The 72,089-nt window shown below is 41.8% G+C and overlaps 1 protein-coding gene across 1 annotated transcript; it reads right to left on the reverse strand.

The window, feature by feature from the left end:
• Nucleotides 1–38,157: 38,157 nt before the first annotated feature.
• On the reverse strand, nt 38,158–50,456 carry thbs1b (thrombospondin 1b). Its single transcript, XM_086188927.1, has 23 exons — nt 50,254–50,456; nt 50,052–50,131; nt 49,310–49,869; nt 49,030–49,105; nt 48,713–48,790; nt 48,496–48,605; nt 47,764–47,889; nt 46,191–46,287; nt 45,110–45,283; nt 44,802–44,978; nt 44,552–44,725; nt 44,259–44,386; nt 43,990–44,142; nt 43,669–43,887; nt 43,437–43,544; nt 42,891–43,050; nt 42,409–42,527; nt 41,329–41,563; nt 41,007–41,234; nt 40,633–40,904; nt 40,446–40,543; nt 40,211–40,350; nt 38,158–40,122 (listed from the first exon to the last, which is right to left on the reverse strand). Exons 2-23 carry the CDS (start codon nt 50,113–50,115, stop codon nt 40,115–40,117), a joined length of 3,504 nt encoding a protein of 1,167 aa, XP_086045053.1. The 5' UTR covers nt 50,116–50,131; nt 50,254–50,456; the 3' UTR covers nt 38,158–40,114.
• Between the last annotated feature and the right edge of the window lie 21,633 nt (nt 50,457–72,089).

Here is a 72,089-nt window from a genome sequence, read left to right on the forward strand (position 1 = left end):
CCTTGTCGGAACTTGTGATGTCGTGCTTCCCCTCGCCGCTAAAGCAGGCCAAGACAAAATTGGATTATTAGAAAAAAGCAGCTGAGAGGTTGCTCTGCACGTTACTTCGGTCAAAGAGGATGAAGTAATTATGTCACTTCAACAAGAAGCTTTTAGAAAATGTGTGTTTATGCTGAAAACATTAAAGAAGGTCTGTGTGAATAGCACGCAAGTTCCACCAACGACTACAGCCTTCAGAAAGAAGAGTAATGAGTGCAGACTGCACGGGTTAGAATGTAAGGACTGAAAGATTATACGTATAAGTTGCAATAAATAAATCTGCATTTCTTCAGTAAACAGCGTACCTTTAAACTTGCGTTGACTGGTCACTTATAACTTGGGCCTCAGGGGTTTGTTAAGTGATTCATTGTCAAATGAATTCACCAGCTATTTTGATTTTCAATAATTTTCAGTAACTTTTATGACAGTAGATTTAAAGGAACATGCCAACTTTTTTTGGGGGGGGGGGGGGGGGGATATGCTTATTGTCCATCATTTTAGTACCAGGCGATCAGATAGACACCTTCTCTTCTCTGTGTGTGCATGAAGGAGTTCCAAACAGCTGACTGCTAGCTAGCTAACGAGCTAGTTAGAACGGGGGAGTAATCCTTCCTTATGTTTCTCAGAAACATACCCAGAGCTACTTTAATTACACCTAGGAATTATGATCCCAGAGGATCAGCCGGGGTCAATGGGAAAATCATTCTGGCTGGGAATTACAGCGTGAAATACAGTAGGTTGATGCACAGCAACTGCGACAAGTTTGTCAGTTATTCACACGTAAAGAGATGCTGTCATACATCAGAACTTCAGTGCTCAGTTCATTTCTTGGTTAACACCAGAGAAAATGAAAAATAAAATTAAAAAAGGGCAACGCATTGGTACTTGATCGAGCTTCGCAAGTAAGTAACTGGGCTGCATCACATCCCTCCGCAAAAAGTCAGAGATTGGATCCACAAATGAGGTTTCTGTTCGAACACATTTTAGATTTGATCATAAATTATCACAAAATCTGCAAAAGAAAATGAAATATTGAAATAATAATAATAATGAATATTGAAATAATTACACGCGACTTCATTCCTTCCTTATTTAAACCTGCATGGAAGTGAATGAGGCAGAGCTTTGTTGTCAGAATCCTCATTAATCTCTACTCTACAAACTGAAGTCGATTCATTTTTTTTTTTTTTAATGTCAGTTAAATGTCACTGCGTCCAAAACATATTAGTAAAATATGTTCCCATTTCCTATTCGGTGCCTACATTTTTTTCCCTTTCCAAACAGGCAGAACATTTATTTTGCCATTCATTTGCCCACTTTTTTTTTTTTTTTGGTTTGAATTTGACATTTTCCATCAACCTCTCCCAATGTGACTCTTCACAATGTGTGTTACTGTGTGTTAATGGAAACGCAGGTTGGTTGGGACACACAGGAAGAAAGGTGCCGCTAAGCTGGCTTTCTATAATATTTTTGCACATATTGTACGGTGCGTGACTTAATTAAAATATGCAAATATTGATCAGTATTTGTGTGTTGGGGTAGGTCAAACAATGTGGCACCCTATCGCCCTCTACTGGCCAGCCTCTCTTGTTACTGGCTCAGAGGGCTTCAAACCACTTCCACTGTTCCACTGTTGAACGTGACTCCTCAGCTGAGCCACCAGTGACAACCAGGCAGCAGCGTGACATTCGCTTCCAGCCGGCCGTGTGGCTGCTGCACACGATTATCCAGAACAACGTGCTACGGTGCACCTCTCGTTCCTGCTGGGATAATGTTTTGTCTCCTAATTATAAAACTGTGATTTCCTCAATACTTGAAAGCACAACAACACACATGAGGCATTCAAATTACCAACTGGAATCTATTTAGTCACAGAGTTGCGGTGTTAACGTGGCTCTGCAGCACAGCTCTCCATCAGTCTGTCCAGCTTCCTGCACACTCGGTAAGATTGGCTGGCTCAGCAGGTCCTGCGTTTCCTTGTCTCGCTTTCCAGCCCTGAGGTGAGATCTCGTAGCAGAGCCAGGGATCATTCAAGGACAGGATGTCTCCAACATCTAAGCAAGCTGCACTTGCCAGGGAGAGAGCTGCAGGGAGTACTTCATAGCTATACTGAGTTTTCAAGTATCTGTGCTTAAGTTATCTCTATGATGACAATTTTACTTCCTTAAAAGTTCAAAACTGGCTCGTTACTCTATAGCTTCAGGGCGTTTGAGCAGAGTGATGGATAGTTTTGATTTTGCATTACTGACCACCATCCCAGTATCAGGAATAATTCACCCAAAAACGAAGGAACAAAAGCTGAATTCATGACAGGTTCATCAAAAATCAGGTTTGGTCGCTTAAGTTGAAAACTCATCTGCGCTTGTTTTTCTATTTTTAACATGGTTGAGTAGTTTTCAAATTCCATTACATTGTATTGAAATCTTTTTCCCACCTGCTTTCTGCAAAGGCCTTCCTCTGATTGGCTCTGATCCTCTGACCTTGATTCATCTCACTCCAAAGGAGCAAGGAACCAGAGGCATGTAATTCATACAAGCCAGTCAGAGGCAGGGTAAGGCTTTCTGGAGGTGAACTCCTATGATGTGCATTTTAGCATCCAACACGTTGCCTAACTGGCTCAAATGTGGATCAAATCATCTGACCCCACAACTGTGGGAAGAGCAGAAGGGGGCAGCACATCAACTGAGGCGTCTGGACAGAACTAGCATTCATGTTAGCATGCTAATCGAGCCCATGGTGGTGGCAAAGTCACCTGTGGAGGTAAAAAGGGGGTATCCAGCAGGAGGTGGAATATTTCTCACTGGGAACAACTGAGTTTGTGTAAAAAACAACAACAACAACAACAAAAATAGCTTTATTTCTATACTTTGGATACGTTTCACTAACCTGATGTGTCAGAATCATTTGATTTGTCCCACAGAAGTGGATGTCACTTTAAAAGAGAAGAATGAGAGAGCTGGTGGTACCGCCGCTCATCTGCTGTTCTTATACTCTCCTATTGTTTTCCACCTCCAGTATTTACAAAACGAAATTAAGAAAATGATTTGCGATGACCGACCCTGAAATATACTCTGTGTGCTTCACATGGTGTGAAAAACAGCGCGGTCCGTGCAAATTTAACTTCACAGTAGGAGAGCTTGTTAGTGGTTTTCAGAAAGTCACTTGTTTTTTCCCTCCCTGGAAGTCAGAATAAGTGACATCCCATGGAAAGCACTCTGCAGGGCTCCTTCACACTATATAGTGTGTTTGTTTAAGCGTCCACATGCACACACAGCATGCTGTGTGGCTTTCAGTTTAAAGTCTGCTGGCATTCGCTGTTCTGAAATTCACCGGTCAAGAATCTTTCCCCCGCACGTGACGACGCCCTCACACAAGACTGAAAACAGCAACCAGCAGTTCAAGTAACCAGCTTGAAGCATTACTCTTGACTTTTCGGGGTATGCAAGGTCGTTGCCCCCTTCTAAGTTGTCCGAGCCCACCCCTCCACCCCTCCTTTGCGCAACCTGGGGGTGAGCAGGTGTGCCTGAAGAGCAAAGAGGAGCAGAAGATTTACTCCAGTTCTTCATTTTTACAGCTTCACCCGAGTTAATTTATTACAGAGGATTCCTAAACTTTTAACATGTTGACAGGGACTGGTTACATCAGAGGGAAGCTTGACCTGAATGAGCAGCAGGTGAATTTCACCCAAAACAGTCAAGCTGAACCTGATTAAACTGTATCGACTCACAAGTAGTTTCCACCCATGTACGCGCGCATGCACACACACACACACACACACACACACATTTAGCGTCATCGCCTTGGCCAGTAACTGTTTATCTTGTGTATCTATCAAACTATGAGGCTGATGTTTACCTGACTTGATGGATGTGTGTAGCAATGAAGAATCAATGACATTTTTGAAAGTTTGCATGAAAAGATGTTACCAATGACGAAGATGACAAACCACAAATCTACACTCATGTATATCAGTCAGATCTTCCCAAACCTCACATGTTGGATGAGTATTCTGACTTGAGGACAACTGTAAGCTGCAGCTACAGGAGGAATTACGCTGTCTTCACATTTTGTACAGCAACATAATACACAGTCTTTTCTCTTGTGCCCCCAGTGGACGCAGGACGTGATATTAGAATCACAGCACATGGATCAGTCAGCTCCCTTTTGAAAAATTCAAATATTTTCAGGTGTCTCTTCCTCACAATCAACAGACCAGCCGTACGCTGCCACACGCACAGGGTATGGGAGGGGTAAATAGCCTCCAGTTTAACTTAGATTGATTTAATGCCATGGTGGAATGGGAGTGCAGTGGTCAGCACTGTTGCCTCACAGCAAGAAGGTTCCAGGTTCAAGTCCCGGCTCCATCACAGGATCTTTCTGTGTGAGTCTCCATGTTCTCCCTGTTCCTGTGTGGGTTCTCTCTGGTACTCCAACTTCCTCCCACAGTCCAAAGACATCAAGAGGGGACGAGGCTGATTGATACTCTAAACTGACTGTAGGTGTGGCTGTGAGAGTGAATATTATACTGTATGTATATATATATATATATATATATATATATATATGTGTGTGTGTGTGTGTGTGTGTGTGTGTATGTATGACTTGTGCTTTGCATCAGATGGAAGTGCAACCTGCTGTCTGTTCTGTATCATAAACAGGAACACTTTGTAACAGCAAAGCACATAGTACTTGTGTTCTGGTTTCTTATCATGGGTGTTCATCATGAAATGTTCCATGCAAATTTGTTCTTACACACTAGGTGCGAGTGTGTTATTCGAGGTACACAATATAGGAGTAAGGAGTAACAGATAGCCTTTCGGCTTTGCTTCCTGTTCGTAAAACTAAATCGAGGTTTTAGAAAGTCCTTTAGCGTGTGAGACCAAATTAATGTGGAAAGACATTTCCTCAATGATGCCAAGTGACACTAACGAGCTGATCAGCATGGATATTTAAAATTTTTTACTTTAAATTAAACTGCTGTTGTGTTGTGTGTGTGTGTGTGTGTGCGTGTGTGTGTGTGTGTGTGTGTGTACAGACCTGTAGTCTCATCCCTTTTTATGGGGATTGGCAGGGTGTTTACCTGTAGTAATTAGAAACAAGTGGAACGCTTTACATTTATGAGGACAACGGGGTCGATCATTATAAAAACACAGGTGCAAACATTCCGAGGTTAAAGAGCTCGTCGTGAATCTGACGTGGGCTCCTCTTTGGGCATTTCTCAAGATCAAATTTAAAAAAAAAAAAAAAAAATTGGTGAATGAATCCAAATGTAAGATATGATTGTGTCAGCCTCCAAGGGAGAAAAAAAAAACCCAAAGGAAATACCTGAATTTCCTGTCAGAGCCAAGTCTGACTGCTCCCATCCTTCTCAGATAGGCAGTGGAGATCTGCATCTTATTAAATGCCTGGTGTGCCCTTTGTAGTCCAGTCATAAGCTACAGCGCTCGGTCTGTGTTTCCGATTTCATGTGGAAAGAAACACGTTGAGGTGAGCGTTATCCAGCATAGACCCCAACTTGTCTAACATATTTTTTATGCTTTAATGAAAAACAGACGTAGTAACAGAAGTATTTTCTGAGAAAAAGGTCTCCTCTGATCTGGTCAGAATCTTTCCTGATACCTTTTTATTCTCTTTTAGACCATTTTGAGAGGAAAAAAACAGGACTCTCCAAAAATGCCTCAGTGGTGCCATTAAGACTCGGAAACATGCAGACCTCAGGGGCAGGGGTGTATAGGAAAGTATGCAGTAAAATTTGCCTTTATAAGGGCGGCAGAGGTGGATTGAACAAGAGCCAAAGTGATGCAGGAAAGGACATGGTTCCAGACGTGAGGCTACAGGTCGCTAGGCAAACTCTGTTTCTGTGAAAAATATCACCTGAGTGGTTAAAGCCAACGTGAAGTCACTCAGACCTCTTAAGAAAGCGAATGTGAATAAAAAAAAAGATTACATACGTGTTGTTTTTGCTTTGAAAAGTGGAAAACCGGTGCTAAAAAAAATTGAAAAAAGGCTAACGTTGCAGCGATATTTAAAAGGAAACAGACAACACAAGAAAAATAAAGACAAACATACAGGTACAAAAGGGTTTGAGCTACTGGCGAGAGGGCAGCAAGTTATCAGTTACGTTATTTATGTTCATTAATTTGGAATTGGGTTACTTTGCTAAATTTCAGGGGTGAACGCACACTGCTGCTGTGTGTTTCTACACAGCTACGTTCTACGAGGGTCTGTGAAATTGAAAGAAACCACGAGACAATAATCAGACCATCCGTCCGGGCTGTTAACTCTTGACTGGGAGCTGCAGGTAAACTGGTTGCGTGTAAACGTGTGACAAAAGTGTGATGTCACTGCAACGCAAACCCGAGGAAACGTGGCTCATTAGTCTCTTTCCAAACTCACAGCAGAGCACAAAGACAAAGAAGGGAAGTGATCACAAAATGAAAGAGGAAGTGACGAGACAAATCAAACCACAAATGCAGGAAATGCAAAGATTAAAACTACAAAAATAAATGTTTGTTTTTTGATAATACAGCTCAAAAGGTCCAAAAGGAAGTGCTCTCAACTAAACAGAACCATCCAGTCAGAACCACGAGAGTATTTGTGATTGTCTTTTTTTAATTTCTTGGTTGACGATGAAAATAGAAAATAAAAAAGTAATTGACAACTTTTTTTTTAAATTATTCATTATTTTGTGAAAATGTTCAAGTTTCATCTTCACAAGGAGGTTCAGATCCCTATAAGGAATGCACAAATCTTTTTTTTTTTTTTTTTACTGTTTCCACACTTACTGGTAAAACTGACCAAAAATACTAAATCTATTAATCCATTTTACAACCCCCATTTTCAGGGATATTTCTGGGATATGAATCTTGACATGACATAGTTTTGATACACTTAAAAAAAAAAACCAAACTGATTTAACTGATTTGGATATTTTTGGACAATGAAACTTGTCCACGCGCAGTATATTTGAGGACCAGGGACAGGTGGCAACAGTGACAAAAATAATTCTGACAACAGAAGAAGAGTATTCAAAGCTGATGGTGGGAATTCCTTTTGAGGATCCGGGTTGTAGTGGTGATATTTCCATCTTTCCGAGTGTCGGATTATGGGCCAAGGAAGAACTTTTTTTGTGATGGACCTGAATCTAAACAATTTTTCTCCTTCATTAAGAGCTGTAGTCATCAGAGCTTGGAGTGGAAAATTTATACAGAGTGAGAGGAAGTGTTTTTGAAAAGGAAAAATCATGATCACGATACTTCTTAGGTGTGAGATTAACGGCAAGATTTGGCCCGCATTTGCCGGACGATTTCCGGCCCGCTGACACGAACCCTTCATCCGGTCATCTGGAGCTCCTTTGGCACTGGACCTCTCACAGATTATTTCAGTCGCTGCTCAATAGACCTTGAGGCGTCAGTCTTGATTTAAAAAACAACAACAATAAAACCAAAAAAAAACCAACCTCTGTTTCCAAAATTCTTGAAAAGCCGAGTTTTAAAAGGACATCTGGAAGGACTCAGCAGCAACTGTCTTTTCTGCTTTATCGCAGCCGTTGGGCTGATTTTATTCTCGAGTTTAAATTCGAAAACTTTCGGATGATTTAATTCCATCTGTCACTTCTATGGTCTTTTCACTGTATTTTACTGTTCTTGTGACATGAAGTAGAACTAGGTTTCATTAGTTAACTCAACATTCTTTTGAATTCCTTCACCCAGTGATAGAATGTAAAGATATTTGGGAATTAGCTTTGTGAGGAAAAAAGAGGATTAAAATTTCCTTGCCAGGGATTTTTTTCCTTACATACATGACTACACAAATATGCACCCTCTTTTTTAAAACACTACATGCCTCATCAGAAAAGAGGTATGAACACCCTTAATTTCATAATAATATAGCGTTCAGCCTCCCCAGACCTCCCCGATCTTGTAGTACAGTCGACAGCATCAGGCAGAACCAGGGCTCAAGTTCTGCATGGTCTAGAGTTACAATCCAGAGATGTCTGCCTCTGTGGTCATCCTTTTCTTCTCTGTTTTGCTTCTACGATAAGCCGACAGAGTCAACCTGACATAATTAGTTGTCTGGGGTTTGTTTGGGTTGTGAATAGCTGCTGTGGTGTAAATCACCAAGGAGCTGGCGGCCAATGAGACAGCTAAGAAGCCACATTAAAGGAAGACGGGGCGGCTCCTCTGCTGCCGACCACATTCACTGCTCAGCAGCTTCCCATTGTTTTTCCTCCAGGACCTGGCAACCGCAGCTTAAGTCTTGGACCTGGCAACTGCAGCTTGGGTTTCGAATATATTTCTACTCACAATTGCTCCCCTGTTACATGATGTCTTCTCTAAGTGTCGATACAGATTGAAGTTTGGATTTCAAGTGTGGTCACCGACAGAAAATTGCAAAAGATAATGTTTACGCTGACTCTCACTATGGTGCACACAAACTATGGGTTTACTATAGACGCATGCACGAGTGGCAAGAGAGTGTGCAGGAGGGTCACAGCGAGTTTCAAGAACAAATATAGCTGCTTTTGCTTTTAAAAATATGAGATCGCGGCTGAGTAGCTGTCCTACTTATAGTTGCAGGGAAACTGTGGGTGCAAAAATTACAGTTCAACAACATGTGAGAAGAAGGTTCATGGAAATGTGCTGAGTTGAAAAGAGTCGAGAAACTGCTCTCTCTCCTAATGCATATAATAGCGGGGAGTGCGTATATATCTATATCTATAACTGTATCTAACTATACATGTGTATTTGAATGTGTACATGTTCTACCGGTCCAAAGTTCACCTTCTTGTTCAATGTTTATCTTTGTTTTTTCCACTTTCTACATTGTAGATACATACGAAGACATCAAATACATGAAGCAAGATATATTATGGAATTATATGGTATTATGTAGCTAAGAACAAATTGTTTAATAACCGTAAATATCTTTTTTTTTTTTGATTCCTCAAAGTAGCCACCCTTTGCTTTGTTGACAGCGCTGCAAACCCTTGGTCTTCTCTCAGTGAGCTTCATGATGTCATCACCTGAAATGGTTTTCACTTCCCAGGTTTGTCTTGTCAGGGTTCATTTGTGGAATTTCTTGCCTTCCTAATGAGGTTGGGACCATCAGTTGTGTTGTGCAGAAGTCAGGTTGGTGCACAGCTGACAGCCCTATTTGACAACTGTTAGGATTCATATGATGGCAAGAACCAGCCAGCTAAGTTAAGAGAAACGACAGTCCATCAATACTTTAAGAACTGAAGGTCAGTCAGTCCAGAAAATTTGAAAAAACTTTGAATGTGTCTTCAAGTGCAGTTGCAGAAACCATCAGGCACCACAACGAAACTGGCTCACATGAGGACCTCCCTAGGAAAGAAGACCAAGAGTCTCCTGTGCTGCTGAGGATGAGTTCATCTGAGTCACCAGCCTCAGAAATCACAAGTTAACAGCACCTCAGGCTGGAGCCCAGATAAATGGCACACAGAGTTCTGGTAGCAGACATATCTCTACATCAACTCCAGAGGAGACTGCACCAATCAGGCCTTTATGGTTGAATCGCTGCTAAGAAACCACTGCTAAGGTAAAGCAACAAGCAGAAGAGATTTGTTTGAACCAAGAACCACAAGGAATGGACATCAGACCAGTGGAAGTCTGTGCTTTGATCTGATGAGTCCAAGTTTGAGATCTTTGGTTCCACCTGCCATGTCTTTGTGTGACACAGAAAAGGTGACCGGATGGTCTCTACATGCATGGCTCCCACCGTGAAGCATGGAGGAGGAGGTGTGATGGTGTGGGGGGGCTTTGCTGGTGACACTGGTGGGGATTTATTCAAAACTGAAGGCACACTGAACCAGCATGGCTACCACAGCGTCCTGCAGCAACACGCCAGCCCATCCAGTTTGTGTTTAGCTGGACCATCATTTATTTTTCATCAGGACAACGACCTCAAACACACCTCAAGGCTGTGGGAGGACTGTTAGACCAAGGAGAGTGACGGAGTGCTGCGTCAGATGACCTGGCCTCAAGTCACCTGACCTGCACCCAACCCAGATGGTTTGGGATGAGATGGAGCAGAGTGAAGGCAAAAGGACCAACAGGGGCTCAGCATCTCTGGGAACTCCTTCAAGACTGCTGGAAAACCATTTCAGGTGACGACCTCATGAAGCTCAGAGAGAGAGTGAGCAAAGCAGCAATCAAAGCAAAGGGTGGCTGTTCTGAGGAATCTAGAATATAAAACATGTTTGGTTATTTCACACTTTTTTGTTTACTACATAATTCAATGTGTTCATTCATAGTTTTGATTCCTTCAATGAGAATCTACAATGTAGATAGTCAAAGAAAACAGAAAAAACATTAAATGAGAAGGTGTGTTCAAACTTTTGACTGGTAGTGTGTGTGTGTGTGTGTGTGTGTATATATATATATATATATATATATATATATATATATATATATATATATATATATATATATATATATATATATATACTGTATATACACACACACACACACATACACACACACACACACACATAGGCTAGGCTATGATTGCGGTCTCTTAATGATGTGTTTGGGATTGTGGAAGAAGTGGAGGAAGTGACAGAAATAGCCACGAGCAGTCCAACATGAAACAGCCCTCTACTGGCCAGAGTGGAGCTACAGATAGACCTGGCTATTTTTGGGCTTTCATTTTAGAGTCTTTCCAAATGGTCTCGCCTCTAATCAGAGGATCAAAAACCGCTGTATTCTAAAAAGGCGCAATTACAGTACAAACTACATATAAACGGTATTAAAGGCGACTCTGATTTTTAGTGATAAATGAAGGTTTTCAGTCCAGCTGCTCAGTGTTTTAGCTGACAGGACATATTTCATATTTAGTTATGTAGCTCTACATCCTTGAATTGATCAGAATTTAATCTCCAAACCAGCCAAGATTTAAACGTCTTCCCTTTACTGATTATGAAGTTTGCATGTTGACATATCCGGTACATCCACCGTTCATAGTCGACATACATGACTATACATTCCAGCCGGTTTCAGTTGAGACAGCATCCTACATCCCCACAAAAACACCCCACAAAACCTTAACATTTCAATCGTCCAAGACGAAACTGCAACATTTTTTCGAACTGCAAATGACGCTTGTGTGTTTGTGTGTCTATACATACATCTTCTGTGTCTACAACAGTTGAAAGTGTCATTTTAATTCAAGAAAACATATCGAAATACACTGAACGTTTATCCCGTGACTTGCTGTCTTGACTTGGATCTCGTGTGAATGAGGCTTGTGTGTCAATGAGATCATGTGAATAAATTAAGGTTTAAAAAAAACAAAACAAAATAATAATCCTTAAAAACACAGCTTGGAAAGTACTTTTCTATCCTGCAGTACAGACTATATTTTTAATCAATATTTAGAGGGACTATTATTAAATCGGGATATTTTTCAGGTGAAATTCACACAAAATATCAAGATGTAACAAATAAAATGTTTAACTGTCCCACAGATGGAGACACGAGTGCTACTCATGTATAGAATGTTTTTTTTATTTGATTGTGTTGGTATCATCAGCTAAATCTATCTTTGACCAGCAGGTCAAAGTTGACAAAAACACAGGTTCAACAATCAAATTTCTTCCCATGTTTAATGTTCTGGATCACCCTTTTTTTTTTTTTTTTTAGTTCCTAGCTGCTCTACATTGTATTGTGATATTATCCCACCCCTGTCTCCCCCTCCTCACCCAAACACGGTCCATGGGGGTCCCCAATGAGAGGCGGTCAGCCCCTCCCTGAGAAGCACTAAGCTCGGTGACACGGCTGTCAAACCAAATCTCTGAGCTTCCCTAAGTCCTGGTTGCCGGGGCTCAACATCAGGAATGCCGCCGGGTGACAAAAGACGATTAGCGGCCTGATTTCTCCATATGCTGACATTTGTGAGTTTTCATGTGTTGTATGGGAATTCTTGGTGTTGAGGTTGGTTTGGATACCACAAAGGCTCCTAAAGGTCCTTTTTTCCCCCCAGACACAAAGGATGTTGTTGAGACATGTGAAATGTTTCCCTCAATCTGACACATGGGAGAGACTCTAAATTCAGGTTTTCTTTACAGGTAATTGTGACTTTTATAAAAATGTAGTAAGAAATTAGATGCATTTCCATCGTCTGACAAATTTGGCTTGCTCTTTCCAATGCAGGTTCTGCTGTCACAAATGATTACTTTTTATGAATGTCATATGAAGGAGTCCTACTGGTGAGGCAGTCATTTAGGGTGGGTGTAAACAACGTTGTCCCTAACAACATGGATTGTTGCATATCAGCTTGACTGTTCAAGTTCACTGTCACGGCTCGAATGTCATTTTCAGTTGCATAAAATGTAGCAGCTTACGATATGACGCTTTAATTCAACAGCTATGCCGCAATTTTTGCATTACACACCGAATCATATCACACTCAGCAGGAGAAATATTGTCTTGTGTGCCGTGTACAACACTGCAATAACCCAAGCTGTAGCTCGCTTGAAGAGGAGCCGAGAGGTACGTGATCACACACTCGTATAAAATCAAGTTACAGAATGTTCCTGATTGAGATTTAGAAATAGAAATCTGCTTATCCTGTTAAGGGTCACGGGGGGCTGGAGCCTATCCCAGCAGCCTTCGGACAAGAGGCGGGGTTCACCCTGGACGGGCCAGCCCATCTCAGGGCCAACACATACAGACAGACAACCATTCACACTCACAGCCACACCTACGGTCAATTTAGAGTATCAATCAGCCTCGTCCCCTCTTGATGTCTTTGGACTGTGGGAGGAACACGGAGTTCATTCTGTCCACATTCAGTTCATGACCATCGTATTTATCTACAATCAAACGTCCCATTTACAGCTGCATTGCGTTGTGTAATCTTCATCCTCATTTTGTCACTTCCTAATGGAAACTGATGAGGCATTTCATCTGGTATCCTTTGTTTTAACTTTCTTGGTCTTATTCTCATGATTTGTCTGTAAGAATAAGAGCCGATCTGACACCGGACCTTGACCTAGGCCTGGGGGTGAACCTGCGAGTGTCTTCAATAAGTTCTCTGTTAATTGTAACTTTGTTGCTGGAACACCTACTGATAGTGAAGCGGACACTCAAAGCACCAGCATTGTCTATGTTCATAACTGTTCTGACAATATGAAGGTCACATCTGTCTGTTCCGACGAGGTATTACTGATAGTGCCCAACAATACAGGTGCAAATGTATACGAGGGAAGGAGATCGGACGTTCTGGGAGAGCTGACTCAACCTAATCTCACAGCAAACCTTGTAAATCTGTGATGAACGATCATTAAAGTGTCCAGTGTAAGCCATCTCTGAGTCTCTGGCCTATTTCTTGTATTTGACACGGGCCTTCACCACAAATTCCTCTACAGAAACCTTCTGTGTCCTGTGTGTGTATCACCGTGGAGACAAGGATCAATCGCACAAGTCTGACATAGCCCCATATGCCGCCTCTGAGTGAGATGTCATTGCAAATAGTCTGGTGAGCGTTGTTGAAGTAGTCATCCTTTGAGACATTGCTGTGATGTAACGTTAACCCCCCCCCAAAGGACCAGGGGTGGTGGGACCCTTGGGAGTTGCCAGCATTGCCTGTCTAAAAGCTGCATGTATTTCCCCTGCACCACATTCACATTGACCTAAAACGTGTCAAGCCCAACCTGGTTTTCACTCGAATGAACTGAGCTTCATCAGTGAAAATGAATTTATGAGTCTGCAGCTTCACCGGTGCCCAGGACTCTCGGTATGGTGTTAATCAAAAACAGGCGCAGCTGATGGCCCCCTTTCCAGTCGCAAGCTGAGAAGCTGCTTTTGTTAACCAGAACCTTGAGCATTATACTGTAGCTGAACTTATACTCGTCCAGTAAACTGTCTCAGATGCCCTGGTCAGGTCTTATACTATTCGACTCGTGAGGACCTCCATGAACAATATTCTGGAACGTAGATGTGATGTCACCGTTACAGAAAGTGCTGTGAGAAACATCTCCTCTTATGTTTTTTGACATTTGGAAATGCTTGTCAAGCTCTAAATAGCAGATGATCTCATTATGTAACAAAGTTATGAAAATGATGATTCTCCTTCCATGGCTGGAAGACATAAAGTCCTTGTTTTCAGACGGAATACTTGTGCTTTTAAATGACCCTTTGTTTAGGATAATGAATATGTTTCCTGGCTCCACAGACCCAATCTGATTTACTGGCGTTACTGCAGTAGCTAATCATGCTAATCCTGCGGTTAATCTGCATCGGACTTCTAATAGGGAACTTGGGTCCATTAGGACTTCCTGGTGAAGCAGAGTGGCATGTAAAATCACCCTTAGTGGACTTTGAGTCTGCGTAGTGAAGCGATGCAAAGTGCGACTGCTAAGTCTGGCCTCAATCTGGTTGTTTAATATGAGGTGCAAAATTCATTCTTTTTTTTTTTTTTTGGTGACACATTGGTCCTGTGTCAGTTTAGTCCAAAACAAAAGCTGTAATCTCCTTTAAGAAGGTTGTTTTTCAGACTAAGCAACCCTCATTTCCTTTTACAGATTAGGGATTAAAACCAATAAAGTATTTGGAGATGGAAGTGTTCATGCATCCATAAGTATATGCAACTGCAGTTCTGACACAGTAAACAGACATTTTTTCTTAAGTTCGACAAACAACCTTTAAAACCACCAACTGTTTTATTTTTTTCCTGTAGTGCTTGTCCTTTTGTTGTTTTTTTAAATGAATACGTCGTCGTCATTGTCGTCGTTGTCGTCCTCAGTTTATCCGGTTGCAGTTGCGGGGGTAGCAGCCACAGAAAGGAAGCCCAGACTGTCCTCTCCCCAATCACTTTCACCAGCTCTTCCAGGGGAATCCCGTGGCGTTCCCAGGCCAGTCGAGAGATATAATCCCTCCAGCATGTCCTGGGTTGACCCTGAGGTCTCCTCCTGGTTGGACATGCCTGGAAAACCTCCCGAGAGAGGCGTCCAGGAGGCGTCCTCACCAGATGCCCGAACCACCACAACTGACTCCTCTTGACATGGAGGAGCAGCGGCTCTACTCTGAGTGACTGAATGACTGAGCTTCTCACCCTGTCTCTAAGGGAGAGCCCAGCCACCCTGCGGAGGAAACTCATTTCAGCTGCTTGTATTCGCGATCTTGTTCTTTCGGTCATTACCCAAAGCTCATGACCATAGGTGAGGGTTGGAACGTAGATCGATCGGTAAATCGAGAGCCTCGCCTTTTGGCTAAGCTCCCTCTTCACCACGACTGACTGCTTTAGCACCCGCATCACTGCGGATGCCGCCCCAATCCGCCTGTCAATCTCCCACTCCATCCTACCCTCACTCGTGAACAAGACCCCGAGATACTTGAGGCAGGACTCCCCCCCCGACCTGGAGTGGGCAGGTGACTGTCTACATGACATCAACACAATCATGATCAGATGTTACCAGATCATTCAAGTGTTCATCTAAACAGCATCGTCTGATAGTCTTCATCAAATAAAATAATTTATCTGATTATGAGAAATATTGCAGATTGAAATGATGATGATAGAAGAAATACAAACACTTGCACCCACTTGCTTACCGATACCTGTACTCATTGATGCTGCTATCAGTGCTCACTTCACCGTTTCTTTGATTTGATAATTTTGGCTTTTGTACGTCATTAAACGAGTATTATTTACAATTTAAAAGTTACTTTAACAATACAAAAAAGTTCTGTGACAAAAACTGAAATTCAAACATTCATCAATCTTTAATGGAGCTCTTAACGCAAGAGATTTCATCTGCACCAGAGAGCCCCACCCCTCAGATTTACCCTGGTTTCAGACAGCAGCTGCTTTCACGAGATATGTTAAAGCCCAAGATTAGTGTCAGTTTTGTGTGTGTAAGCTTTTTTAGTATTTTGGTCAAAAATTTTAACTGTAAAGCCTGAGGGGGGGTGTGGTGTCTGGGATTTACCACCTGGTGCTGTGCCCCCCCCCCCCCCCCCCTTAATAGCGGTGACGGTGGTTTGTGCCAGACCCAGAAGATCACATCTGGCTGCTTCTTTTCTTGTCCTGGTCCTCTCTCTCTCTCTCTCTCTCTCTCTCTCTCTCTCTCTCTCTCTCTCACACACACACACACACACACACACATAATGGATTTTAATTGCATCCAGACCGTCCAGTAGCCAACAAGAGGGGTTTCCTCAGGCGCATCCCAAGAATTGGCCCAAGAGCAGCAGCTCCATTCTACTCCAACTCATATGAATGTCAGAGGGGAAACACAGATGCCGTTGTCTTCAAACACACACACACACACACACACACACACACACACACACACACACACACACACACACACTATGCTCTCACGTGCAATGGTTTTATGACTTACAGTAAAATTGAAATACTGCTCTGACCTGAACTTCTAAATTAGAGCTTTGGGGAGAAATTTCTATTTAACAGCCTTCAATTATCATCTTAATTCTTCATTTCGAAGAATGTAGTGAAGCGAACCTGCCAAACTGCCTACGTTTACAGCAAAGTCAGTATTCTTATACTATTTCGAGCTGATTCATAATTTGCACTTCACAAAAGCTGACCGCAAATAACAAAGTATATTGTGACGATTTAAATTTTTGAGGTAAAAGAAAAAAAACCCCCACCAACCTCAAAGTGAGGATTTGAGGGCCTTTTTTTGTCTTCTTTTTACTGACCACAGATTGGTGAAGTTAGATTCAGGTCTATGTCAGAGTAGTTGTTTTAAGTATATATTTTGTTTTTATTATATTCTTATTCAAATCCATTTATTAAGAAAGATCTCATCCAAACTGAGTCAGCTGAGCTCACTCTCTAAGCCGCTCTTGGCTCCGGGGTCTGTTCTCCTGGCCTTCTTTTTCTTGTGTGGGTGGAGCTGAGCTGCTAATGGAGGACTGGGGACACCTGGCCAGTGTCTCCGCTACATAAGCACGCAAGTCCTTTCTTTTCCCCTGATTAGTTTGGTACAATTTCACACACACACATCACATGCGCCACATAACCATCCACTTCCTTTCAAACGCCACTGACTCTGACCCACACACTTCATTTTCCTTCAGTTATTGATTTACTTTGATAAACTTTGTTTTTCATCCGTTAAAGTCCGTGTATCCACCTTCCTGTTTATGCTGGGGCTTTTGAGCTGGTCATAACAGCGGTAATTTCCGTCCCGCTTCTGATCTAAGACCCACACACGACAAGCAGTCTGGGCTACACGATCAACAACATACATGGAAGCATTGAAAGTTTGCCGCTTCAGCAATTTTATGCATTTTGGCCACAAATGCAATCCATCTGCTTCACGGTTTTTCCCGGGTTTAAAGAGCCCACATGTAGCCGATATGTGCAGTGGCAACTAAATGTAAGTCTGAATGTCAACCCTATCTTTCTTGTTTGAAAAAATTTTTAAATCTTTTTTTTTTTTTTAACTCACCTCACATGCCTGCTTTTTGTATTTCGGTGTTGTTTTGTGACGCGTCTTTGCCTTTTTAAAACTCTAATATGAAACTTTTGTTACCCTAACAGGGCGACTGTCGAGGCTGGCAGGAGGGTTACCATAACCTTGCTCGATAAATACAGTAGAGGAGAAATATTTTGACCTTCTTCTGCTTCTGTGTGACATTCTAATCCGCACATTGTCTTCCACTGTGAAGCTCATAATCGAGCTTTACTAAAAAAAAAAAAAAAAAAAAATTCATAACATTCAATGACAGCTCTGGCATCTGATAAACTCTCATTAGTGGTCGGAGAGCCATTGTGGCTGTCCAGCGAAGCACTCAGAAAGATGACAACAGAGCATGTCAGGGGAAGTGGAGATAAGTTGAAGCTGATGTAGCGTGGTGACCCAGCTCAGAGGCCAGTGTTGACTGACGCACAGCCACAGTGTGTATAGAGGGAAACTTTTCAAACAAGGGAGGAACTCTCCGACTCTTTCCAAGTGTAGAAGACGATAAACCCAACAACAACCAGTATTCCTACATAGCCTATAAGGTATTTGAATAACTTCCATCTACCACTCATAACATGATTTACTGCTTATATGCTGATTTAAACCCAAAATGGAGGATAAAAAAGCCTCCAGCTCAATATTGAGATATTCATTGATAACTATGTCATCCTAGTAAATGGTGGTTTACTATTTCTCCCTTTAATTTGTCTATAATGTGTCTGAAAATTAGTTCGCCGATTCCCTGGTTCGGCGACAAGGTTACACAAAAATACACGATAGCATCATTAAATGCCTCTTTGCTGCTAGTCTCAATGTCCACATCCTTGCTGATCAAAACACCCCACAGCCTCGACATGCGCAATTGTTAAAAAAACAACAACAAACAAAACAACTCCTGTCATGGCTGCGAGCTGCAGGTTATGGCGTGGAGGCCAAAAAGATCAGTGAAATCTTTCAAAACAACAGACACTTGGATTCCTTCAGGTGAGCAGTATGGAGGCAGTTCATGTTTTCTTGACTATTGTTTTACATTATATTTAAGTTAAGTTGATCTCTGTCTATGTTTAGATTATTGCAACATCGGCAAAAACTTTATCCAGTCGTGCGCCTGCATGAGGGGGAGGGGATAAAGACTGAATTTCATTTTTGGGTGAACCAGTCCTTTATCTTAAGTTTTTTTTTGTATGTATTTTTTCCCCCGTTCCTCGGGTCAGGACCTGGGGCCAGGGTTAAATACATCAGAAGTCTACATATAAAACATACGACCAAATTAATCCATTTGAAATAGCGTAAATGCACATAAAACATAAACGTATTCAAGAAGTCATAAGAACCAACGATGATTTCAAACGCAACCACTGATTGAGATTACACTGTGAAAAACTGTGTGCAACAATAAGGAGGAGCTGATGAGGAGGAGCTGATGAGGAGGAGGAGGAGGAGGAGGAGAGCATCTGTAAGATAGACAGGATTAATACTTCCTCTTGTATACAGAGCTGTGTTTTTTCTGGATGCAGTGTTAATGTTTACACCTGACTGATGCATCCTGACACACTGTCTTGAAGACGTCACCCCACCGCCACCATCATGCAATATATTGTTAAGGCATCGAGGTCATTCTCCTGGTCTTGACACACATTTGTATGAGATTGGCTTGACTTCAAAATGGTGAAAAATATCAATCACAATCTCCTGGTCGAAATTTGTTGTGTTGTTCTCTAAAACAACAGTCCAAAGCTTAAATATATTGAAGAGAGGAAGTTAGTCCTCACACTGACGAGGCTGCAACCGGAGTATCTGGAAATTCAAAGATCTGTTATTGTTTGTTTGTTTTTTTTCTAGTCTCTCCACGACGCCATAAAGCGACTCTCCAGTTTGAAACCATGAATAAGTACCAGTTTAGTTAGTCTGTTCACTTTTGCACCACTTCGTCCGGACGCTTGGACCACACACTTTTGTGCCACAGCTGGTTTGTTTTTAGCTCTTACAACCTCTATCGGGCTCATTCGTCATTCACTTACACCGCCCACTCCCCTCAGCATGGCCCGCTCAGCTGTGGACCCCCCACCAACCCACCAACACCACCCCCGACACCCGCCGCACATGAACAAACCAGCTACAGACTTAAATGGATCATTTCCACACTGATAATCACAAACTGAGATCGCAGTGGTAGATTACACCTAATCTTTGGCTTCGCAAAGGCTGGAGACACATTTGAGTTTAATTTCTTGGGACAGGTTTATAGACATGATGGTTAAAACAGGCTTAACCCTCATCAGGCAGCTTTCTTTAAATGGCTCCGTTAGAGTGGATACTGACTGGCCGGCGCATGTAAACGCACTATGTCACTCTTTTAAATATAGCATGTGTGTGCTTTGAGCTGATGGAAAAATGGGAGCAATGCCGTGCCTTTTTGTGGTTGGTCTTCTGAAACACTATAATCCCTAAACTACCACGTAGGTAACAACATAAATACATGTTTTCTAAGTGAGCGTTAAATGTAAGGCAATGTAATGAGAAGAGCTTAATTGGGGATAAAAATAGCCAATATATTACTGCTTTGTTATATTTGTTGAGAAAATGTAAAAAATGTAAGCACCCAAACTTCCATTTATTATATTGCGGTCATTTTTTTTTTCTGGAATCATTGCCAATCAAATCCAAGTATTTGTGCACCTCCAGTAAATCCATGTTTTTTTCCTCTTCTTGTGAGAATAATTCAGACTTTAACCACTCATCCTGCACTCAGTGGAGAGCTAATTTTGCGTCCATGAAAAGACACACCTGCCATCGGGATGCATCAGCTCTGCTGCAGAGATGATCCTGCATCTCAACACCGGCAGCAAAGATAGAGAGAGGGTTTCCCTCTTTGTTGCTGTTGAGCTGCTAGCTGCTGTCAAGGGAAGGTTTTGCACATTTTATGGTTTTGGATAATGTCAAAGATACTCAATATTCTTAATTTTGTGATTAAGAATCCCATAAATCCATCGGACCTTTGACGTATTGTAGAAGAAAGTTCACATGAGGTGCAAGTTGGGTTGATGGTTGAGTCTAACAAACGCCTCAATATTCATAAGACCGGGTTTTACAGCTTTAAGCTACCAATAATGTTTTCCTGACCTAAAACCTAGTGTAGACTTCTGTGTCTGATGTTCCCCTCCCAGAAAATAACTTTGTAAAATTCTCGTAAGACATTTCCTCTCATGCTCTTCCAATCTCTCATCTCCACACCATCTCCCTCTACGGTCTCAACGCTTTTCAGCATTAAATTCACTTTTAGTGAAAGTAACCGTTCAACAATTAATAGCTCTATTTGCTCCATTTCAACCACCATTGTTGAAAGCAAATCAAGAAACTCAGCCCAGCTCTAGAGAAGAGTCTCAGCGGTATACTCAGTGGAACCCAGCCAGACCACAGCAGAAGAATACTGTAAATGCTACAGCGTAGGGTGGATCGATTGCTTTGACACAAGACCGGAATATAAACCAGGCTTTTGTGCCCATATCTAACCACCTTGGCTGAGTTGATTCATCATAAAAAGTGAAAGTAATGGATCTGCCTCCACCATGAAATGATCCTCATTGACTTCCTAATATCTTTTGTGGCGTGGGCACATAATTTTACCAAATATTATACAATCGCCACGCACTGCAGGTACTTTTTTTCCACACTCATCGCACATATTTCTGTGGAATCAAGTTGCTCAGAAAGATATGAAAGACCACCAACTTTTACCTCATTTTCTCACTGTCACTTCATGTCTTGATTATACATGCAGTTAATCTAGTATTCAAAAGTATACTTAAAAGCAGTGGTGAAAATGCACCTCACGTTACCCATGACAGAACAAAGAAAACCACTAATACTGCAGAAGCTGGAGCCAGTATGTTCTGGCATCATTGCTTGATAATTTAAAGAATATTCATTCCCACAGGAATTTGTTTAGCAGGTGGTTAGCCACATAACATATCATCTGATCAGCTCAAGTACTAACTAGTGGCATAAAGCGATACTTCACCCCCCAAAAAATGTATTTTTTCTCTCAAAAATGTCTGTCATGATCTCATGATAATAACTTCCCCTCCTGCATCACTTCTTTGTGAGCCCAGTTTGCAGAAAGAGCCAGCCATGTGTATGTAGCTTGAAGCTAACCAAGACTGACGGATAACAACAGCTGCAGCAACAATACAACACCAAAACTACCCATAGAAGTCCATTTACTCTCAAGTGCATCGTTCAGTATGATCTGGTTTAGCTAGCACATTTACTATAATTGAACCAACTCCAGTGTTCTTGTTTGTGCTAATTCCCACTAGCGCTGAACTGGATGTGACAGTTTGTGTTCAGCTCAGAGCAAATGTTTGCAGGTTAGCGAGCACACTGCTTGATAAAGAAGATGTTGACTAAATTGGACGATGTGCTATGCAGTCAGTAAATGGATTAGGGTCAGGGTTAGACATTTCTGGATTGTTTTGCTTTTGTTTGCTATTGTTAGCCATCGCTTAGCTTCAAGCTAAATTGCTTATTGCACTCTGGAGTCTGAAAAGTAATGAAAGAGGGGAAAATGAAGTAAAAAAGAAACTCGTGTATGGTATCTTAAATAATAGCTACACTTGAATTTAACGTGGCTATTTTTCTTGAAGGTTATTGAGCTGTTATGAGAAATGTTTATACATTTTTGATGTTGTGCAGGGGGTGGATGTACAGCAGTTCCTCTGATTAGAGTATTTTTGAAAATCCATCCATCCATTGTCTCCTGCTTATCCTGTTAAGGGTCACGGGGGGGCTGAGCCTATCCAAGTGGCTTTCAGGTGAGAGGCGGGGTTCACCCTGGACAGGTCACCAGTCCATCACAGGGCCAACACATAGAGACAGACAACCATTCACACTCACACTCACACCTATGGTCAATTTAGAGTATCAATCAGCCTCGTCCCCTCTTGATGTCTTTGGACTGTGGGAGGAAGCTGGAGTACCAGAGAGAACCCACACAGGAACAGGGAGAACATGGAGACTCCACACAGAAAGATCCTGTGATGGAGCCGGGACTCGAACCCAGAACCTTCTTGCTGTGAGGTGACAGTGCTAAAAAATATTTTTTGTAATTTATATTTCATTTCTTTACGAGGCAATGGCAGCCAATTTCATGTCACTCGGCATGCCACCGCTATCTTACCTGCCTCCCTCTCAGGGCCACAGTCCCTCCATGTAATTAAGAGGCTGTCCCGCTGCACGAGATGACAGCTGAAAGAGTTTAGTGTCTCTTTAAAATGTAGGTCAGAGATGTTTTTTACTTCAGATGAAAGGCCCAAACCAGGATTGCACCGTTACAGCCCATCTCAGTGTTAGCCTGTCATTTTCAGAGTCTGCCAGCTCAATGCAAGTGAATTAGGTTACATCGTCTGTCCGCTGTGATGGGAATTTTTCCTGTTGTTGTGTCTTTGTTGTTTCTACCACAGACAGGGATCACATAACCAAACGTCTGGGAAATGGAATGATCTTATACCCAAATTGACAAAGTCAGCTGGGTAATGTTTTTGGTGGTTGCATTTTTTCTGTCATAATCACTTAGATTTCCCAACCTCCCAAGCTGAATGGTTGCGTGTTGTGTGGCCATCATCAATAATACGTCTTCATCGGGACTCTGGGATGGAGAGACGGTAGAAATTAAACGAAGGACAGAAATCCCACAAACCTACTGGCCGCAGTTGCTTCTGTGCAAATTTGGAAGCAATTTGTTTTGGCTGTTATTACGTGGACGTCCAATTGTGAGTAATATATCCGCAGAGAAAGATGTGCTATCAGTTGGAAAACCGGAGACATAAATCTGTTGTGTGTCACTTCAAACTGTCTGTATTTTCAAAGCCTAAAATCAAGGTCTGGTTAGCCTTAAGCATAAAAATACATCATTAATGCTAGAGGAAGGGGAAAAAACAGAGGTTTGAGATCCTGTCCCATCAGGGCAGTGTTGAGTTTACCTGTGGACCTCATTAGTTTGTATTATAGATTCATTTGTTCCCACCTTTTTGGCGTTACTCACCTGTGTCTGTGTCAGTTCGTTAATCTCGCTCACTCACAGCCCCGTTCCCGCGTTTCTTACCCAGTCAGTTTCTTCCCTGTTCTCACGTTCCCCCGCCTGTTTCTTGTTATGTCATCAGTAGAGTTTGTCTTTTGGATGGTCGGTTTTTGTCAAGTCCTGTTGCTCTCACCATCCAGCCTTTAGCGTCGGATAAGACAGTATTTTCTTATCAAGTCTTATATTTTTTTTAGTTACAAACAAGATGGGTTGTTGCTCAAGGTAGCTGGACCTGCAAACGTTTATTGGGTTTCTGAGACTAAAAAAAAAAATTAAAAAAATACACGTGCTGTATGTATGTGATTTTTATTTAAAACAGGTGTATTTTAGCAGGTCCGCTTAATGCACCGTGTGTGTGAGTGTGTGTGTGTGTGTGTGTTACAGTACATTCTTCCTTTTAAATGAACCATACATGTTTCATTAAGGGACGTCTTATATGACAGACCAGCGTACGCTTGTGTATAAGGAACCCACTGTTCTGGTAAACTGCCACATTATGAGCAGAAGTCTTTCAGTTATCTGAGGAATGTCAGTAATTAGCTCAGTAATCATAAGCTTTAGGAAATCTACAGGAAAACAGATTTTATCGCTGTGTGAAAGTCTTCTGTCTGCACTACTCTGTTGATTTTAAAGCGGTACTTCACTCAAAAAGCGTATTTTGCATTTTAGTAACCCGCAAATAGGTGTATGGTGCTTACAAAGATGTTTCCCTACCGCATCACTTCATTTTGACCCCAGGATGCAGAACCAGCCACGTATATTCAGCTTGAATCGAGGCGTGACTGATGCCGATCGACAGCTACGGCAGAGAAGCGGCAGCAAAACTGCCCAAAAAGTGCACATTTACAAACGCGCGCTTATCTTCTTTATCCGGCCGTGTGCTCAGTAATCCACAAACACATTAATTTTAGCAAAAAACAAACTTTAACACTTCTGGCTGGTGAACTCTGTTGAACCAACTCCCATGTGCTCAAACTGGAAGTGTTAAAGTTTCACTGAGCAGACAGCCGGATAAAGAAGACTATGATTATACCAGAAGATGCTCTTGAGAGTTTGACATTTTTTAAGGCATTTTTGCTGTTTTTTTTTTCTTTCTTTTTTTTTTGGTCACAATTAGCATCAAGCTAAAAATATGGCTGGCGAAGAGAAGAAATAATGCAAGACGGGGTAAAGAAAATCTGTGGGTGCTCAAGATTTATTTGAGAGTACTTGAAAGGCAAAAACAATTTTTGGGCAAGGTATCGATTTAAAGCTCACAGTGTATATCTGCTGTAAAGCTGAGCTGAAGATGAATGGATATGAACTCCTTTGTCCTTTACTTGTGTCTCCTCTCAACAGGTAGACATAAATCAAGTGTGATATTCAAGCATTCCTCACATTCCACCTTAATGTTTGCAGCTCAGTCACGCCATCGCATTTGGATACAGGCCGTCCTGTTGAGGGAGACAGAGACAGGAATGTGAGCAGGTGGCTTTGATAGAAATCCTTCTGGTATCGATGGTTAGAAAACAGAGGGATGTCACTCAAGTTTGGATACTTTGGGAAGGCGATCAAGAGGATTTTTTTTTTTCTTTGGACAACATGAACGCGAACAGCCATTTCTGTTTTGACTCTGTTCTACAAGCTTGTGTGATCCAAAGGGAAACGATTTCAGAGTCCTCGTGGGAGCAGCACAGCGTTCTGCAGAACCCTGAGTAAAAAGCATGTCATTGTAGAAGTGTGAAAAGAGGGTAGCATCGTTGACACAGAGGGCTGTATTTGTGTCAAGGCTCCCGCCCACACTAAGAAAAATCATCAACAGTGGGGTTTTTCCACAAAAGGCTGCAGTGTCGAATGAAACCAGGACAGTGGCTTTTCTCACTCTCCCTGTTTGTTCTCTAACTAGACAAATGTGATTGTTGTGACTCAGCCAGCAGGGAAATTCACACCAACACAAAATGCCTCAAACCCTCCTTTTGCCTCTTCTCCTCATCCCGAAGAGGATGCTTGCGTGTGTGTGTCTGTGTGTGTGTGTGTGAGAGAGTGTGTGTCCATTATCAACCCATCTCCCCCCCTCAGTGCTGAGTGCTTCTCCTAGGTGTACAGTACAGCTAGCCTTGGCCGGACGGAGAAAAGACCCCATTCTTCTACTCCTCCTGACTCACAGCAAAAGTGCAGCACTACCTCAATCTCTGGTTTCTGTGGCCCTTTTGTCTTGCGCAACTGATCGAGGATACAAAATGGGTCTGGAGGGAACCCAACACCTCGTGTGTCTCATCTAGGCTAGTCGCAGGAATGAAGCCGTTTCATGAAGTGTTGTGTCGTTACGGCGAGCCAAATTCTGTAAAGCGAACTCGTAACAAAATCATTTTTGCACATCTTTAAAAAGGTATTTACTGTACCTCTCACAGGTAGGCTGCTCGGGGTGACCCAGTAATGTGAGCAGAATGCCCTCCCCTCAGTAGCTTCCCTCTGCAAGCAGCTGACCAGAATATCACAGAGGCCAGTCACAGCGGAGGCTCGTAACCGGAGCTTCCTGGTGAAGGAATGTCACTGGTAAACACAGATTTGCTATTAGATATGTGTGGTACCAGATCTGACCTTCACTATCAAAGGGAAACCTACGGGACACAACTGGTTGAAAAAACTGGTTGCATAGGTAGTTCTTCCATAAAACACGGCTGTAAAGTCCAATGAGTGGATAATTTCCATTCCATCGTTTGTACCGCTTGATTCTTACTTAACTTGAGGTAAAAGTATCACTCTGCTTGGAGGTATACACAAAGCAGTGGTGAGTTAATACGGAGGTAAGTCGTAGTATCTTAAGAGCTGGTTCAGTGTTGTCAGGAGTAGATGATGAAGAAGGTGGTCTGTCCATCAATCCACAGATATGAATGAACTCATCATTGCTTAGTGGTCAGGTGGATTTTATCTACTCTAGGGTCTTCATTTCAATGGTATACTTTTACCAACTTCATTTGTAAATGTTTCCAGTGAGTCTGGTTTTTGCGAACATTATTTCAATGTGAATCGCATAAGAAAAGTTGAGGAAATTCGAAAAAACTCGCAAAATAGTTGTGAGGCTTGCTGCCGTCATCGTCACAGACATTCCCAAAGATTGCTTTTGTCTTCGGACAGCATGCAACAAGTCCAAGACCAGAGATGCTCATCCAGCTCCCGGCGCACAGACACGGCATCTGGGGGGACAACTCTGGAATTCAAAATCCCCATGTTGGGAGGCAACAATGCAAAATTTGGATACCTTATTGGGAAGTGTTTCCATTGTTTTAGATTTGAGTCGCGACGCTTTCTCTTGACTAACAATACAGCAGTTGAACGTGTGTGTTTACAGTTGCCAGGACAGAGTAATCCCTTAACCTGCTAAAAACATCTCTGCTCTGTTTTCACGATTTCGCTTCCCCGCCAACAGATTGGCTCCCGCTTACCAGTCGGCCTCATTTACCAGCTGCTTTTTCCTCATTGACTTTCTCGGCTTCCAAGTGTCACACAGCGTGGCACAGGCACATGAAAGCCTTTTGCATTCGCAGTGGAAACCTTTGGGTCTGGCCCGGTCTGGTAGCCCACATTAGTCACCTCTGTAAAACTTTGTCATTGCACCGGCAGCATCATGTGGCTGGAGGATTGCCTGTTTCTCTGTTTTTTTCAGTCAGTTCTTTCCTGGCTCAGCTTTGTTGGAGGAGCACCACGCTAGGAAGGAACCCAACAGCGGAGAAGAACAGAAATTCTGACTCCTGTATACCGCTACACTTTTTTTCTTCAAAAAAAAAAATCAGTCTCATAATAACATATCTCCCTGTGAACAGAAACAAAACACAGGTGTCTCTATTTCAACTCTCTACATCTCTGGCTCTCACGCAAAGCCGGGCCAAAGGGAAGTTTAGTGTTGGCGTGAAAATTGTGTCTGCCGCAGCTATCTCTAATATTTCGCAGCTCAATGTGGAGAGAGGGGGCGGCAGGATTGTGGTCAACAACACCGGGACTACTTCCTCTAGCTGGTCGGAGGTAGTCAGTCATTGCTGTGGGTGGTCAAATAGATCATGTCTGTCTTCAGAGCACGCTCTCGTGTCCCGCAGACAACTTTAGAGACTCTGTGTTTGTGTGTGTGTGTGCGCGCGCATGCAAGATTAACTCTCAGTTATCAGTTTTGGAGTTTTGTGGGTGAGCACTTGTAGGTATGGGGTGTTCAATACCTGTATGACATTATAGTGATGTAGAGGGGTTTCACAAGTAACAAAAACAAGAAGAAAGTTAAAGGGGAAGCGGATCTCTGAATGAGATGGTTTCATCTGACATTCTAATGGTTCCTAGATTGAAAAAAAACATTTCATCCAAAGAACCCAGATGGAGATTAACACTGTTGTATAGCATGGCCAAGATGTGCTGTCCTTTTATTTCACACTACTTTGCTCCACCCTTAAAAACAACAAATATGACATTCAGTTGAGGTGGTGAATGAATTTTGAAGGGAATGCTTGAACTTAGGTGATTAACTATTTTGGAGTGAATGGGCTAGCGTATTTTTGTCAGAGGATGACGGCGTATGCAAAGTTACATGTGGCTGGGAGTAGAAGAAGAGGAGAGTTGGCTTGGCCATCTATAGAATTTTAAACTGAGAAATGAGAAGAGGAATTACTCTCATTCTGGCAAGTTGTAAATGTTCTTCAGGAATATCCGCTTTGCTTGGTTGTCGTGCTGCTATATGAGGTCTACACGTTGATTTTTGATAGACAGCACATCAAGCTGCCATTCGAAAGAAAATGGTATAGAGAATGAGGTCAGTTTTCAAGATGAAACACCATGTGTAAACTCCTCATCACAAAAGCAGATAGACAAGGACACAGAATCAGAACAAGCTGACAAAGCCAGGCAGGCAAAACACAATGCGGCTGGAACGCTGCCAGGTGAAACTGAAGCTGTGTGGAGGACCGATGTGATCAGCGTTGCCGCTGTCACACAAAGGAGCTGTACCTGTCGGAAATTCAGGGTCAGAACATATTGGAAGAGGCGGCACAGTGGTGCAGTGGTTAACACTGTCGCCTCACAGCAAGAGGGTTCTGGGTTTGAGTCCCGGCTCCAGCACAGGATCTTTCTGTGTGACTCTCCATGTTCTCCCTGTTCCTGTGTGGGTTCTCTCTGGTACTCCAGCTTCCTCCCACAGTCCAAAGACATCAAGAGGGGACGAGGCTGATTGATACTCTAAATTGACTGTAGGTGTGACTGGGAGTGTGAATGGTTGTCTGTCTCTATGTGTTGGCCCTGTGATGGACTGGTGACCTGTCCAGGATGAACCCCGCCTCTCGCCCGAAGGCTGTAGGGATAGAGAGAGCTCCCCCATGACCCTTAACAGGAATAAGTGGTAGAAAATGGATAGATGGATGGATGGATGGATGGATGGAATATCTTGGAGGATGTTAACAGTTTGAGTTTAGAATTAACTACATCAGAGCTTATTGGACAAAAGCAGATTTAATGTCTCATTTAAAACATTTCTCTTTTTCAAAAAATAGGAATTTTGCAGTTTCCATCAAATATTTGTGATGCAGTACTTCAAAATGCCCACCGACATGCAGTGATGAGACACGACCAGTGATTATGGAAAATCAAATTGGATTGAAGGTCATGTCAGCCAGGAGACGGTGTGTCCAGTCTGATTATTCAAAGTGATATAAAGGTAAGAGGGAATCCTGTAACAATAACTCATATCAAGTGTTTGCCAAAGCCTCAGTCAGCTCAAGTGTCATTATGTTCCTCTCAGCAGCAAAGACAGAACTGGGAGAACCGTTTCAAGGGTCTCAAATAGAATTTTGAAATTCACAGACCTGAACTAGAGCACCATCTTTGCAGTGCCTCCAAAAGTTTATTTAGAACCACTGACACTTCAATGACCCTGCCGAAAAAGGACTCTAACAAGAAGTGAATAGCTCTCCAAAAACTTAGCTAAATTTGATTGAGGCCAATAGATGATTTGTCTTTTTTTTTGGTACAGTTCTTTTCAAACAATGTGGACTGGTATGGGGTGTAAATCTGTGAAGGGTTTGTCTGATCAGACAAGACATTTGCACCGCATGTAACACAGAATGTTTATTGATTTACATTTGTAACCAGCCGTGTTTACCGTCTTACACTGTTTAGTCGTGGCAATGGAATACATTGATAATTATCTCTTAAATATGAGCTCCCACGCCTCCCTATCTGCTTAGTGGTTTATTTGGTCATTGCCGGAGTCGATGATGTGACGCTGCTGTGCGGCTGACTCACGCTGGTGTAAGGTAGTGGAGCTATACTTTATGGCTACGGCGTGTTTGCTGTGGCAAGGATGCCGCGTGTTTGAAGATGATCCTGTAACTCGACACAAGGCCGAGGCAAGAAGGAATTACAGGCCGTCGGATAAACAGGAGCTGTAGAGCAGTGGCAGGGCGTGCTTGCTCCAGGAAATTAAAAGCCATCGCTTCTTCCTCTAGTGAGCTTATCCTCTCTCATCTGCTGCCAGTCCAGTTAATGGATAACACAATAGTAGTGTCTGGAGCTGTCCTTACTGCTGGTGTCTGTACACAACATTCACACTGACACTTGAGAGTTACGTGAGCACATACGATGGTAATTACTGCCGTCTCAACACAGTGAGGGAAGGAAAAGACCATTGTTTGGAGATATGTAATACTGTTATTTTTACATTAGCATAATAAGTACCATACAAGGCACATTGTCGTAACTTTTGGCCATGCAGGAAACTAACAAAAATGGCCGAGGTTATATAATTAAACATCGTTAAAGTCAGCTAATTTTATTTAAGTGAGTCACAAAATTAACAACTGAGACATCTCTTCTTTTATGTCGACAAACATCTGAAGATGATTAGTTTGCTTACTTCATGATAGCTCCGTATAAAATTGCCGTTTATATTTTTGTGTTGTTATGGTTTTTGGCTCTATTGCGATTAGTTCCTGTTTTATTTTGAAATACCCTCCCATTTGTTGTCTTTCTTTGTCCCTGTTCCTTGTGTTCAGTGTGTCGGATCCTCTGTTCCCCCTGTTTCATGATGCCAGTTGTTCTCTGCACTGTTTTGCAGCTTATGTTTAATCCCGTCACGTAAATTGCTACTGTTGTGTTAGCTTGTTGGTTTTAATTCATGTTTTGAATGACTTACTGTCAAGCGTATCTTATCCATCCTCCCTCTGCGTCTGCATTTACTTCCACCTGCCATCACGGCAATTAAAACCTGGACGTTTGGGCATTTGAACCAACAAAAAAATGACAATGTGATGGATGCTAATGTCCAAACACACCCGTGAAGAACCGAGGCTACTGATCAAGAGCAGTTTCATATGATGACAGGGATTCTCTTAGTTGCCAGTATTCTAATTCTTACATTTATAAACACAACCCAAGAACAGTTATCAGCTAATTATCAAATACAAGTGACCTTGACCTTTGACTTTTAAAATCTTTGCAGTTCATCCTCCCAGTGGACATTTTTTTCCTATCAAATCGATGAAAACTGTATCGACATGGGAAGAGCCCAAAAACGTAATGCCCCTGGCTTACAGCTTCTTTCCACATGCTAAAAAAGTACGGGATTTTAATGATGCAACTATTTTTGTCTTTGTCACAGAGGTTATGGTTTCATTTTGTTTTAGTGGAAGCAGGATTGTGTAAAAACAATCAAAATAGTTTTCATGACAATTGGTGGATGGATGGAATATGGACCAAGGAAAAAAAAACCTTTCCTTAACAATCAAGATAGGTTTTGTTTTTTAATGGACCTATAGTCAAAGATGATTTATTAGTATGAATCAGAGCTGATATAAAAGTCTGGATCCAGTAGGTTACTGTAGGTCGTTTTTTTTCCTAATCAATTCTATTACTCTAGTCTATCATCCTATCATATTCCATCAAAATTCATCCATGACTTCTGAGCCTTTCTGCTTACAGATGGACCAGAGTCGATGATCACATGACCGCCTTAGCTGAGGGAAAACAGACGATGAATCCTGGCTATTGAAGTGGAACCTATCCCAGCTGACATTGGGCGAGAGGCGGGGTTCACCCTGGACGGGTCACCAGTCCGTCGCAGGGCCATCAGAAGCAATTAGGGGCTCAGTATCTTGCTCAAGGACATGGTCACCGGGGGAAGAGAGGATCGAACCAGCAACCCTTCAGTTGCTAGATGACCACTCTACCTCTGAGCCTTGCCGCCCTTCAGATTTTACATCATCGTGGTTAACAAGGAACAAAAGAAGTCTTAAATAAGAGAGTGTGTGCTTGTTATCTTGCCAATGCAGAGGAAAGCAAGCGTTGGGCATATTCCTCGACACTATAAAAATAAAGGAAAAGAACGATATTGATCAATAATGGAATTTATCACAAGGCCGGTGCCAACATCATCGTCGTCTCTGGTTTGTTTTGAACATTCATCACTTGTCTCCAGAAGAAGACGGAGTAAAAACAAACAAACGGGTGACAGGGTTCAAGAGGCCAGCGAACACGAATGAGGCGTCTCTGTCTCCGCCTAAAAAAAAATTAGATTTAATTGCATGTTTCACATTCCATGCATTTGACACTTCACCTCATTTTTTGTTTTGTTTTGTTATTTTCAAATAGAGAACTTGCTTTTCATCGAGGAGACTCATGATGCGAAAAACAATGATGTTCGGTGAAGGTTCACTGTGTAAAAGGTGATGAACGCCACCTTTTTCCATAGAAAAAGAACAACAGCATGTTTGAGTTTACCAGGTGCACCTAATGTAAAGGTCAGAGGTCATAGCACATCCTGGTCAGGAATCCCATTGCTAACAAACACAAGAAGCTCTCCTCTTTTTCTCTCTGGAGAATTTACTAATGAGAGTTTAGAAAAGGGGAAATTACAAGAAGAGTTTATGTGATTATACAACTCTTATGCCGCAAAGTCTGAAATAATCAAATGACATGATTGTTAATGCTGAATTGTGGTTTGAGGCTGTCTGGAGGGTCACAGGGTTTAACAAACTCATGATTTCAAAAAGGGTCACACGGTGGTAGCATATAGCAGCAAAATCCAGCTTTTTTTACACGTTTACTACATAAATTCGCACTCCTGGAACATCAATAGAAATTCCATTGTTTAAAACTGAAGGATAACATATGTTTGGAGGTACTAGTTGAGACTAGTGCAACCTCAAACCTCCGAATGCTGAAATGAGAAGCAAGGTACAGATGACCTCTCCACATCCTCCCATTTTCTGTTTTTCAGTGCTGGGATTTTTGTTCCAACTTTCATGAAAAGAGTGTTTGCAGCTCTCTCTGGAGCCGCGAACACTCGAAGTGAAACTCCCAAAGACGTGCGAACTGAAACCGCACTTATTCCTGGGAAGTTAATTAGAGGAGAAAGCCTGATTTAGGATGACAACATGTAGATGTTGGCAAGACCTCTAAGAGCGAGAGCGATTATGATTTAATAGTTCATGAATCCACCAGGCACATAACACCCTGACTGATTCACCTGTATTATTGGCTCGCAAGAGAAAAGCAGCAGTTACTATAAAAATGCCATTCCGAGCTCATATTTGACAATCTCAAATCACAACTCTGCTCAAACTTACCAAACTACCAGGAAGCATAGCTTTCTTTTATCTCATAAACGGAGGAATGAATAATCCATTCACATGCACGTCACAATTTCTTGAGCAACAAACTTAACTCAAAAGGGATCCTTTACTCAGAAAGTGTATTTGTTACTTTCACTCACAAATACATGTCTTGAGCTCAGAAAACATTTACATTTTACACTTTGAGAATCCAGACTGCAGAAAGAGCCAGACGTTTTTATTCAGCTTGAAGCTAATAAGCTAACAACAAGCAAAACAGGCCAAAAATGGCAGTTTTCTAACTCTTGAGCACATAATCTAGTATAATCCACATTTTCTTTATCAAGCCGTATGCTCAGTAATCAGTAATACTTTGATTCGAACTAAAACCTCTAACGTGGTAATATTCTATTCACTCTTCACTGACAGATCAACAACAGGCTCCAAGCTAAATATACGTGGCTGGCTGGCTCTGTCTGCATTCTGGAGTCAAAGAGAAGTGATGCAGGAGGGGGAACAAAAATCTTTGTGAGTTTAAAGCATCAATTTGTGAGTAGTTAAAAGGCAAAATACACTCTTTTTTTTTTTAAGTATTCAACAGCAAAAAGTGACTTTATAAGCTTGCACCATGGCTTTTTGACACAGGCTATTTAAATGCTTGCACATTTTCTATTCATATTTCATCATGAACATTTTTTTTTTATAATTTATTCAAGTTAAATAACAAATTAGAAGTTTGAAAAAGCTCCATTTATTCATTGTGAATGACCACTTGCTACATACAGTGCATTGTAAAGGAGCAAGATATCGAAACTTCAATCTCAACACAGAGGCGGTAAGAGCGATGAAGGATATTCAATCTGATGAATAATCTTTTGAGGAAGAAAATACCTGATTATTCTAACAGTTTTTTAAAAATGGATTCTGCAGTTAATCGAAGCCTCTAATATAGACTAACTATGAAAACCTGAAAGCTCAGACAGGCCAAGACGTTACATAACGGACACCTTGGGAGGATCAAATCTGATGATTTCAACAATTCTCCTGCCTGCAGCTATTTTGGTTTAGAAATAGTAGTGTGCTCTGTTGGCACTGAGGTTTTATTTTACTCTCCCACCCTAACACTAAATAATACTACCATAATGGAGAAAAATCCCTGTCTGAACCACAATCCAGAATTATTTTTCGCCCGGCTTTTCTTGTCTGAATCTCAGACACTGTATGCACAGGTGGTCCGTTACTGTTCCTGCGCTTTAAGATGTGCCTGGTGGGTAAAAATGTGGCATTCAGTGGGGGGTCTTCCATGTTAACATAACACTTCAGCACCTCGGTGCACAGCAGCAACATGAAGCACAAAGGTGATGGATGAGAGGAGAAGGAGGGAGAGGAGGGAGGAGGCCAGTTCATGTAGCGTTTCAGCAGGTTTGGAGCTTGAGGTTTGTGGCTGTGGTCTCTGTAAATGGAGCGTAGTCGATCCACTTCCCTGGTTGGATTACAGGAGCTAAATAAAACCATTGTAATTCCCGGGTGGAGGGACGTTGTTCCATTCATCAGCGCTTTACATTAGTCACAACACTTAAGGGCTGATGGTTCATAGCCTTTGACTGCAAAAGGTGCTTTTTTTGTAGAAGTATCAAAGGTGCTGGGGATCATTGGGAGGGTCTTTTTCAGCTTTGGCCTGTCATTAGTTTCAGACCATCATCATGAGACCGGAAGGTTGCCTGCCAGTGTGTAGTTCTGAATCTACCACCAAGGTGCTTTACAGGAAAGCAATTTACTTGAAAAACTAAATATACAGGAAGAACCTTCCCCCATGGTGACGGTCACAGCATATTCTTGTTTGTTTTTCAGAATTTGTCCATTTCCCAAATTTAGGATTTTTAAGAGGCGGGATACGCTGATATTAGTCCGCTTTTGAAGCGTTCTTTGGATATTCACACATCATATGAAGGTTTACAGTTTTGTGTCCTTGAGACGCACATTCTCTGGCCTGTTTGCAAATGCAAATTTCAGCTCAATGCTAACATGTAGACAAGTTTTATACCTCATCTTACTTCCCGAATTACATTAAAAGTCTTTCAGATAGTGACACACTGAATATGTGTTTTTTGGTCTCCTCATCTGCAACAGCTCAAATTTAAAATGAAATATTTTCTTCCACTACCAAACTCAAACCAGAGACAAAACGTGACATGTATCTTTACCAGTGGGCCACTATAGCGCGTTTGTTTGGTGTGATCTACCGTCTGTCGCGTTGAATGTTGCTGTTCACGATGATAAAATTGCAAATTGAATAGAAACAAAAATCTTTTTCAAAGAGTGTCTGATTAGTACCTGGAATGGATTCTCAAAGAAACACTCACATCCTGACTTGCAGCCTGAAAAATGGGTCAGAGAGTAAATGCGGGGGTGTTTGTAGTCATCTTACAGAGAAGTGTGAAACCAGCTGCTGATGCTAGAATGTGCTATCCTAGTGCTGCCATTGTAATAATCATTCTTACAGCTGTTATTGTAGCCAACAGATGTGTTTGCTCCTCTTTTCATGAATCCATCTCCGACACAGGTTCAAGCGCATATATCTAAGCATTATGTATTAGTTAGAGCTCTTGTGAAGGAATATTCCGTCTTCTCAATTATCTGGAATCATGTTTTTAAGGGCCTTATTATGCTTGCAGACTCCTGAAACTGTGCACACATAAATTCTGGTGAGAATTTACGGATGTTACAAGATAAAGAGCTCAATGTTGAACAAGATAGATAGCCCACTGATAAATGGCATTCCGCAACAGTTTCTGACAATTGTTACAGAAATTAATTGAGTTAGAATTATGACCTTCCAGGAAAAAACAAATCAATTAATAAGATTTACTCTCCTTCGTCCTCCTCCTCTCTTCCTCCTCACGCTCCTCCACTGTACTCCACGATTCCATTTGTCATTTTATTTGCCTTCTTACCTTTTCCCCTTCTGTGACTAAAGCCCACTCTTTCTTGTTATATTCAAATAACTATATTATTAACCATAAGAAAATAAAACCTTTGTGGCCATATCAACACACAAAGAATAAATTATGACATAAAACATTAATGTGAAAATATCAACCGTCACATAAACAACAATAGAATCAAAATACACATTTCCTCTCACAATGTATTTGTCTCACTGTAATTAAGAGTTGCTAAAAGTAGTGCAATAACAAAACAATGCATTAAAAGTATTTTTTCACTACACCCACCACATAGCATTTCTCAAACTGACACGTCATATCCAGATGCTAATGCTAAGCTAATTAGCTTGACTGATTTAGCCTTAGCCAACATTGAAACATGTAACAGCTAACTATCAACAGTGTCATCTAAATTAAAGTATAAGCAAAAGCTGCAGAAACCAAATAGTGCATTAAAAATATGTTTTGCACTCAGCACGAAGGAATTTTCAAACTGAAATATTGTGTGTGTACCAATGACAAGTTAATTCGGTCAGCCTTTTAAGCCTGTGAGTGGACAGGGAAGTGGCTTGACTGTCATACTGGTATAATAATGAAATAATACATTAGAACATGCTTCTTCTTCACCCAGCAAAAGAAATTGTCAAACTTCCAAATGTTGAGCCAAGATGCTAATATGTCTATTCTTTTCCAAGCACTAAGAGTTTTTCAAACTGAAATGTTAAGTCAAGATGCTAAAGCTAGGCTAATTAACTTGGCCAATAAAGTCTTAGATGTAACAAGAAAACAGCATATACCAAAACGGTCATTTAATAGTAGCTATTGACAAAAGCCAGAAAAAGCAATGAATATATGGTATATATTATGGAAACACACCATAGGAACATTTCCTTTTTTTCTACTAATTACTTAAAATTTCACTTGACAATTAAGTGGAAAACAGTCAATGCGCTTGTACATCAGATGAAATCTCTTAAGCTAACTGTACTATGAAAACATGGCCCTGCCGTTATGTCAGGTCAGTGCATAGCAACTGCTCCATCGCCGTCTCTGTCCGTCTGTCTGTTGGAGGACTCATAATCTTTTAAAAATATGTTACCATTTCCATGTAAGAGATAGATACTGTGAAATGTAGGCATCACAAAAATGTTCCTGACCATTGTTACAGAATTTTAATTGAGATAAATGATATGAACTTCCATGAAATGTCAAAAGCAAGACGCTGCACGCAATCGAACTCCATCCCAGTAAACCAAGAGTACCATTACCAGTGCCTTTTTGCTTTTTGATGGGACATGAAAGGTAAAGCAAAACCTGCATTAGCAACAGCATATGAGAGCCATTGTTTCATGGCATCATTTTTATAAATAAGGTTCTAAAGGCCTATTCAGATGGAACCAGTATGACAGGGGACCTCATGTGCTTGAGAACGTTTGTTTCTTGAGACAAATGGACACAGGAGAAGATCCATCCATCCATCCATCCATTTTCTACCGCTTATCCTGTTAAGGGTCGTGGTGGATTTTAGGACATTGCAACTGCAGACGAAGCTGAAAAAAATGACCAATAAAAAAAAGTTGAGAAGGCCTGACAGCTCTGCAGATACATTCAATACAAGGCTTCTATTTTTCTTCTACCTTCCTTAAATGCTTTTTTTTTTTTTAATTTGGCCTCAGATAGATGATTTTAGTCTGTTTCCAATAGCCTGTAAGCCAATGTCAAGGATTTGTTGCTCTATGTGTTGTTTAACCTTTCGCTTAAAGGTCACTGAAGATTACACAGAGGTCAGGCAGATCAAGCTCAAGAGCAGACGTCTGTGTCACATTCCTCATGTGGCCTTCATCACATAGACCGTGTGCTTCACTGCAGACAGAAAGAACCGAAATTGCAACTCTATTTGTGCCTCAGGGGAAACTGGGTAATATCTGGTGCGTTTTCAGTGCATTGGGTTTGCATTGCACCTAATTCAGGTTGTGATTTTAAACCATTTTATACATCCAGATTACTTAAACAACTCTGGAGTTGATCAGTTATTTTCAATACAAAATACAGCAGAGACAAGAATGACAATTGTAACTATTTATTGACTTGAAGTATGTAACAAAATAATCGCTATGAATAAAAACAGCATTTTTTTTTTGCTTTGTACAACTAAGAAAATGTTTACAGACAAGCAAAACTAATTGTACAAAAATAATGGTAATATTGATACACAGTAACAAAAAAAAAGAATAAAATGATAAAAGAACAGAACATCCTCATGTCAGTGTGCAAACCATTTATACAGATGGACACGTGCCTTTTTTTGTAAGGCAACAAATCCTGATAAATTATTTAAATAGCATTTATCTACACACACACTCAAACATACACAGCAATCAATCTCGCACAAACTGCTAAGACAAAACAGAACAATAATTTATCTGCTACAAACAGCATTGGACATACAAGATAAGGCAACTATATATATATATATATATATATATATATATATATATATATATAATGTGTGTGTATGAGAAATCTCCCATTTGACTGTCATTCTCACTGGGGTAAAACATGGTGATCGGAAGCGTGGCTGTAGTTCATGAAATGTCATATTATTTACAACTCATGCTACAGTAGCACTAAGATCATTGCAGTGGAATATGAAAAAAGCACTCAGGTTGTGTTTTTTTTGTTTGATCAAATTCTAAAACAGCAATGAGGTAACATTTGTACGTCAAAGATTTCCTTTATGCCTTAGTTTCGTCTCTCTCTGAAAAAAAGGGCACACCAGTCACATTTACTTCTTACTATGCAGCCCTGTCTTAAGATTTCACTTTATACAACTATAGAAACTGACAAGGGCGTACATCCTGCTTCTGACACCTGACTGCACCTGATTTTGGTCAGTTTTCACTGTGATATTGGATGGATTTTCTACTTTTTCAAAGTATTCAGAATGTCCTTTGCTGCCTACACTGTAGGCAAGAGTCAATAAATTACATGTATTTACATAATGTCTAATTCAAACCTCAAAAAGATGAGGGTCATAAGTCTCTCCAATGACTGAGGATTGGATGTGAGATGGTGGACTATTTTGGAGGGAATACAGATTTTGAAATTGTGGTCATTTTCTGTTCAATGAAATTGTAACTGCTGAATGTTTTGACATCGGAAGGTCATCATTTTAATCTTTGAAAGTTGAATATGAGTGTTGTTCAGGTAACCAGACAACACCCAACAAAGACTATGATTTTTCCATGTTCAAAAGACACTATTCTCCTCTGTTTGTCCTTACATGGGTTAATAGTTAGATGAGTACTTTCCATCCAAGGTCAGTCTTCCACTAACATGCATGAAGACAAACATCCATAACATCATGTTCCCCTTAATTCTAATGCTCCCAACGATTTTCTTCACAAGTCCTCAACAAAAACAAAAAATCCTAAAAACTATTATTGCTGTCGTCATCCTTTGAGTCCTCAAAAAAATCGTATGATTCACGATCTACATCCTGGTAAAGCAAAGGGGATATTTTAATCAGTTTGTTTTTCTTTGGGATGTCCATCCAGAAGGCTAGGTAGAAAGGCACACAGGCTGAAGAGGTAAGGCTGAACGACAGAGAGAGATGTAAATGTTTGGAAGTGCATAGTTGTCTATGGGGAGCCGCTCCCGCACAGAGATGAATGAGGTCTTTCAGAGAGCAAAAAAGCAGGGAGAGCTGGGACAGAAAGGTGTTGGTGTCCTACCGGCAGAGCAAGAGGGAATGTTTTCCTTTTCCCCCCAGCTCGCCCTGTTCTCTTGGATGCTAAGGGTGGAGAAGGGGCTCTCTGATCCTCAACTGGCAGTCAGCCGGTTGGTGCTCTGCCCAACCGGCTTCAAGTTACCCTGAGGCTGACCACATGCCCTTCCCCCCATCCGAGTGTGCGTGCCGCAGAAGAAAGAGTTGCGGAGACAAATCGGTCCCTGGACTTTTACAACAGAATACATAAGTTCATACTACAAAAAAGGTGCTTTCCTCAGAGCTTACCGCGCCTTGCATTTATGCATCTGTAAAAAGAAAGACACATTATGTAAAGACTGCGAGCTATATTTTTGGCAGAATATCAGTCAATTGATTCCATCATCAAGTACTTACCTCTGCATTCATACTTGAGGTCTGAGAAATATACCATCTCCTGGGAGAAGACAAAAAGACCTAGCCTGCCGCCTGCGTATGTCTTGTCATAGATGCTACCAGAATCTGCCATGATCTTCTTGCCTTCATACATCACAACTCTGTCGGATACAGAAAGAAATTGAGTTGATGAGAACCAAAGCTTTGAAATCCATATAGATTGAACATCTTTATGGAACTCTTTATATTTTCTCACCTGATATGTCCTGTTCTTGGTCTGTGGATCAGATGCCATCTGTAGGCCGTGAAGTCTTTCCATCCAACATTCTTAGGGTCATGCCACAGAGTGCGTACCTAAAGCATCCAAAAATGAACAGCCTCTTAATACATCTCTAATCACATGTTCTAATCATCAGTTTGTTCTTGTCCACCAAATATCTTACCTGTCCTGGAGTATTTCCTGTGTGCCAGAGGGCATTTCTAAGGTGCTCTCCTGGACCTGTGGTGGAGTTGACCACTTTGATCGACAGACCAGAGTAGCCTTGGGCCTTGGTTGGTTTATTTGACCAATAGGTCTGTGTGATCTGCTTCCACATCACCACATAGAACCTGGAACTGGACTGGTAACCAAAGACAAACCCGGCGTAATCATCGTCCCTCTCTGTGTTGATGAAGAAAGTCCCACTGAAGTCCACTGCATTGAACTCATGGTAACCTAAAGAAGAAAACAAGTCAAGTTAGAGAATAACAGAAACACAGCTAATGAGTAATTAATTATCGAAAAGTTTTAAACAATTAAACAAGCTCCTTCACTTACCAACAGCAATGCCAGGGTCACAGTTGACAGTCTGAACAAGTTCTTTGCCCTGATGGCGTACCACCCAGTTAGGATCAATCTGGGAAGTGCCTTTGGGGTCCAAGGGAACCATCTGGAACTTGCGGAAATCTGTTTCACTAATATCAAAATTCTCTGGACACACGTCATAGATGTCAGGCACATTGTCTTGGTCAAAGTCATCCTTGCAAGCATCTCCACGTCCATCACCTGAAAAAATAGAAGGTATATATTCATTAATTATGCTACCTGCTGTATCTGAGTTTTGCTACATTAGAGCCCTTATATAATCCTTTGTGCTCACCATCACTGTCCAACTGGTCAGGGTTGAAGGCCAGTCTGCAGTTGTCCTTGTCATCAGGGATGCCATCGTTGTCATCATCGTGGTCGCATGCGTCTCCCTTGCCATCCTTGTCATGGTCAGCCTGATTAGCATTGGGGATGTAAGGGCAGTTGTCCAGGTTATTCTGGTGTCCATCCTCATCGATGTCCTGGTTGCTGTCGCACTTATCTCCCACACGGTCGTCATCTGAATCCACCTGAAATAGCAATAAGGAAGGTATGAAGAACTAACACGCCAACCTAGGCGATTGCATTCCAAAGGCTCCAATCACTCTTTGCCTGAGTAAAGCTGCCAAGCTCGATTTGTTGGCAGTTTTCACCTGCTGACAATCAAAAATCTTTCCTCAAGACTCTGTTGAGCAAGTTAGCCATTCTCGGCATGTCTAAGTTCATGTAAGGACACTGGATGAATGGAAGGAGTCTGGGAGGAGGAGGGTGGATGCAATATGAATGCAACTACAGAATCAAAAATTCTTCAATAATCTCAACAGGACAACAAGAGTTTTTGTACTCTCTGGAACAGAAACAACATTGCTGCTAGCATGTCCAGACTTGCCCCTTTTTCTTCATTCTTTAAAGATCACAATGCTGCTGATTTAGCGGCCGGCAAATCTTCTCCTGAGAACCGTTGTTCAACACATTCCTATTTCTCAGTGTAGCATGGCACAGGTGCAAAGAGCAAGCCTGTGGAGTGTCGACAGGGCATGCACACAGCCCAGCACCAGCCCATTCCACAGTAATATCCAGCCTAGGGCCTCTTCCCTCACATTAGCCAGCTAACGTCAATGGGCCATTGAAAAGACCCCTAGCCCCCCACCACGCCTTATTGAACTGATGTGCCCTTGAGCTGCACACGGGATTTACTCCAACTTTACATGGCGTGATAAAGCTTTGACAGCTACCCAGGGCTAATGACTGCACTCAATTGAAAGAAAGATATATGCTGAGCTATGGAGAAAAGTGGGGAAATGAATGGGTATTATTGTTGGTGGGTGAGGTGGAAGGAAATGGGAAAGGGTGGTGTCCACGTGCATCCACACACCTGATCAGGATTATGTTCGAGAGGGCAGTTGTCACACATGTCTCCCACTCCATCCAGATCTGTGTCTCTCTGGTCGACATTATACACGTAGGGACAGTTGTCCTTTTCATTTAGTATGCCTAGGAAATATGAAAAAACAGGACATGGATTCAAAACTTACAAAAACAGTTGCAGCTCATTTTCACACCAGAGTGTTTTTGGATTCGTGAGCGTACGGTTGGATAAATAAGAAGTTGATTATCAAGCGATTCATTTGCATTTGTTAACGCACACTTGGGGGAAGTTTCATTTATAAACTTCAATCTAAGTCAACGTGGCAGTTTTTTTGCATTCTGGAGTCACAATAAAATGATGAAGTAGGCAAAAAAAAAACCAACAGAAAAAAAAACCTCTGTGTGAGCTAAAGACCCCTTTATGTGTGTTCTTGAAAGACAAAGAACAGTTTTTGAGAGAAGTAGAGCTTGTAAGTTTCCAGTATTTACCATCTCCATCAATGTCCACAGCACAGGCATCTCCCTCTCCATTGTTGTCTGTATCTGTCTGGTCTGGGTTACTGTTGTAGGGACAGTTGTCACAGCGATCACCTACATCATCACGGTCGTAGTCGTACTGCCGGGGATTGTAGATGAATGGACAGTTGTCCTGTTGACAAAAAAGGGAGAAATAAAGAGCATAAAAATGTGTTTGGATCCAGTCCTTCTCATTTCCTATCAGACTTAGAGCTACTGTATTTACTGTACAAAGTCAGAGCAATGCAGGATGAAAAGGTGCTTTATTTTTAGGCCATATCCTTCTTCTAATGGTGGTATTAGTGGCACACAGTGCAGCTCCTTCAAACTGATGCCTCAGTGTTCGAATTTGAGGTTTTGGCTCAGGCCAAGTAGACACATTTGCATTCCTTCTGACCTCGTCTACATAACTTTGGATGAATGATGAATGTAAAAGTCACAATCATCAGTGTGTTGGCATCCAGGAGTGAGCCAACACACACACCCTTGTTATGGCCACAAGTGGATATTTTCACTTACTCTATCATCAGGGATGCCATCGTTGTCATCATCGCTGTCACAAGCATCTCCAATGCCATCCTTATCATAATCTTCCTGCCCAGAGTTCGGGAGGTTGGGGCAGTTGTCCTGAAGAAGAGATGGCACAGTCCAACACTCAGTATCCTATATACAGTAATCATGTAGCTAATTCAATTTTTGCTTCCCTTAAAGCCCATTTGTAACAACTCTGAGCTGCTCCGTTGATACCTACCTTTTTGCAATGATACGTGGCATTCTCCACACAAACCAAGTCAGCGTTAGGCCATCCATCTAGATCTGTGTCCTCTCCACAGATGTGGCCATTGCCAGCATAGCCAGGTTTGCACTCACAGCGGAACATAGGATCCGCAAAATGTCCAAGGTAATTACAGCGGGCATTTTTATTGCAGTTGTGGCTTCCGTCAAGGCATGGATTACGAGGTGTGCACACCTGGATGGAGAAGGAGCGATGAGGTATTTGAATGATACATGATCAGATTGGTTCTGCAGGGTCCTGATTGGCCTCGTTATACAAATGCAAGACTGCACTTACCTGTTTATTAGCTGTAGCCTGTTCCACACCTCTGCCAAATGGTTGGGGTCCAGAGTAACGAGGAGGACAGGGCAGGCAGTTGTAGCCAGGATCAGTGTTCTCGCAGCGGTGCACACCATTGAACTCAAAGCAGGTATTTGGGACATCTTTACACTGGTTTTGGTTTAAGAGAAACAATTGCGATCATCACACTGGAGAAGTTACCAAATTTGCATCAGGTTAATTGATAGTTGGCATACTCTCAGAAGAAATATCAGTGGCGTTATTACCTCATCAATATCTTTACATTTGATACCATTGCCAGTGTAGCCAACTGGGCACTTTCCACACTTCCACGAACCATCAGGGAAACTTGTGCACTTGGCTCCAGCAAAACAGGGGTTGGATAGGCATCCATCTTAGAAGAGAAATTTTGACTTGTTATAAAGACAGCATCTCTATCCAAAGGAATTATAGACAGTATGTTGTATATCAAAGTACTGCAGGAAAAACAAATATAAATTCAAATACAAATACAAATGCATTGATTATAAAGGCAATGCAAGTATTCAGAGTGCCTTACCAATGGGGCATGCTTTCTTGTTACACAACTGGTTCTCTTTGGCATCACCAACACACTCTTTGCCACCGTGTTTTGGTGCAGGGTCATTGCATAGGCGTTTACGAGTCTGCTCACCACTCCCGCAGGTTTTCGTGCAGGTATCCCATGGTGACCAAGGTCCCCAGTTGCCATTTACTGAGGACACATGTTAATCTCTATCATTGCTGTATATAGCAGCCAGGAAGTGAATATTGAATGGGGGGCTGCTTACTAGGGCAGGGAGATGCTTGACACTTCTCTGTTTGCCTTCCCTCTCCCTGGCAGTCCTTGCCTCCAAGCTGGGGGGTGGGGGAGTTGCAGAGGCGGATACGGGTGATGACACCAGCACCACAGGTGACAGAGCATGATGACCAGGGTGACCAATGACTCCAGCTGCCATCTTGCTTGACTGAATGCCATAAATGAAGGCCATAAATGAAGGTCAGAGGTCAATTGTCAGGAAGCATGATTGCAAGCAAAGTCTGTTTAACATGAACTACTTGTTTGTTCTTGGCTGATGGTTATGTTGTGTTAACTTACAGCGCTTGTCACACTCCTGGAGGTAGCAGTCGCGGGTCTGCACAGAGGTGCCCTCACAGTTGTTATTGATACGGTCGCAAGAGCGCCCGCGTTGCTGGATGCCCCGCCCACATGACACGGAACAATGGGTCCATTCAGACCACAGCGACCAGCCGTCCTCTGCATAGTCTCTCACTGAGCAGGAGGGAGAAGGCGAGAATATAAGAAAGAGAGAGAGGGGAAGAGGGAGACAATAAAAGAGCTATTCCAGCGAGGCAGCACCCCCCACAAACACCTCCCCTCCCTAAATGAAGCGGGGGAAGCTTTTAAAGCAGAGGGCTAATAGAATGGAATTAGCTGGGATTTCAGCAGTGAGAAGGTCTTCTGTTGAGAGGCAGGGCAGAGGATGAAATATTGAGAGAAGCCAGGGATACAGAAAGGTTCACTGTCCTGTAGATGCGAAGGGATGACCTGTCGACTTGTGTTTTCCAAAAGAGGAAACTGATTTTGCAAACATGGCCCTGGGTGTGTAATGACTGAAACAAGTGGCTGAAGTTGGAATGAATGTGGCTCCCTCTGTTTATTTAGCTTTTAAAGAAGTGTTGCCGCCAAGCCGGCATAGGTATGAAGAACGTGTCACTTCTCTTCATGTAGAAGATGGCTTTACTACACAGTCACGCAATTTTCCATCCCACTTTAACCAATTTGGCAAATTACACCCATCTCTGCTTAAGGATTCAAAGATGTTTTAGAGCACAAAGCGCCAATGTTCCAAACACATAAGTACTCTTTCATTTACTCGGATGTTAGTGCAGTTAAATCATCTCTAAAATTAACATGTTTTCTCTTGAATAGAACCCTTTACATGTAGGGGAAATATTTGTGGCTTTTTGTTTTATATGGCAAATAACATAGAAGCTCTCAGTGAATGGGGCAGTGTTTAAAAGATCCATCTGTCAGTTGAAAAATATACATTCTACCTCAAATAGCATTTATGTAGTAGGCCTAGTTTATAGTGCAGGTTTGCATAATAGTCGTTGCTTTCCTATGGCTGTGCAGGATCCAAGAATATGTGTTGGATTTAGAGAACAGAAATGCTTACGTGTTCCACAGCGAGGGCAGCACTCTCCGTCCGATATAGTGGCATTAGTGCAAGGGATCAGGGGACAGGAAATCTTGCGACACACAGTCGCGGAGTTCTGCGCAAACAGAGAAATAACAATAAGCTAAAACCTAAGCTAAGGATACGATTTGGCTCTGTAATTCTTCATTAAAACTCCTCTTAACAAAGTGCTGCAGTACAGTTACATAAATTTGTTTTAACTAGTGTGTGTTGCAGGATGATTTTGATCCAAATCTGTGCAACAAGCTCATTAAATTGTCTCTTCCACATTTGCACAGATGCTGGACAGACTAAAAAGCAGAATTCTGGCTTAGAAAGGAGACCCCTGCAGACAACCATCAGCTCCCCCTGGGTCAGGGGAGGGTGGGAATGAGGCCAATCTCATAATAATGGAGGTTGGTTTTAGATTTGGGAGTCAGACTGAACACTTGGCCCTAAACAAGTAAAGACAGCATGCCAGTACAACCTGTATGAGCACACTGTGAATGATGAGGGGATAGCAATTGCCTCTAACTAGGCATGCTAAAATTCTGCCAGCTGGGTCTGTGGAAGATTTTTTTTTTTTAGAAAATACAATTTTTTTCTTCAAAAGGAAGGTACTTTAGATACCCCTCTCTCCTCTGTGCTGCATTAGGAACCCGAGACCCACAGAGAGTAGCTGGCTCCTAGATAGCTTAATGCAGTGAATGGTGGCAGGTTAGCATACTTCGATTACAAGACCACAGATTTCACCTGTGTGTTCAGGTTCAAATTGTTAAAGTTCAGGAACTCCAGAGCCCTTCAGAGCTACATCACCAGGAGCAGCAGCTGCTCTTCTAGTCATCAACAATTGTTTTGTTGACCAATTTTTTTTAGGTGCATCACTGATCAAATGATTGAAAAATTTTAAATTGTTGCATTTAAATTGTAACCTTTTGGGGATAAGTGTATTTGATGATGTTTGATAGAGGTATGCTAACCTGCCCATCCATAACCATTCACTGCGCTAAGCTAACAGTCAGCCGGTCTCTATGGATCTCAGACCCCGTATGCACACAGGTGAGAGAAGGGTTTCTAGCTCCTTGTCTGGCTCTCAGGAGGATGGACAATAAGTGTATTTACCAAAATGTTAAGAGCCTTCCTTTAATTCGCAGAGAAGAAGGGGGCAACTACCTCATCAGACAAAGGAAATAAGTAAATAACAACCCCTGCAAAGTATTTTACACCTGACCCATCACTTATTGCCACCTACCAGAGCCAAGGTCTTCTTAATTACAACAATGCATCACTCAAAGTCTGGTCAACTCCCTCAGGGCCGACTTGAGATGACAGCCCTCTCATAAGAACATAACTGCTATTGGCCCTCTACCAGGTCTGCACCCTACTAATTACTCACCACATCACTTGAGTAGTTGTAAGTGTGTGTGTGTGTGTGTGTGTGTGTGTGTGTGTGTGTGTGTGTGTGTGTGCGTGCGTGTGTGTGTGTGTGGGGGGGTGAACAAACAAGCCATGTAGGCAAGTTAAATGGGATCAAGTGTTTAAGACACACACAAGCGCCCTTTGAAGAGCTCACCTGACAAGTGCACTCAGTGCAGTCGTCGACGGTCCACTCTTCTCGGTTCTTGTGCACGATGCCGTTGTGAATACAGACGCCGCTGTGGATACCGATGCGGCTCTTGATCAGCTTGTTCTCATCCGTCTGGCAGAAGAAACGGACCGAAGAAAAATGTTTGAAATTTTGTACGAAAATGGCGTTTATGCTGGTAGAATAAAGTCCATTGTTTATCCAAACGAGCACAAATTGAAGGCGTAATTGCTAATGGGGCGATTACTGGGTCTCTGTAAATGTGAAGTGTGGTACAGATCAGCTCTATGAAAAGAGTTATGAGATAAACTTCTGTTATGATTTGAGCAACAGAAAAAAGAGGAACCATTTGATTTGATCCAACAAAAGTTTCATTTTACAACTACATCCATGCAGGTTTCTCTTTTGTAGAAATCCATCTCTGGATTTATCAATTATAACAGCATATGGTTCATATTACCTTCCTCGAAAAAAAATCTTGTCAATTATCAAAAGGAAGTGAGAATACACATGTCAAATGTTGGACAGCTGAGTTCGAGTAGTCATGGTGAGAGCAGGGACCACACACACACACACACACACACACACACACACACACACACACACACACACACACACACACACACAAACAAACACATGCATGTAAAATAAACACAAACACACACTCCCAGACAGACAGACAAGCAGGCAGACAGATAGTCTGGCGGATTTCCTCCTTACCAGCTGACGGAGTTCATTGGAAAGCTCCTTGACCACAACACCGAGACCCTTCAGCTCCTTAAACATGCTGACCAGGTCGTCACAGGAGAAACCACATACCATCTGCAGGTCTTAAGAGCACAAACAACAACTTCATGATTCATGTTCCATCCTCATTCTATTCTATCGGTGTTTTAGTCCAGACTGAGTGAGGCAGTATGAGAACAGTGGTGTTTACCTTTAGTCTTATGCCCGGTGTACTCTGTTCTGATGGCTGAGGAACCGTTGAGGTTCTCCATGATCATGGTGTCTGACGCTGTAGATGGAACAGCAGCGTAAGTGAAATCTGCAGAGTCATCTATAACAGGATGACCAGTTCTGATGAAAATATGCAAACTGGCACCTCACTTTAACAAATACCTTCCTGAGGAGTGTTCCATGAAAGCAAATTACGTATAATTTGTGCAATTATTTGATAAGAACTAGATGGCCTTTAGCAGCATACAGCAGATGGGTGATGAGTAAACACAAGAGTTCGTAGTCATGATTACTCACAGCTTTGGCATCCTTTGTTGCGGAGGATAGCTTCCAGTGTTGTTCCAAACACGAACCTCACGTTTTGCAGGGACCCCTGTAAGTACCGATGCTGGGTTTAAGCCAAACTTGGTGCAACAGCAAAAACACTTTTCATCACAAATTATTGCATATAAGTAGTTCAATCAAAATGTACGCATTAGCGATAGTGATGAGTTGATGAGAACATTAAAACGACTGATGAAAATCACACATGAACATTTGCAAGATTTGGTACTCTGTAGCGGACCGTGTTGCTCACCGTAAACCTGTCCTTCACGGCTCCCTTCCCCACTCTGAGCTGCGCGCTGGCGGGGGTCTCCTGCGTCAGGATGCTCTGGATAGACGCATCCAGCTCTGCGTTGTTCACCTCCTCGCATCCCGCGTACAGCTGCGCCCGGTCCTCCTGCACGAACAGCGTGATGTTCTTCCAGTGCGACGTAGCAAGATTCACATCCTCGATGGAAACCACCTGCTGCTTGTTCTCGGTGGAGTAAACTATGTCCAAAGTGTTCGCCTTTCCATTGGACACGATCTCAAACACGGGTCCGGAGCCGTCCCTCTTCTCCACGGTCAGGAGGCTGCCCCGGGTCCGTTTGTTCTGCTTGAAGTTGAGCAGGAGGAGGAATCCCCTCTCGGCATGGATGGAATCGATGAGGTCCCTGAAGGAGCTCTCGGGGACCGGGGGGATCAGGTCTGGGTTGATGATCCTATAGGCGGGGCTGTACGGGTCGTCTCCTTTCACCAGGGTGACCCCGTGGTTCTTCTTGGGGACTTGCACGAGCTCAAACAAGTCATAGACGCTATTGTCATCCCGGCTCTCTGCGGGTGGAGAATAAGAGGCAGTCAGTCTTTGTCTGGTTGCACTGGATGTCTCATATTTCCATTTTTTTTAATATGAAAAAAATGACATTTTTAAAATAAGCGACTTATCAGTTCCTGAGTTGAAGTTTCTGTTTAAAAAAAAAAAGTTTCACAAGTTCAAATTCTTATTTCGGACTCACCTGCAATTCTCACACTCTCACAGGTCCAAAGCATCAACAGCAGAAATATCCCTGTCAGCTTCATGGTGAAATCTGCCTGCCTGCGACAAATAAACATAACAAACTCACATTTTATGTATTGTCAATCAGACAAAGTTTCAACAGGTTGGAAACCCAAAAATTCCATCATGCAGCTGCTGAAACAGCCTGGTATTTCACTCACCTGCTTCACAATAATAATAAAAAAAGCAGATTCTAAGTAATAAAAAAAATCCAGCAATAATCCCCAGGAATTTATATATAATTTGATTTTAAAAAGAAAAAAAGTTCCACCGTGAAAAATCAGGCTATTAAATATTGTATTTTTTTTTCTTTTCTGGATTGAAAATGTGTCCCGTCGCTAAAAGATTCCCTTGTAAACCGAGGGGGGACAAAGTGCTATTTAAATAGTTTGATGCCATTCCCAAGAAGTGCCCTCGTCCAATCACGGTGAGGAGAGCAAAAGGGACGAGCTTATCATCTTAGAGAGAGAGAGAGAGAGAGAGAGAGAGAGAGAGAGAGAGAGAGAGAGAGAGAGAGAGAGAGAGAGAGTGTAACCTCAGTATGCTGCCTTCAGACTTTTAATGGGCCTCTGTTTCCTCTCACTGGATCCCTCCATCAGTCCTCTGAGGCATTTAAGACATTCCCATAATACAATATGGAAATAACTGTAATATTCCTATGACATTACAACATTTTCTCAAGTGGAAACTCACAAAAAGATGCACATTGACATCGGGTGCTTGAATACTTCAAGTAATCCACAGTTTGTACTTTGTCATGATACTGCATAAATAGATGGAATAACACTCAAAGATTGCACCTGAGACTGTACGTTTGTGAGTGAAACAAAACTTTTACTTTTTTATTTGCAAGGGTTTATTTAAATTCAACTGCTTTTGATCCCAAACACTTTTTAATAGAAAAAAACAAACAAACGAACAAAAAAACAAACAAAAAGCAAAACGTTTCCTGAGCCAAATCTCTTATCTGAGATTATCCTCGAATGGCTGCAGTTCCGCCTCTGACCGCTAGGAGCCGACGTGAGCTCACTGGTCAGTCGCCTCAGGCAGTCGAAGGCGCCTCTGCACACCTTACATGAGGCTTGCTGAACTTTTATGCAGAAAAGGAAAAAAATCAAACGTGGTATTTACATACAGGGGAAAACAGCCGGAGGACATTCACTAAGGAGTCTAAAGAGGAAGAAGGAAAGAAGAATGAAAAGATACGAATGGAACCTAATTTGAAAAAAAATAAAATAAAAATCCATCCCATTCATCCTGAGTAGTTGAAAATAGAGGTCAGGCACTTTTGAATAATCATTAATCAGCTCAAGGATCTTTCTCTAGAATTTAATGAGTCATCTTCAAATGCCAAATGCCAAGTATTTCTTGTGGAGAAGAATATGAGCTGGAACATGTGCCTCTTATTTACAAGACGGTGACATGAATATTATTTTGTCACTGAATCACAGCTGCATTGGTTAAAGTCCATCCCATACACTTCCACTTAACCTCTGGAATATCTTCAGCCTGACAATGGAAGTGAAAACTGAATTTGAGATCCGTTTGAATCCTTTGTGTCTTTACTGCCCTGTGCTCTGCTGTTAATTCACGTAATGAAACCTGGACTTGATGTATTGATCAGTCATTTCGGCGACGTGTGCAGCTTGTTGTCATAGGAGACAGAGATTCATCTCTCCATTGTCCTTGCCAGTATCATAATATTTACCCCTTTATTCTTTATTCAACAGAGAAATGAGAGGGGAGACTTATTTTAAACAGGCAGTGTTTTGACTACCTGTTGATGGTACACAGATCCTCTTTTGACAGATTGAAAGATACCATTTGCTGACAAAGAAATGCACGTTCTTTTGGCTTTGCCAAGCTGTGTAATTTATCTAGTTGATGCAGAAGACACATGCCTTTGTGTGTAGTGTGACAGCTTTCCGAGCTACGGATGAATTTATCACGCTGCTGTATGAGGTCCCTGTGATGGAGCTGAAAGCTGGTCTAAGCAGGCAGGGGATTGAACCTGTACCCTGAGGGGTCCTGAGGTCAGAGCTGAGCTGACTCCTCTGGTGCCTACAAGTCTCTGTCTCTGATCAGGACACCTGATGGAGACTCTAGGTGGCCTGTTTCAGCCTGTGAGGAAAACACCGTCAGTGCCAGGACAGTTGACTTATATTAAAAGCAATGTGAGTCTGCTAGATGTTAAAAGAAAACTTGAACTTCCTTGGAAATACATGAATTGCCCCTCTTTCCATAACCAGAAAAGAAGATAAATACCCTCCTAACCTTTTTGGGAGCAGATGCTCACAGAGACTGGCTGCCTGTTAGCTTAGCACAAGGAATAGTTAAGAGTGGGAAGTGTTAGCATACCTCTGTCAAAAGACATCAAATAAACTTTTTTGTCCTGCATTAATGTAAATGGGGTTTTGCAAAGCATTCATCAAAATAGCCATGAACATACGAGACTCTCTAATCTTAGGATCAAATACAGAGATGGAACTTCTTTTCTGACTGCGTAGTGATTTGACGAAATGCCTCGAAAGCCCTATTTTAACTACAGCCACAAAAAACCAACAACAATACAACCATTAATTCATGACTAAAAGAGTGACCCCTAATGCAAACCCTGAATCACATTTGTTAGAACCAGAATACACAGGAGCAACAGCAGGTCTTGAAGCTCGGCAGGCGGGATGAAGTTATGTTAACCTGCCCGTTCAGAATCATTCATTGCGCTAAGCTAACTAGAAATCAGTTTGTTCCCATAGCCTCCCAATGCATGCACAGAGTAAAGGAGGGTATTTATCTTCTTGTCTGGCACCTGAGATGATGGCCAATAATTGTATTTCCCAAGAAGTTGGTGTGTTCCTTTAGACAAGTGGCAGACTGCCTCATAGTTGAATGATGCACAAGCTGGAAGATTTTGTTTTTCATTGTTATTTTCTAAGCTACAGCTCCTTAAGAAGGAATCGTATGCAGAAAAAAGCGTGCGGCTGTTTTGGGCTGGATGGAAGGAGGGAAAATGTGTGTGGATGCACACATGAGGCCGCATTCGTTCACCACAGACTGCTGTGTACAGTAAACAGGCATGCATGCACATGAACGCCAGTCATCCTCCTCTTTTCCCTCTCTTTTCCTGTTTTTCCCTACATGTGTGAAAAGAGAGGAAAGAGAAAGGGGGGGGGGGCGAGGAAGAAAGGGAATGAAGGAAAGAGGACCCAGGAATGCAGGGGAAAACAAGGAAAAGAGCAGACGAGAAGAAAACAAAGAAGTGAGAGAGGAGGAAGGAGAGGCTGACCAAGAAAAGACAAAAAGGAATGAAGGAAGAAGAAGCTGAAAACACTCAAGTGCTTCAATAAGAATAAATGTCATTTCACTGCCCGGTAACGGATGTTGCTCAAGACACAAGAAATCACTGAATCACACTTCTGACTAAAGTTCAAGCCCCTGCTCTGGTACAGAGGCTCTCGGATGAACATCACGCACATCCTTTTCTCGTAATGTGACGTGAACAAGCCGATGATTCAAAGCTCGCACGTGACAAGGTGATGAAAAGTTTACGTGTAATTGTTAGTTAAGAGATAAACGCTCAAGTGACCTGTCAAACCCAAAAGATTTCCAGTCAAGCAGTGGCCTTCCTGCGCAGTTCAAAGTTGTGTCGGTACTTGCTTCTGTGTGGACAAATGACTGACTACTGATGGATGACACATTCATCCTCGGTTCATTAAATACACCGATGCAATGTGGGCATTCCTAACACAATCTCATTCAGAATGACACAAACCAAGAACATCAATACAATTCAACATTTTACTGATTATAAAGTCTTAATCATTTCCCCACAGGCTCGCGTTTACAACTTAATGTCACACACGTCCAGTCTGCGAGTGCCATTGGTTCCCTTGACTCAAAATGCAAATCAATTGCAAAAAGTAAATGCAATTGTTACACGCTACGAAGCTAACATCACACCACAGACACGTGATATTAACGGCATGATGATATTTGATGTCAGCGACAAGCTCTTCGGTTTTGTTTAGCCACTTGTTAGCAACCCAGATTTTAAAAACACATAAATAGCTTTTGAAATTCCCAAGTGTGCCATTCACTCATGTGTTTTATGATATACCGTAGAGCAAAATGTTAAAATACCCTAAGATACTGTAGCGTTAACTACAGATCATAATTAAGCCATTTAACTAAAAAATGCTTAAAAAAAACATGGACTCTGAGATGAAGTAGCGGGATATTCAACAATGCTAATGTACTTACAGGTTTTAGGACTCATTTCTGTGTCCTGCCTTTCCTGTCTGTGGCCCCTCAAAGACAGCTGATTCAGTCCCCAGCAACCGCACTAGAACACCATGAAAAATTCTATGATTGGCTGTGTACAGGAAATTATATTAAATGAGCCCCCATGTTCACAAGCTTGGAGCTAAACTGGTAGTGGCAGGTCAGGTTGGAGGCGGGGGGGGGGGGGGGGGGTGGCGACTTACGCCCCTGCAGACCGGGAGTTCTGGGCAAAAATAGGGAGGAAGTATCAAGTAAAATTGCCTCGTCTTCTGTTAAGCATTATTGGGAGTATTCTGGATCATGTTTGAACACTGTTTTTTTCTGACAAAGAAAATATCTACGTGCGGGTTTCATTTTGAAAATTGTCTCATGAAGCCTAAATAAATGTTGATTCATGTTGGTTATTGTGTTAGAGTTGTTCCCTCGTGTGAGACTTTGGCCGAGGGCTTTCACCGGTGTCGTTTCTCCACGCACAACACAACAGCCGGAGAGACAGACACCGCCAAGCCCTCGGCTTCTTTACGCTGATTAAGCAGCACAAAGCCCCCAAACACTGAGCTTCACCGGCCGAACTGTGCTTCTTGTCAACAATGGTATATTTTAAAACACCGAAGTGATTGAGAATACTAACTTCATAAAATCTGATACTTTCTGGAGGAAAAGTTTTGGTTTTGGTGCATTTTCAGCACACGGCACTGTTGCTGACCACCTGTGCATCTCTTTCTCTCTCGCTGCCGCGCTAATTCCTAACCAACGACTCATTCGAGTGTTCACCCATGACATTTCTGAGCCGGGGTCCTGCACACGGGACGTTGGTGGAGGTTCAACCGCTCTGTGATTTCCAAATATCTAACAGTGTCTAGGAATGCACTCTTGATCCATTTCCATCTTCAGCCTATTAGAAGGTCACAGTGTGCCAGTTTCTTTTCATGGGCTTTCATGGACAATGTAATTTGCATTCCAGAGCTCAGCAGGACGGGGGAAAAGGGTGTTTGGGTGTTCTGAATCATCTGATATAATTGCAGTAGAGGCCGTAGCTGCTGATTCTATTTCAATCATCAGGGGCCTGGAATGAAATGTTTTCTGAAATCGAAATGAATAAAAAAAAATATCAATGAAGCTTGTCTTGATGAGCAATGTTCACCGGCATCAAGGGCAGTCAGTCAGAACTGCGCCGTTTACCTGCACTTCCTAATAAGTGCAAATGCAAATCCTTTAGGAATTCTTTATAGATCTAAATGATGGTTTGTGGGTTTGCTTATGATTTGAAGAGTTGACAGCTGGCTTTGATGTTATACTGCAAGTGCCATTTTAGTTGATGCGCGGTTATGAATCGAGGCAGCCAGACATCTCTTGTGTTGGACTTTATTATTTTCAGTTTCATGTTGATGTTTGGTGAGGTTAAGGTTCAAAATTAAGTCACTTGGTTAGGATCATAGACCACATTCATCACGTTTCTTTACAAATACCAGAATCTTCTTTTTCTTCTTTTACTCGATTTCCACCATGCTGGATTGTTCAGGCGCTTAAACAATGAAGACTGCGGTCCAAACGCTACCGGAGAAGAAAGGAAAAGAAAAAATTCTTCTGAAGAAGGGAAAATTTTGAAGAACATGAGAAGAAGGATTTTAAATTCATGCTTGGGGATAAGAGTCACACCTTTAGATTCTTTGCCCGCTCACAACCATCGCCTCACAGGCTAAGATATCGTTCCAACAAGAAGAGATATTCTCTTTGCTGTGAAAGCACTTGCACAAATATGCACGCGTAGCTGTCTGACATCTACAGTGAGGTAACTCTCAAGTACTGGACTTGTTTGAGTTTTCTTAACGACGTTTCACTCCTCAGATGAAGAGGAAGAGGATTTACAGTAGTTTTCCTTTCGTACCGTAACATTTAAAATTCTTAGTTTATAAAATAATGTGAAAAAAAAGCATAAAGCACAACGTGCGTGGATGGGATTGATTTGTAACTGATTCAGCTCGATGATGGAGAGAGCCGGGCAATTGCTCTTTTCTGTCATTTATTCACCCCAACTGTATTTCCTGCCATTCACGCAGTTAATAAAGCATAAAAAGGATAAAATAACCATGACTGTGACTGTAACGATCAGTCAGTTTGCCATGAGACAGCAGATGAATGGTGAAGAAATCAATACACTGTGAAATGAATCAATTTTAAAAGCATAACTGCTCTTGGATGCTGTTAAGTTTTTCTCCGCCTTCGTGTGCTGGTGCAACAGTGAATATGGGGAACTGTTCAAGACTCGAATGAATAAGAAACGAAATGTGTCGTCGCTGTAAGCACGCGCGCACGTCCAAAGGTTCATAAAAACACGAATTTTTTTTTCTTTGTCAACCATAGACATAATTTCTCAGGAATTTCAAACAACAGTGGCCGTCCTCAACGGCTCCACACACATTCCTCCGATAAATAAACACAAACTGTGTTGACCTGGGCAGAAGCAGCAATAAACAGCTGTCAGCCGACCTTATTTGGAGATATAGAGAGGTCACCTGCCACGTCCACATTCCCAGCATACCTCTACAGCGTACATAAATATCCCAGGAGCCTTGTTCCATATGCCCTGCCTGTTTATCTGTCTAAGAGCAGGGCAGAAATATCTCTTATTGCTTCTTGGCTCACTCAAGGCAACAATAGCTCTACTTGTCCTGCGTCAGCGAGGAAAGGAGAATGTGAGCTTATCAAGGATGTTTTCAAATAGCAGGTTTTGACGGACCCTTTATAAAGAGCCTATCACGTTTACCAGCCGCACGGCAACGGAGCTGGGAATCATGCAAATGCCCCTGAAGCTCATTCTCAGAGCTTAAATAAGGAAACGCAGTGCTGAAACAGAGGTAAAGGAGCACGGACAAAAAGAGAGGATCAGCCCAGACCTGCACAGCCAAAACGTGAGTCAAACGCCAGCAGTTACAGGCGTGGATCACGACCTGGCAGTGACGTGCAAAGTCAAAAATAGCCTCTCAGTGGGGGCTTGTTTGCACACTTCTTGCAGGTACGGGCGTTTCACACCCTGGCAAGGTGCTATCTTCTCATCGCAACATCTTTGGATTGTTTACACCAGGCGTGATGGTTTTACTGAAGGATAAGCACCACGCCTCATTTGCCCTACAGTCTGTTACGTGCTCATGCCCCAAACAGTCGAACAAAGCAAGCCTGAAGCATCTGGCTCTACCTTGACTGAAAGCGTCCTCGGGCCCTCAGGACGAACTTTACCTGCCATGTTCAAGAGATAGTTTTACCAGAAGGTCCTCACCTTTTTTGCAGTATTTGACTCATTTTGCCCACTCCTTTAGCCCCTTCTATGACATAATTTCTTTTTTTTTTTAAACAACATTTTATTAACATTTGACCCCTATGTGGCCTTCCCTTGAGGGCCGCACACACCAGGTTAAGAGTCTCTGAGTGAGAGAGCATCTTTCAGCAACTATTTAGTGCATGAGTGAACAACTGACGCTTGGGTGAATCCTGCAGCCACCTGCTCACCCCGCAAAGCTACACTCCACACCATCACAACTGCATCATTCGTTTGTATTCAACTTTCAGTTCGTGTTCTCACATTTGCTGTATGTTTTCATTTTAGCAACAGTTTATTCCCAAGACTAGGCAGGTGAATTGATTTAATTAAAGGCTTCAGTACCTTTAATGTTTTAAACCCTGTGTTATAACAGGGTTGCAATAGGAAATGCAGTTATTTGTGTTAGTTTTATATGAGGAAATTGTGTAACGTGACTGGGATTACTAAGATATTTTTATATAGTGCGTACTTTCACTGCATTGTGGGTTCCTGTCAAGTCAAGGGGCTTGTAAATGTTAATCAGGCATGACTAAAATGATGAATGTTGGCAAATTTGAAAAAAAAAAAAACTATGATATGTTTAAAGGTCCCATGGAATATATAAAAAAAATATGTTCCCACTTTGAATCCCGTGGCCTTCTATGAATTATTCACATGTATCTTGAATGATGTCAAAAATCCACATCAAAGTCATTTTTTCATCAAAATCCCCTTCTTTTCTCCTCCTGTATTCAAACACCCTGTCGTTTTGCATCCAATGAAAATGCCTCCCCATCCGTGGAACGATGGCACTTCACCTTTTTCCCTTAGACATTCGTTACAAAAGAAGCAGCCGTATCTAACAGCGGAGAAGCTGTTCTGAGCGTCACAAAACTATCGGAACTTGACTCCTAAGCTCTGATGACATTAGGAAGTGAGCATGAATAAATCATTTCTCCACATTCATTACCAGAATGGGAACTAGAAGCAGCCAGGGCGCGCGGCGGGAACAGAAGTTCGTCCCTCGACCGTGATTCAACCTGAAACAATCTGCAGAAACAAACAACGGTGTCACGTTGATTTCAGGAGACCTTTAATGTCATTCCACACGCGCGTTAAACAGTCGGTCAATTGGGATCCTCTCACTGTGGAAAAATCCTGTTTACTTGACGTGTCTGTCTGAACAAATAGGCCACTGAAAGGTCATTCTGATTTTTGTTTGTTTATTCAGAGCTTTCCTACTTCCAGTTTAGACTCTGATAAAGGCAGGAGCTGTGGTCAGTTGTTGTCAGGGCCTGAAGCAGCATCCATGTCATGTTAGGTGTACTTTATTTATTTGTTTATTTATTTGTTGTTTATTATCATTTAACATTGAAGCTTTTTTTTCTTTTCTTTTTTCTTCTTCCACTTTTCAACGTGCTACAGAAGCAGATAAAGGCTTCAGTGGACAATAGTGATTCTATTCAGAGAATCCACAGGTTTGGGGTTATTCACAAAAAGTGTTTTGTTCTTTTTTTGGTGTTATTTTGGCTTTTAAAGGTCTCGATGGATTACACACACAAAAGAAGATAAGGTCATCACATAAAGGAGTAATGTACACCAAAGGGGGCTGGTGGTGGTGGTGGTGGTGGTGGTGGTGGGGGGGTTACTGCATTAGGGAAGGCCATGTAACTTAATATTGTATTTTCATCAAAATAATTATTAGGACACTCAAAAACCTCTCATTGTCATAGAAAACGTGATAAAAATGTGAAATGTGACAATTAAAAAAAAACAAAACAACCTAATATGAATTTTATCTATAGCTTTTTATTCTTACATTACACCGAACCTGTTACATTGGAAAGAAAGTTAATTATTTTTCATGTTGATGTACGAAAGCACTGGACTTCAGATTTGTGACATCTGTATTTATTTTTATTCAAGAGAACATTTACAGAAAATCAGTCAGGAAATATTAAATCCGTTCTCTGGTTGACCACATTCAGCTGTGACAGTAAAACTGTTCCCTGCAATTAACACTTACTTACCTTGGCTGAATGTTATATTCTTCCCTCATATTTGCCAAAATGTATTCAAGGTGATTAATTGATAATTAATGACTCCCAAAATATTAAATTTTGTTTCTCTTTGAGTCACCGTTGAGACGAACCAGGCTTGTTTTACGGAATCTGTTGATGAGGTTGCCTAGCAACAGTGGGATACAGGGAGGCAGTGGGACGGATTTGAGGGTAACGCAGTGTAAATGTTTCAGAATTCTGACCACAAGCCCAAAGGAATAGATCGACATGTTGACATGCACACAGTCCACCCCTGCCTCGTCTCAGGGATTATACAATTTTTAAAAAGGGATCGTGAACTCGGCAAACACCCAACATGTCGTAAAAATGCTTTAATGGCTGTGACAGATTTAAAACAGAAGCGAAGAAAGGCTGAAGTGGTGAAACGTTGGTTTGAAGATGTCATCATGTCTTCTGATGAGCTTTTCCAACATTTACAGGGACAAATCCTTGATATCGCATTTTCTGTGAACTGCACGAGTCGTAACTTGAAATTAATCTCAAGAAATTGAACATATATTTTTTTTTGGAGGTTAAAAACGAGGAACCCCACTTTATTATTCCGTCTTAAGCAAATGAGTGGGCTGTGTGGTTCTCTGAGCTCTGTTGTAAGTCATCCTGTTTTAAGCTCCCAAGCATATCTGGGTCACTGAGAGCATGTCAGGCCAACACACACACCCCCGAGGACATGTTGTGACATCATCACAATGGATGCTTTTGTTGATACATTGTTTCTACAAGTACTCACCTGACCATGACAAAGTAATATGTGACAGTTCATGTTTTCAGGACGTGGTGAGTCTTCAAAACCTGTGTTTAAAAGAACCATTTACCAAGTTCAAGCCTTTTGAAAATGCAGCAACAGCTCAGCGTCTTGTCCGTCTCCTCTGTGCAGCTTCAGCCGCGTGGATCTTCTAAAGAACTAGAATTAGTCCACATTAAAGGCATACTTCACCCAAAAAGTGTATTTTTTCTTTCAAGTACTCACAAATGCTTCTTTGCGACTGTAAAGTAATACAGGTACAAGTACAGGTGCAGCCTGACACTAATGACTGACGGCTAACAACAGCTACAGAAACAAAGAAATAGCTAATCTTCTCAAAAACATCTGTTTACAAATTGTCTGGTATAATTCAGATTTTCTTTATCCAGCCATATGCTCAGTAATCCACAAAAGCTTTTATTTGAGTCAAGCACAAACTAAAACAATTCCAGTTTGGCGTCATAGTTAATGAACACGAGGGGTCGTGACCAACTAGCGCATTCCAGCCCCAAACCATAAGGGTTTGTTAGTTTTTAGCTCAAACTGAAGTGTTTGTGGATTACTGAGCATACAACTGGATAAAGGAGACATGGACTGTACTGGAGGCTACACTCAAGAGTTTGTAAACTCATGTTTGTCGTGCAGTTTTGAAGTTGTTTTGCTGCTTTAGCTATTGTTAGCCATCAGTCTCCATTAGCTTCAAGTTAAATGTATATGGCCGGCTCTTCTTTTTTTTTTTTTGCATTCTGGAATCGCAAAGAAATGATAAAGGAGGGGGAAAAAACATCTCCCTGAGCTCATGACTCCTATTTGTGAGTACCTGAAAGAAAAATATACTTTTGGGGATGAAGAAAGACTTTAAAATTCTTTGTTCAAATATCTGACCATGACTGTGACGGGAGTTCATGTTTGGAGGACATAGTAAGTCCATGTTTAAGGGCCCATGTTTAAAGACAATAAATCTTAAGACTTGAATAAATATTAGAGTTGGAACCCCTTCCCCTCACCACGGTCAGTCTTGACGCAGCCATGCTCCGACCTCTCGTGTGAAGCGCAAACACAGCCACCTGTCATAGTTACATTCTCTGTTTTTCGACCCATCTCCACATCCCTGCAAGCGGTCTCACCTCTCCTGAGGTCACAAGTTCAGTGTGTCAGACTCGGAGCGTTGATGAGTGGAACCGGCAAAGGTTATTTCATGTCAGACCCGTGCTCCTGCACACCGATGAGAACACAACTGTGTACCCAGCTGCTAAGAGTAGAGCGACACAGGGCAGAAAAAGGGAAAAGAGAGGTGTGTGCACATGGTTGGGAAGAGTTCTCACATGTTTTGGGGGGCAGCTCTCACGTATTCCCCTGGGCCTACTACTGTCAATGTTCAGCAGAGACAGGAGATCCCAGACTGTTAAGAGCATAAAACAATGCGGTGTTGTTGTTATTGAGTAAAGACAATCATTAAGCTATGTAAACATCCTCCGTTTGCCATTAAGTTGTTCAGCCTTGTTTGGTCTCTCCGTGTGGAGACAATAGCCAGAACGATTGGGCGGAGTGACCAACAGCTCTTGCATCACTTTGGCACAGAAACAAACAAAAGCCATCAGCTCTTGCTGGCCTGGTTTTATTATTTTATTTTAAAGCCTTTGGCAGCAAGTGCTTCTGTCCCTGTTTGATCTCCAGTCGTCTTGAAATATGAAAGTGCTTCACTGAATGTTTTACTTGCTTCAAATGGATTATTGCTTTAGTGACAGCAGTGACCTGTATGTGCTTACTTTCTGCCTTCCCGTATACCTGCCACTATTTTCTACAACGATCTTTGGAAGTCGTCAACGAATATTTTGTTCTGTTAGCTGATGTTTCGCCGCAGCACAGCATCACTGCGTGGTTTTATGTGTGTCAGATCCGAAAGAATTACAACGCTTTGCTCATTCCACTATCTTTGTTTTTTGTTTTTTTAATACTTATTTCCCCCCCCCCCAAAAAAAAAACAAAGGAAGAAAATGTTAAAATGTTAGACGGTGGAGATCATGTCTCCTATTATGTGGATCAACCGTAACAACAAGCAGAGGAGTAAATAATGAAATGATTGTGTCTTGGCTCTGGTGGACAGACACCTGGACGTGGTTTTTGACATTTCATGCCTGGACACGCTGCTTCAGCTTGACCTCTCATTATGACTCAAATGGTTTTCATCTCTCACTTTCATTTATTATGATGAAGCGCCTGAAAATAATTAGGGGTCTTTCATTTTGTACATGTTGATATACATGCATGACCTGTTCATCCCTCTAATGCGGAGCAGCTTCCCCTCCGAGTGACGGTGTACTGTTCGAAGTTACAAAGGCGTGTGAATTTATTTAATTTTTTACTTTTTTCTTCTGCAAACATAGGTTACCAAATTTCAGCTCATCTACCCGTTCGCCAAAACAATACTGTTGATTTAACAGTTTTCCCCCAATGGCAAAAGAAGTTATAAATAAATAATTGTACACCGCTGGCCACAGCCCCCCCCCCCCCCCCCCCCCCAAATAATTTCATCCCTAAGGGAGCGCTGCAAAATAATCACCCTTCATGCTGCCCTGGCTTGGCCCCAACGGCAACAGAATCCTGAATGGAAATGTCTGAAGAGAGCTTCATGGCCCGGCCTCTCTCCTGGCTGTAGGAGTCAGAGGGGTCATGTTTGTGTGGGTATCAACAGGATTTACAGCACAAAAGCAGTCAAGTCCTCCACTTTGATCCAGATTGTGTGACACAGGGTGCAGGTTGAATTTGTTCTGCCAGGCTCCCTGTTGCTTTTTGTCAGTCCTCTTTAATGGGGTAGGGAGTTATTTTTAGTAGCAGATGAGGAAAGTTTATTTGTCCCGCTGTTCTCGCGAAAATAAAAATATTATAAATGTGAGCGCTAACTGTTTGAAGCTGTAGATTTGAACGAACTGTGACATAACAACGCGCCCAGACACTGTTGTGTAGTTTAAAAAAACACAACATATTTTTGTAAATACGCATAATAGTTATCCGATTAAATGTTCTTGGATAGTGTCTGTGCGAGGTTCTTGACATGACCTGACTTGCAGTGAGTACTCAAAACACTGATATGAACCTCTTATAAAAGCACATCACATTTTATATATTTTATAGTGAATTAAATCTAATTCCAAAAACGTCTCCTTCAGCGGTTCCTCTTGAAAATGTGATGGAATACTTTTTTTTTTTTTAATTAAAGCAATGGAAGTTAGGAGTCGTTATTTTGGTATGGAGCTACTGATATAAATATCTCAGAAGCTGTCTGTGTCCCAGTGTGACGCATTTGGAAACACCGATGGCTAAAATGTTCCGTGCTAGTGCTATTTATGGCGCTCTAATCTGTTTTATTTGACTGTTTCTCCATGGAAATGTCAAAATAAGCAAGCCATAATCTAATAAACTAATCGTCAAAGAGACACAATAAGACAGGAGTACCGTGACCTTGCAGTGATGCACACAACGTTTGTGTACGCTTCAAATTTACACAGAAGAGATTCACCCCAAATCAGACTTCCCCTTCTTTGAAATTTCCATTGCAAAAATCATTTTCTTTGAAATACCTATGAATCCTGTAAATTGTCTTCGTCCTGTTTTGTGTCCAAGGTGCAGCGTTAGATTGTTGGTGTTTGCGGATCTCTATCGCACACATTTGGAGCAAAAGGTCCACTTGCAAATCTAAGTGGCAAGTGAGAAGGGTAAGTTGAAAGAACTGCAAAAGGAAGCTCCAGTGCACCGACTAAACTAACGATATCGCAAAGCTTTGATGCTTACCTGATGAAGGTCTGGCACCGCAACCTCTGGATAGGGAGAACACGGAGGTCGGCAAGGAGCTGATTGGATGACGGACAACAGAAGAGACAAGGCTGCTCACGCAACAAGGAGGGAAACACATAATTATAGGAAGTCAAGCGAGCGGTTAAAGAGATTTTAGAAACAAAACAGTAATTTATACCAGGGGAATTTAAGGTAAACAAGGAAAATACTGAATGTAATATTGAAAGATAAAACTGATAAAAGTCCAAACAGAAAATGATTACAAATGGGAATGTAGAGACAGAGTGAATACAGTATATGAGGATATAGAGTATATGAGGATGAGGTTGTGGTAAAATGGGTTCCAGTTCAAAATAAAATCGGATTATTACTCAAAAAAACTACTTTAATCCTATAATCCTAATCCTAAAATTCTCCTGTCTGCAGGTGTGTCAGCTCTGCTTGTGCTACACACTCTGATAAGACCCTTATCGCGGGCCCGACTTCCTAAATGAGGGCTTTCCTGCATCGGTTAACGCCACTTGTTGCGCTTTGTTTGGGGACGGGGTTGTGTTTGGCCCTGGGAGTCATCCTGACCTCTGTGAAAGACTGTCATGGTCACGGCTGAGGAATGTTTGCTAACTTAGGGGACGGGAAAACCTGCTGAGATATGATTATGAACATCGTCCTGGGTATCATATCAGGTTACACAAGCCATGATGAAGAAGATAGCAAACCAGCATCTATGAAGGGATTGGGATCATGCTGGGGGATTGAATTACCACCTCAAAGACATCTGTCTGCACTGAATTATTTCCAGGATACAGACAGAAAAACATAAGACTGCAAGTAAGGGTCATCTCTATTTGTTCAACAGCCAATAATCAATATATGCTATCATAAAAATGTACCAAATAACATGATGCTATTTCAGATGCGTTGCCTGTAGTGAGATCATCTTCACGCGGCTCCGCTTTCCTCGGCTTCATGGAACTTTCTAGCTAATTTCTGTTCCCCCTTTTAGCTCTACAGCCTCAAAACAAAGTTTAAGATAAAGAAGTCAAATTACATGGTCCTTTGGGAGAGTTTCACTGTAAAATTGCGCTGCATTTTTAATCTCAAGTTCTCTCGCTTCAGTTTTTTGGAATGTTTTTTTGGGGGGGGGGGGGGGGTTGATGCCTGAAATAAAGTCTGTGGCTGACATAGATTCAAGATATTTTAATGTTTGGTCCTATAAAATCTGTCAGTAAATACCGCACTCGTGAATTTTTGAAGCTTTTATGTGTCCTACAAAAATTCAGTGGCAAACAAGTTAATTCAACACAGTGAGACGAGGGAGGTTATGGTAGACAGTGCGTTCACGCTGAGGTCACAGGTCTGTGGCGTAGTTCATTTATAGCCTAGCTTTAGCTTTGCACTGCTATACTTACTTACATTTTCACTCCGTGAAACTCCTGTTCATTTGTGAAGATAATCTTGAATAAAATGTGCGCATCTCGTAAAATATTGTTTACCAGAAAGTCGTTCTGCAGTAAGAATCTGTAAATTCTGTGAAAAAATTCCTTTGGCTTTCGGTCAAGGGAATCCAATTTTTGGGTTGGACCACAAAAAGACGTCATCCCTGCAGCACTCTTATAAACGTAGCTCTTCACGGGTCCAGCGCCGTAGGTCATAAAGTCTGACCTCTGGCCGACCCCAACATCTTTTGCGCTACTTGGCTTTGAGGAACACACACCAGCTATACCTTTACAGATAGACACCTTAGAGCACCCCACATGTGCCCCAGCTGTTCAGCATATGGAGTTTTCCTTTGGCATCATTGCTGTAGTTCATTTTCATAATTCAACACTGCCTTTTTTTTAACCAAGCAACCTCGGGAGACCCAAAGGTCTGTAATCAGTTTAGCTTATGTAAACCATAATTTATGCCCAGCGTTGGTTGTCCTTTCTCATAAAATCTGACTTAAGCTGTTATCACATGATTCCAAAAGTCAAGATATTGTGCAATGAAATTGAAATTAATTGACTGAGGATGCCATCAGCTCAGTACAAAGACTCATAAATCCTTTGAATCCGTTCAGCTCCAAGTAGCATCAAAGGAAAGAATCAACTTTAAAAAAGTGAATAATTCCCAAAGCAATTTCTGAGCACTCGCACGTGTAGTTGTACCTCGACTGGGAGCTCTCAGTCTTTGAGAAAGTTGCATGGATACATGCTGCTTGCAGCTGTGATACCAGGCAGGAAACTGAAACAGAGGACCAGTAAAGCTCCTTCTTATGAGACTACACTGGTGCTTCACTGTCGGCATGGCAACAATCAAGAGCGTTTTGTCTGGCCAGCTTTGATGCCTTCTATCAGCCTCTAGTGGAGGGGGGGAGGAATTTTTTTTTGTAAAAAAGACATTTTCAGAGCAACAGTAGGAAAAGTACACAAACACCATTAACAATGGCTCTGCGCCATCTGAGCCTCCCTGCAGCTACAAGAGAAACACTTTCCTTTCAGCCTCCTTGAGTGACAGGGGAAAAAGCATGACACTCCCTTCTCCATAAACCACATTTTAATATATTCTCTCCAAGGTAGCAGTGAAGAAAACAGAAATCAAAGGCTTTTTCTCAAGAAAACTTGAAGTGCAATCTGGGTATGACAGCTCAAGGCACGGAGGAAGAATGACAGAAGCGCCATTCTTTTTTTTCTAATCTAAACTACAGTCTGGCACTTTTCTCCATCTTCTGACAGTGAGAGTTATTACATAATAGCCTCCGCCGTCCCCACTCCATTGTGACTGCTGCAGATTTGAACGGTGGATAAATTTAAAGTTTTAAACGCCATGCAACTCCTACAAAATGATTCCTTTCACCATTGGGGTTTGATGCATTTGGAAAATCTAGAGGAGCTACACATTTAAAGTATCATTAGACGCACAAACGGGAATTAACTCGAACAATGATATATCGGAACTGAGAGGGCATAGCATTTCTGAATATAGCCAATATAATCAAAAATGCTATGTTAAACTGAGGTTTTTGAATGTCTCTCGATTGTTTCTTTCTCACCCTAAAGGTGACACGGGATTATGTCATCACTATCAGATGTGTGAGTAGCGTGTGGCCCATGCAACACGCCAGAGCCTGTATCCTACTATGAGCCTGAAAGGGGCAAAACGTCACCAAAATGAAACGAATTAGAGCGTGAGAAGATTTTTCCTACTCATCTCACATCGATTGTTGCTGCTACTTTTCTACTTTAGATGCAGAGATATTCTTCACAGTGATGCAACAGTTTTGAAAAATGTATCTCCATTATTCACACATTACACTCTATGTACATTACACAATTTTCTGAATGTACTTGGGCCAGTGCGAGAGGCTGTACAGCAAATATTTGGGAAACTCCAGAGTTTTTTTTTGTTGTCGTTTTTTTTGTTTTTTTATTCCACTGGGGAGGTGATTACACGAAATGAAAGGCCAATTATGTTATTGTGGTCACAAAACGGGCACAAAAAAAAGAAAGGAAAGATAAAAATTCATAGAGCATGTGGCTCACACGTGTCCTGCAGCCTTTCGTCGTCGTGAGGATTTGCATACAGAGCGGCACATGAAAGCAGCAGCTCAGACAACAGATGACTCATTAGATGCGTGAGTCTGCTCTCAGAAAAAAAACAAAAAGTCAGAGAAGAACTCAAATGCTGCTTTGAACACCCCACTGGTGTGGAAGGGTGCAGGAATGCAATGAATGTCTGCTGTCTGATTTTGTCCATGCGTTTAAGGTGCCATCTATGAAAGTTTTTCATTTCAGGATATGGATGCTGGGAATCCCCCTCCCATCATCTTCAATTCCCATGATGAGCCACACACGCTTGTATGTGCTGACACTTGCAGATGAAATGCCTTGCAGACCACAAGTCTGAGGGTCCCTGGGTATCATTTGAAATCTTGGATATAGACTGCTGTGCCTTACAAAGCTCACTGCTTGCAGCTGAAAACTAAAACTAGCAGCCTGGTTTGGGGAAGACAATATTGGTTTGTCAGTCAGCCTGCTGGTCCACCACTTCCTCTGCTGAAATATTTCAACATAACAGCAAGACGGGATTGCCATCCAATTTTGAGCACGCATTCATGATCCCCAGAGAAACAATCCAAGCACAGCTGACATTTCATTTCAGTGAAATACAACAAGTATCATTGGAAATTTTGAGCGTGCACGTGTTATGTACTCGGGATGACAGTCGTGTAAATGTTAGCATTTAGCGCAGCCTCACAAAGTCTGAGCGGTCACCTGAGAAGACTGTAGGCTATTGAGTCCTGCAGGATATAGACGTCGGGGACGAGATGTGTCACACACTCAGTTAAAGATAACTCATGCTAGTGCTAATGGTAGCAAATTCCTTTTTATCAAAAGGGATAGTCCAGCCAAAAATGAAAATTCAGTCGCTATCTCCTTACTGTCATGCCTGGGGAAGGTTGGGCGAAGATATTTAACCTTGTTTTGAACCGCACTAAAAACGTGGAATCATGGCCGGGCGCTGCATGCTACAGTTGACTGCGAGGCTAAAAATGTGGCGTTTGTGATGTTTTTCGACAACTTGGCTTGTCAAGGCCTAAGGACACTTCAGATCAGCGATATGGAGGCATCCTATGGTTTTATTTACTTCATTTTTACAACGTTTGAAAGCTGGTCTCCATTCACTTTGGTTGTTGGGGAGATTATTGCAACGCCTCTTCCTGTGAAACACCGGCAGGGTTTTGTGGACTAAGAAGTTTTCACCTGATCTTCTATCAGCATGTTTGCAATGACTGAATCTTCATTTTTGAGAGGACAATCACTTTAAAGTCCAAGTGAAATTGCATTTTATTATCTCTCTTATCTTTAATGCAGATCTGCAAAATACTTTTTATGCTAAGATTATAGAAAGTGAAAGGTCAATTCTCAAACCAACCACTGTAGCTACGAGGAATGTGCACACAGTTGGTCGGTGGCAGGGCTTTTGTGGAGTACTGACCACAGCAATGTTTTTATCATCATTATTTGGAGGCGTGTTTAGGCTACATTCAGTTTAATGTTCTGCAGATAAGCTTCCAACACTTTTCTCCCATCAAATGTTAGCTTGGGTGCACATTCAAGAAACTGAACATGATAAATGTTTAGGCTTTAGCAGGAAAGCTAGGATGAGTTGTTGTTCTGAGTCTGCGGCACTTGAGTAGCATCTGTTGTCTGGCTTAATGTGACCATCTGGGCTGCCTTGAATAGAACATCATGTTATTGCTTAACGCAAGATGGTTTTCTTAGCTTTATTGCCATCAGCACATAAACAACCAATTAACATTACAAAACAAAATCAACTTGAGGTTAGGCTTCACTTGATATACGGATGAAATCACGCCATGCGGGGATAACACACGCAGGACTCTCTGTATATATTCACCAATAAAACATATATATGTGGCTCCCACTGTTTTAACTTACTAAAAACATTTAATCTTAGTTCGGGTCAAAACCTTCAGACATGCCTGACTTTGTGTAACCACTGAAGTATTGTGGGGGGGTTGGATTTCACCAAACTAATAGTAATTATGCTTCCTGCAACCATCAACAAAGTGGTTCCCCAGAGTTCCCCGTGACATCCACAACACATTTTCCAAGGCACGTTCATACTACATCGCTAATGAAGCTAAGCAGAAGTTCAGTCAGGAAGAATATAGGTTGCGCTGAACTACGTGGTCTCACATCTCTCCTTAATTTTGTGTTTCTTTTCTCACACCTGCTTAGTAACACTCAAGCTGTCGATTCATGGGGACGCGGTTCAGTCTCAGCTTATCTCTTCCCTCCTACATCTCACCAACACATTCTAACAGCTGCCCAATCCGATCACGCCTGTCTTTTTAAATGCGTCTCGTCCTGCTACGTCCAGTTGCTGCTGCCCAACCACCCCTCCTCCTCCTCCTCCTCCTCCCCACCTCCACCTGATCTTCCCCACTGACAGCTCCTTTTATCTGAATTAAGTTTTGCCATTGTCATCTTCTCCACAGAGTCTCTCCTGTTGTATTTAACTGCAGTTCCAACTGTTCTCTGGTACACAAGGTTTAATGTAAATTATCTGTGTACATATGCTTAAAGTTTACTTTTATATCTTCTGGTTCTCAGTCTGTATTTTTTGTGATGTACTGCAGATTTGTAGCTATCAATACAGTTGGCTCATAAGTTATATGCTCATAAAAAAATATCTTGGTTCTATAAAAGATTTGAAAATAGCCCACTCAGTAAAATCTTTAACACGTGTTATCATTCATAGTGTGAGAAAATCTACATCGCCAACTGTGGTTATTACCCGTGACAGAATTGTTAATTCCCTTTAGATGCTTTTAGAATGTGGTCTGGACCCTGTGTGTGTGTGTGTGTGTGTGTGTGTGTGTGAGTGTGTGTGTTTGATCCGTATATTCTTTTTTTTCCCCCAAGAGATGGAAGAGTAAATAGAAATATCCTTGGTAAGGAATTTATGTCAAAACCCATCCAGTCTCTAAATCCACGACCACCAACCGCTGCTGCTGTTGTTGCCATTCATATTTTCGCCTGGAATCTCTCTCTCTCTCTCCTCCTTTTCGAGACAAATGTTGTTTATCTTTTTACTAACTGACGTGTGGGGTAGTGGAAGTGAGACAAGCAGGGAATGATATTTCAAGTTATCTTCATAGAATACTCCTTCCAGCTGTTTTTGTTTGTTTTGTTACTATTAACTGTGTAAAGTTTTTTTTTTAAAGTACTTCAAAAATGTTTTAAAGCCCCTCACTAAAGTATACGGTTCGATGTGTTTGTATTGACCTGATAGCTGGACACTTCACCGTACTCATGAACAACAGAGTTGGTGTGTTTTTCTGAGACGAATTCCCTATCATCTGCAAAAAGGTGCTCTTTATTGATTATCATTCATCTCAAATCGTCCATTTATCAGGGAATTAGTAGTTACTGAATCGGTTCAGTTCTGGTTAAATACATGGAGCGTGTTAACAGGTCAGCCTGATGCACTGCAAACGTCCTTACACCCTAAAATACAAAGGGGCCGTCTGGCACATGTAACATCAGTGGGGTGGCGTTGTTTTTATTTTTAAAGGTGTTGTGCTGCAGCAGTCTCCAAACCACGTGCGGCTGAGAACAGCTTTACTGGGAATTCGGCTGATAATATAGTAAATTTAGAAGTGTGAGTAGAAGTAGAAGTAGAAGCGAGGAAATGCGCGACCTTGTGTGTGTTTGTGCGCTCTCATCAACGTTCGGCCTTCTGTTCTAAAGGTTGCTTCTTTGTGAGTTGTTTCTCTTTCTTACAGAAGAACTCTCATGTTTCATTCTGACATGCTAGTAAACAAATACTGTGGCCACACGCGGCAATCCTTTCCCTCCTGCTGCGGAGAAGCCTCATACCCCAGTAAAACTAAGAAGTCAAGACAAGCCACAAGTCCTCACATAATTGTTGTTCTTAATATCTAATGAATATTCAAAAATCATGGCTGGTGAAGATAAAGCTAGGATCCTCCGTTTGCTGTTGTGAGTCCTACCTGGTGGCAGGCATAACGTGAAGGTGAAAGCTCGGACTGCCGGGAACTAATTTCAACGTGGATGGTTTCTTTTTGCATAAAAAAATACTTGAAAGTAATTTTTTCATGAGTATATATTTCAGGGAAAAAGCATTCTCCCTCTGCCCTCATCACAATATATTTTAGTTCCCCTGTCACATGTATTGTCAATATAGCTGAGTGTGTGTTCCAGTACAGCCCAAGTGATCCTATCCTAATGCCCTCTAAGTGTTCTGTTTCTCTAGGTGTTTCTGTTTTGT

Source organism: Aulostomus chinensis, chromosome 20, assembly GCF_037954235.1.
Source record: "Aulostomus chinensis isolate RoL2024-O1b breed Wild chromosome 20, RoL_Achi_v1.0, whole genome shotgun sequence".
Lineage (NCBI taxonomy): Eukaryota > Metazoa > Chordata > Actinopteri > Syngnathiformes > Aulostomidae > Aulostomus > Aulostomus chinensis.

Coding starts and splice junctions, on each gene's coding strand:
- thbs1b (XM_086188927.1), bottom strand. CDS start 50,115: ATGAAGCTGACAGGGATATTTCTGCTGTTGATGCTTTGGACCTGTGAG. Junction 43,545..43,668: donor CCACGTATCATTGCAAAAAG/GTAGGTATCAAC, acceptor TCTCTTCTTCAG/GACAACTGCCCCAACCTCCC. Junction 42,528..42,890: donor TGTGGACATTGATGGAGATG/GTAAATACTGGA, acceptor CATATTTCCTAG/GCATACTAAATGAAAAGGAC.